The 72,089-nt window shown below is 43.0% G+C and overlaps 2 protein-coding genes and 1 pseudogene across 2 annotated transcripts; 2 read left to right on the top strand and 1 right to left on the bottom strand.

Moving 5' to 3' along the window:
• Positions 1-7,570: 7,570 nt before the first annotated feature.
• Positions 7,571-8,050, top strand: LOC136767318 (perforin-1-like; annotated as a pseudogene).
• A 26,236-nt stretch (positions 8,051-34,286) lies between these two features.
• Positions 34,287-40,399, top strand: LOC136767776 (perforin-1-like). The gene is made up of 3 exons (XM_066721771.1): positions 34,287-34,366; positions 37,561-38,118; positions 38,639-40,399. Exons 2-3 carry the CDS (start codon positions 37,589-37,591, stop codon positions 39,834-39,836), a joined length of 1,728 nt encoding a protein of 575 aa, XP_066577868.1. The 5' UTR covers positions 34,287-34,366; positions 37,561-37,588; the 3' UTR covers positions 39,837-40,399.
• Positions 40,400-60,293: 19,894 nt separating this feature from the next.
• LOC136767771 (perforin-1) lies at positions 60,294-66,315 on the bottom strand. The gene is made up of 3 exons (XM_066721764.1): positions 66,240-66,315; positions 62,578-63,135; positions 60,294-62,066 (listed from the first exon to the last, which is right to left on the bottom strand). The coding sequence occupies exons 2-3, from the start codon at positions 63,105-63,107 to the stop codon at positions 60,818-60,820; spliced, it is 1,779 nt and encodes a 592-aa protein (XP_066577861.1). The 5' UTR covers positions 63,108-63,135; positions 66,240-66,315; the 3' UTR covers positions 60,294-60,817.
• Between the last annotated feature and the right edge of the window lie 5,774 nt (positions 66,316-72,089).

Here is a 72,089-nt window from a genome sequence, read left to right as displayed (position 1 = left end):
CAAACAGACACATTGTGTAAACTATTTCGGGTGTCTATTCCCAGTTTCACAAAGGGTGTCCCGGTAAAACACTGTACTTTAAAAGGGAATCCTTTCTACTTTGAATTGGAAAACAAATTATTCTGGGTCAATTCTTTTAAATATTAGAAATCCAGCCTTGGAATGCTCACTTTGCATGTACAAATACAACCTTGTGACATGGGGGACACCAGTTTGGGGGTCTATTCCCAGTTCCACAAATAGTGCCCCAACATAACACTACTGTACTTTAGAAGGGGACCTGTTCTACTATCAATTGGGCCAGAAATTATTTTGGAGCTATTCTTTTAAATGAGAGAAAGTCAACCTTGGAACGCTCACAATGCACTTTAAAATACAACATTGTGACATGGGGGACACCAGTTTGGCTGTGTAATCCCAGTTTCACAAACAGTGCTCCAGCATGAAAATATTGTAGCACTATTGTATCTTAATGCCACTGTTACTTTTACACATTTTGGTCAGTTTAACATATTGTAGAAAATGTATGTTGCACTATGTAATACAATATTTTCAATTAAAACACAGGTTTCTGAAAGCCCAGAATAAGTATTTTTCACTTTTGTACATCTTTGCATATCTTTCCCGTGTTCCAGGTTTTACCCATTCCCTACTTAATGCAGGTTTCACACTTCATTTTTCAATCTCTGGATAAGGAACAGAGTTGTGAGCCTGGTGTTGTGGGATCCATTCCAGATGTGGGGGCTTATTTATTATTATTTTTCCGAAGTTAAAAGGTATCAGAGGAGAACAAACAACTGTGATTAATAAGGTTTTTACACAGCTTCTCTTAATTAGAATTACATCTTAATAACACGGTTCAGGGAACGTTAACTCCTAGCAAATGTAAGACAAAGGCTTGATATCCAGTTATTGTACCAATAAAAGTCGGACACAAAAGACTGGGAGAAAGAGAGTCTCAGATTCCGGCAGTGTCCGGACTTTATTGGGGTTCACACTGGGTCAAAAATAAAAACACAAAAAAGGGGAAACAAGACAAAGGACAGGGATGACATAGACAGAGCACAGCTGCCGCTGATGTCACAGTCGCCACGGTGCTCATTGCCCGCAGCCTGTTTGCAAGGGAGCGAAAATACAGCTGCGGCACATGAGCACCTCATCAGTGAGCAGCAGCTGTGCTGTGACACTATCTTTAATCAAATTCAGCCTAATTAAATGGAAGAAATTAAAAAATTAACTTAACATTAGGACAACCAGATATGAACTGAATTAAATCGCAAAGCTTAAGTAAAATAAATAAATCATCCATTAGCTTTGTTAGAAGGACTGTTAACACTGTATTTTCAAAAGATAAAATTAAACTTACTTTCTGGGTAACATTTCTTGAATATAGCGACCACACAGCACTGTAGGTGCTAGACACATTGGCTCAATTGCATCGAACTGAAAGCTGCGTACTAACTGGAGATGATCCCGTGGTTAGTATGCAGCTCCGTACTAAACTAGTCCACAGGTTTAATACCATTGCATCGAACCCGGCGGCTGACGTCAGTCCCCAGCTGCGGAATAAACAAGGTCTCCAAATCACTGCTGCTGCCATCTAGAGGAGACTAAGTACAGGACTACCTTAGTAGCTACTCCAGATCTTATTATTTTATAATTTATTTATTAGCAGATGCCCTTACCAAGGCGACTTACAAAATATAAGCTATAGACTTACTATGGACATACTAAGGGCAACACATGTATTGACTACTTTTGTTACAGAACTACTCATAACGATTCATAACCGCAAATAGTTTTGTTTTACATATCAAATAGTTACATTTTGCCAGTCAAAAACGTAAGTTATTAATAATGCTCGGGTGTACACCGGTAAAATTGACACCACAGCTATCAAAAAACATAATTCAAATAAGAACCAGTGTACAAATTGTCGGTTGAAAGGTTTTATAAAATACTTTTAAATAACTGTGAATATATTGAAAGCTCTACAGCAGGGGTTCCCAATGCAGCCCTTGTGGATGTTTCGGGCTCTCAAAGCCAACCTTCAACCACCCCTTTTCTGAACCTTTACTAGATTTTTACACTTAATTTTTTTTACACATTGCACATGTAATTTGGGGGGAAATAATAAAACGGCAATTAAGGTTCATAAATGTTCCCTAATAGAAAAGTATAGGAAATAAAAAGGTATGATTTGGGACATTTAATTTTCAACGGTGGTTCATTTTCTACTGCAACCCCCCCATCCCATGCAACCTCTGGAAATTGGCCCTCCATCAGCAGACATTGGGAACCCCTGCTCTACAGGAATTATTACCCAACTGGAATTGCAATGCAATACTATATTAATATGTAGTTATAATACAATTATGTTGTATGTAGCATATAGCCGACTTCGTATATTATTATATGCCAATATAGTACATCAGTACACCATGCCCGGGCAGGGCTGGGTCAACGCTAAGAACTGCAGCTGTGGGCCACAGCCCTGTACAGGGGCGCTGTTGAGGCGCCGGCTCCGAACCTCTGCTTGTGCATCACTCACGTTATTTTCTTTAAAATAATTCAGACCACAGTATTCAATGTTTAGCCTAGATAATGTTTTTGGGTCTCATTTGGGGAAATAAAATGCAATGGGAAATGCAATTTAGCTTTAGCTATATATTTATGTGCCATAAATACATCTTGAGTTTAAACTATTAATGTATCATTATATTGTGTTATATGGCATTCGCATTTGAACTCAATTAGCATTGTTAAAGCGCCGCAGCATTAGCATGTCAGCACTGGCGCTCTGCTCAGGTTTGCTAGTTGAGTTGAGGCCCGGCCTCTTCACTGATTTCACTGAGGTGTAATAAAGTATAATAAAGGCATTCCCTCTATCTAACAAGATGTTCTATGCAATGCTATGGCAGGGTGGAAGGGGAGTAAAAGAAACACACCAAGCAACATATAAAGGGGTTACATTACTCATCACCCTGCCATGGGAAGCTGAAAAGGAAAGACATGTTTTTAAAGGGAAGACAAACAAAAGAAAAACTCCAAACAAAGCAAACGAAAATAAACACTCTACACACAGACCAAGTGTGTTTGAGGGAGCTTCCTTTAGTCCAAGAACTTGGAGACTTTATAGGTCCAGTGAGGTCACGTGCGGCGTGACCTTCAGGCTGACACCACAAAAATGGGCTACACCTGGAACCAGCTAGAGACAATGGCCCAGGACAGAGGACTCTGGAGATCTGTGGTTGGCGGCCCATACCCCGACTGGGGTGAAGGGCAATAGTAATAGTAGTATGGAGATCACGTGCATCATCATCAGGCGTAGTGCACCAGGAACTCCACCCACACCAATCACCTCAAGGCAAAAATGACCAGGGGGCATAACACCCCCACCCATAAGACATGAAATAATCAGTCAAAATACAGGATTATGTAATGTTCAAAAGATGTAAAAAGGAGTAATATAAACGTTCAAATAAACCACTTCAAGGGTTTACATGCATATACATGTCACTACACTGGGGTCTGCAAACATTTGACAACTGTACAGTTGCATATCATTAAATGCTAGTATGTCATATGTCCTAAAATTGTACAGTACATATTGAACTAATATAATACAGGAGTTATGATTAGATATTTCTCTCTCTCTCACTCTCATTCAGAACCCCTAATTATATTTCAAAATACAGTCAACTACTTCTCCTAAAATCCAAAGGAAACAAGACTGTCCTACCTTATGTTGCCAGCAGATGTCGCAGTAGTGCACTCTTCTCCACAACCCTGTCAATAACTCCATCACTGTCTAGAGCCATCAGTATCTTTCACTGTAGACATTAGCATGAGCCATTCCAGTCTATTCTTGACAAACTTTGCAATGGAGAAACACCTTTCACATGCTTTCACAGTGCTCCATTAGCTTCAAAACTATGATGAATGCCTTCTGTGACAGTGTCCAGAATCACGTTGTGTGCCTTTCTCTTGTACTCTGAGTCTGGACCTGGTAAGGGCTCATCCTCTGCTAACTCCCCCAGCAGGGCTTTCTTCTTCCTGAGATGTTTTTTAGGGAGGGCGGCCTGGACCTCAACCTCACAAAAGCATCTCATTAGCCCACTCCACACACTTGTCAACTGCTCTCTTAACACTGTCAAGATCCCTTACACACTTTTTCAGTTGAGCAGTTAGGAGGTCCATGCCACTTGTCTGAAGGAACTTGGAGAGGGGTGATGTCTGCTTAAATATACACAAGAATATTTGAGCAGTGAGTATGGTCTTATATTTGAGCAAAGCCTCTGTGTAACCTTTTGCTTTCACTCACACAGTGGGCTTCATACTGGTATCTTCAATCTTAATTAATGTGAGAACCCGTTCAATGAGCAATGCATGTATTGGATTGCCAAAAGTCTCAGATACTTTCTTCAGAGCCTGTTCCTTGGCCCACCACCTTGTTTCTCCTATATTTATGCATTTGTATGATTCACGAATGAATACTGCAACATCATTTAATAGTGAAAAAAGTGTTGAACTTGATAACTTCTGAAGTGTCTGCCAACACCAGATTTAGTATGTGTACATAACACCAGACATGCACTTGGTTGGGAGACTGTGCTGACAGTACAGCTGGTTTTGGTATTACCCCTACATGTTTGCAGCTCCATCAGTTGCATTACCGACACATTTATTAAAATCAATGTTAACTTTTTCCAGAATCTGTTTCAGTAGGTTTCCCAATGACTCTCCATTGATGACTTGCACTCAACCACAGCTATCAGCCTCTCATGGACCATATCTGTGATTTATCTCAGGATGACTGAGCACTGGTCCTTGGAGGTTATGTCTTGTGTTGTGTCTATCTTGACAGAAAACATCCCTGCTTCCCTGACTTGACTTGCAATGGTTTCCTATATTTTGAGGCGGATAGTATCAATAACTGCATTGACAGTCTGTCTTGAGAGCAAAGTAACAAGGGATCCTCTTCCTCCACTCCCCCCAGATTCATGCAGCTTCTTGCTTTCTGTTATGCAGTCATTCACATGTTCTTGCAGGCACACATCATTTTTGCTGAGCAGAAGAATTAACTCCAAAAAGTTACCATGGTCAATAAATAAAGATAAGCTAATACCAATTTTTAGTAACCCAGGATGGTTAGTCAATTTGCTAGTAGAGCTTAGCATAGCTATATATAGCTGACTAGATCTCAAAAAGTGTAGCAGTTTTATAAAAGCAATAAGGCACAAGAGGCCATGACATGTATAAAGTCACAACAAGAGCATTATTATGGATGAGGTGCAGCCAAGACTAATGTAAATTCTAATGTAAACTCTACTTGTACCTGCTGTTCTTGACCTGCCACCATGCCATCTTCTTCAGGTTGAGTTGGCTGATTATTGGCATCCCGTTGCTTGCTTTCCCTACCAGCCACCAGCCTATGGAACGTGTGTTATTTGTGAACATTTCGCTGCATTTGCCTCGAGAGACTGTGGCTGTTTATCTCTTATCTTTTCTGCCCCACCTTTTCTTTTTCTCTCCATTATTATCTCTCCAAAAGAAGACACCATTTTGCACAGATAAGTGGATGTGAAAGGGATTGGCACATCTATTGCAGATCTATGTGACATCCATGCGACTGACAGACAGAGATCTAACAGGGTAGAAGCACATGCCACCTGGAGAGATAGGCTGGTTTCAAGAGAAGCATCTGACCCACCTGTGATTCAAACATTACATTTTTTTTTCTCTTCAATCATACACAAAAATCACTTCATTGTATATCACTAATATGTACACAAACATACACAAATTCACAAATTCACACACACAGACTCACACTTATACCTCTTATATGCTCTTCCATATATATTTTATGATTGTTTATTATGTATGGCTCCGAGTTTTTGTAGTCTTCTTGGGTATCCTGAGAGGTGCTTTTAAATAAAATGTATTATTATTATTAATCTTATAACTAACAGTAGTTAACTTGAGGGTTCACAGTAAGCTCCTTCTGTCACAAAAAATAACTGTCAGCAGTGTCAGTTTGCCAAAGATTTTAATAAAGCTGACCTATAATACAAGGCTGTATTTATGCTTCTTGCACCTCCACAAAGGTATATTCGTGCACCCAATTTTGAGAACCATGAATAGTAATGATGTCCCACAAAACTGAGTTTCCTTCTGTTCTGCAGAGTGAAATGCTCGGCATCACCAAACAGGAAGCATTAAGCCACAGCTTTCTCCACGTGTTCCTCTGTGGTGCATTGTGAAATTTTACATCACATTTCTTCTTCAAAATGTTTTCTGAAATATTTCTCACAAAAAGAAAAATAAGATTGTTTAGAAGTTCAAGTTTCTTTGTTAAAAACATCACAAAAGAAACTTGAAAAATGCAGCATTTTGGTTTTTGACTTTTTCAGCGGAATGTTCTGAAACAATTGTCCCATGGGACACACAATGAAAGATGATGAGTCGATTTGTTATTGATTTTGTGATATAAAATATTTAATAATTTATTTCAGATGAAAGCATAACTTGTATTATCCTCAAATGTGAAAGATAAACTATCAAAATACCAAGATGTTACTGTTTATCAAAATCTATACATTGTAGCACTCCTATGCCCCCTACTAAAGCAATAATTACACAATGGAATTCTGCCAATAATCATTTAAATAATTCACCCTTCACACACTCTCTCTCATCCAGAGGCCCCCATCATTCAGTCAGGCCCATTCAGTGTTCCAGTCATGGGCTCTCTGAGTCAGTGAGTCAGTGCTGAAGGACTGCACCGATAGTGCCAGTGCTGGCTGAAAAGTGGGTCTGGGTCTGGTGGGGGTGAGCGGCTTCTACATGGCAGGTACCCACTCTAAATCAGCCAGGTTTGCCATGGAAAAGTCCAGATCTGACCAGTACAGCTTTGTCAGCCAGGATGTCCACTGCAAGTATTACAGGTGAGAAAGAAGAGTGGAGGATACAGTACAGACTGATTAACTGGATACTACAGTACCTTAACACTTTAATTAGAGAGAGAGAGAGAGAGAGAGAGAGAGCAATGAGGGGTTACAAGAATAAAAAAGTCGTTTAACAATGACCTGAGAGAAGGCAAGAGAGAGAACTGAATGAAATCTGTATAAAGCACTAGACATAGAGAAAGAGAAAAATCTGATAGCCAAGCAGAGTAATAACATGTTTCACTTTGCATATATCTCTTTTTCTCTCCCTCTCACTCACTACAGTTTCCGCCTGAAAGACAAACCTCCCCTGAACTCTGAATTCTTCAAGATTCTGAACTCTGCAGAGCATCACAGCCATGCGCAACTTTCAGGCAGCCATGAAGGGGCTGACTGTTCATGACATCAATGACTGTCTGAGTGTTGAGGCCACGGCCACCATCAAGGGCGTGACCGCCAATGCCATGTCAGAATTCTGCAGAAAGACCAGCAGGAAGCTGGAATGGGTCAAGACCTTCAACAGCACCTTTTCAGTTTGCAAGACGGAGGTGATCGGGGGTCTCTCAAGTGTCCATGACCTCCTGTTCTCACCTGAAGGGTCTGCCGCGTTCAAGAAGTAGATGGATTCCCTGAAGACCCACCCAGATATCATCTCCTACTCCCTGAAGCCTCTGCACTTTGCTGGTTAGGGGAAACAACATCGCTCAGTAAAGCCTGCAGAAAGCCGTGCTTGACTACATCATGAAGAACGCACTCTCCCGCTCCTGCTCCAACCAGTGCAAAGTAGCAGTGATTCGACCAACCCCTGTCTGTTCAAGTGTCACAGGCAAACTGGCATTGATGCAGACTGCTGCCCCAGCAAACCAGGCCTGGCCAAGCAGGTGGTGATTGTGGAGAGAGCAACAGGGCTGTGGGGTGACTATAACTCCAAAACTGACGCCTATGTGAAGTTTTTCTACCGCAAACAAAGGGAAGAGACCCCTGTTATCTGGGGCCGGCAGATCAGATTTGACACAGTGGAACTCTCCATGTCCCAGCCAGTCAAGTTCGAGATGTGGGATCAGGACAACAGGTGGAACGATGACCTCCTGGGGAAGTGACAGTTTAACACCATAAGGGGGAAGATGAAGAGGTGTGGGCTCAATCACTGCTCCCTTTATGTCTCCATCAGTGTGGAGAGTGTGCGCCCATCCTGGGGGTCAAACACTGCGCAAGCTCCATCCCGTCACTTATGTCTGAAGACCAGGCTTACCGCTACATGGGCCGCAACCTGATGCCCATCCCTGAGCCCTTCATGAGTGCCCTGCAGAACAGGCGGCACCGCCCAGCCAACTACACCTTTGGCCATTAAGGCCTCAGCCTAGAAAGGGAAGCATGTGTGCCATTGCCAAAAAATCACCCTGAGGAAAGATCCTCAGGACAGCTGCAGCAGGGTTGGCCATCAGCATTGAGAGAATTGAGCATTGAGAGGAAACAGTTCTTGTCTCATTTCCATTTCTTTCACAGACTGACAGCACCTGAGCTGCGGGTCCATTAGTGTTAAAAAGCCAAGGAGTGAGTGTGATGTGGGCAGAGTATCCTGGGGACTGATGTTGTAAAGCTGGGCTGCAGCCACAAGGGAGCAGCAAAGTGTTGTGCAAGAATAAAAGCTGGGCGTCTTGGTGAGTGTGAGTGTCCTCTGCTTCTGTAAACTCACAGTGTGACCAGCATGGCCACTTCCCCTGGTGCTACTAACAATAGTTACAACAATTGAAAAACAAAAATAGCAATAATAATAATGTGAAAAGACATTGTAATAGAAAAAAAATATGAAAATTGTTGATCTCCATCATTCATTGGTGTCAATTGTATTTTTTAAAATTATTAATAATAATAAGAAACATAAAGATAATTGTATAACTAATTATAAAACATGTTTCACACCAGCATTCCTCAAGGCTTTGTACAGGTAATATAATTAAATTATCCTCACTGGGCAGGTCTGTCTTTCTCCCACGGCCTCCGAACATCACGTCTCTGGTTCACTTGGTTAGTCAGCTCTCATGGCATTTCCTCCAGTCCAGGTCCCCTGCGTCTGCTGCTTCACTGTCCAATGCCCCGCTCCTTCCTCCAGCGGGTGCTTTGTCTAAAAGTGCTGCCTTGTGTCCCTTGTACAGCTCTGCTGCTTCAGTGAACAGAACAATAGGGTCAAGGGGGCAGGTGATGGTAATCAAGGAGGGGATGCGGGAAAGTCCATGTGGGAATGTGACCGGGCGGCGTATGGTAGGCTCTTAAATAACACAAGTGAAGCAATAAACCAATTAAAAAACAATTAAGGAAAAAGAATAAAAGAAACCGAAACAAGGTTATTAATAAGTGAAAATAACAAAGACAAACAGTGAAAGATCATTTAGTGCACACAATAATGAGCAATGAAAAAGAACCCAACAAACAATAATTCAATAATAAGCATCCTGAACATCCTCCTTTCCTTTACAAAGAATCACCCCCGTCCCACTGGGGACTTACCCCAAAATTGGCCCACTGTGACCTCCGGACCCCTTCTACTACTGGGACTATTGGTACCAGGGTCCTCTACCCCAGGCTCACCCTCCCCACCTACCTTTAGGTCCAGGGGAGGAACAGGTACGAGTGCGGGCCCATGATACGTTAACCAGGCCTGCAAGGGAAATTACCACCAAGCCTGTTCTGGTCTTACTGGTTCTCTTGGGTTGCCTGCAATTACTGTTGGTGCAGGAACGTGTTCTTTCTCTAACCCTACCCTAATATGGCATGACCTTAAATAACATCAGTGGACTGTACATATCGGACCCTCCCTACACTTGGGCGAAATCTGATATACTGGGCCCCTGCCCCTCAATCTTGTCAATACCACAAAGGGATTGGGGACCTAATCTTGTGCCAACATACCATGGGCCCTGCAATGAAAGTTCACAAACACCCGCTCTCCCGTCAGAAAAGGGGTACTTATAGCTCCACGATTCAGTCACGGACCATCTTGCTCTTGTTACTGACCTGCCTTCTCTGCAGCACTCAAATACGTGATGCTTAATCTCCTGTGATGACTGGCCATCCACCCCTCCAATGTCTGGGGCATAGTAGATGTTGGGGTAAAATTGCTTTCCAGTAAGATACTAGTTAAAACTTGCTCTTATAAGGGTTTCCTTGTTCTTATTTGGATTTCTCTGCTCAGACTTATCTGTGTGACAGATAGAGATAATTTCTACTGCCGTGGACATTCTTTAGTTAACGAACCAAAACTATATAACATGTTCTTATCAGTATAGTGTGTGCTGTGTCCTTGGTACCAGTGATCCAATGTCTGGATGAAATATCGTTTCCCCAATTATAAAGAATACCTCATGAATTATTGCTTCCCGTGTCTTGGAACTGCACCGGGACATATGCCAAGAAAATATCATCCAGGTTTGGGACGGCCCCGAACCTCCTTTGAAATATTGCTTGTAGATGTATAAAAGGCTGTGTGAAACGTTCAATAAACGAAGATAAACGAACAGACATTGTGTCAGTGACTTTACTTCCCGGGCCTGTCTCCTGTTGAAAAGCCTCATCTGTTACTGGAAGTGCTCACTGGGGTGCCTGATTCACTGGGACCTGAAGGGTTGCTTCAACTGAAGCATTCTACCTTAACAGTAGATGGCAAAGCTCTGGTGGCCACATCAACAGGGTGCCATGCCTGCCGACCAAACATTAAATAAAATGGAGAATAACCAGTTGTCTCATGTACAATGTATTATTATTATTGTATGTATTATAGGCGTGTATCAATTTGGAAAGCTGTTCAGGCCACTTACTATGCTCAGCCTCCCCCATGGCCCCTAGCAGGGAGAGCAGGATCTGATTTAGCCTCTCACAGGCCCTAGGGGCTATTACCTGAAACACCTGGTCCCCCATTACCAAGCCCACTGACTTTCGAACCAGGACCCCTTCATGCAGCCTTAGCTGGGGCCACTCAGGCAATATCCACCGGGCTTAACAGGAAACCATAAATGGGAAACCCTCCCTGGAGGATATTGCAGTCTTCCCACCCAGTCCTGTACTACCTGAAGGGCCTCATCCTCTTGTTGCCACCATGCTCATGGGAAATCTTCTTCCCCAGAGAGTCATCAGCTGTAACTATTCCATCTCCCTCCATTCCCACAGGGCTCCCCCGTACTACAGGACACACTCGGCTGGACTCCTCAATACCCCTCTCTCCTGAAAGGTGAGACAGGATATCAGTATTCTGATTACATTTCCCTGGTCTATGCTGAATATCGAATGTGAAGTTGGCCAATTGGGCCACCAAGCTGCCCCAAGCTGAGCAGTGCTGAAATGTACTAAAGGATTATTATCAGTAAACACTGTGAACGTCATCCCCCATAGATAATCCTTAAACTTTTCTGTTACGGTGCGCTTAAGGGCCAACAGTTCTAACTTCTTCTCAGATGGGTGTAAGCTACGACTAGTGTATGCGATGACTCTCTCTTTCCCTTCCTGTACCAGGGTAAGAGCAGCCCCTAGCCCATCCAAACTAACATCCATGTAGAGCTTGAAAGGTTGCGAAAAGTCTGCATAAGTGAGAATTGGGGCACTCACCAACTGGGCATGTAGCTTCTTGAACGCTGCTTGACACAATGCCGTCCATGTCACGGGGGCATTTTCCTTGCGGGTGCTGCTCCCACCAATCACCCATGGAGAGGTGCTGCGATTTTAGCAAAGGTGGGAATTAAATGCCTATAATATCCCACGAACCCCAAAAAGGACCAGACCTGATGCAGAGTCAAAAGAACTGTCCAACTCTCTACGGCCTTACTCACCCGGTGCCCAAGGTATCCAACTTCCTTGCAAAACAGGCAGCACTTCAGAGGCTGGAGTATCAATCCATACTCTTGGAGGGTCCTAAACACTCATTCTAGGTGGCACAAATGAGTCTCAAATTCAGGGGAATAAACAATAATATTGTCTAGGTAAATCAATAAGGAAGCATTTACCTGATCACCCAGGCACCTCTGCATCAGGTGCTGGAAGGTTGCGGGAGCCTTGCATAACCCAAAGGACATTCTCTCAAACTCGTAAAGCCCTATGGGGGTCGTAAAAGCAGTTTATTCCCTATCCCGAGGATGTACCACTACCTGCCAGTATTCACTTGCGAGGACAAGGGTTGAGTACCACTCAGCCCCGGTCAACTCAGCGATTCCTCAATGCGGGGCAGAGGATATGCATGACCCTTATGCATGACCACATTTAGACGGCAGTAATCCATGCAAAAGTGTAGGGACCTGGTGGGGATATGATGGAAAACGACCTCTGTCAGGCCAAAGTCCTCCTCGTGGGTGATGAACATGCGCCGCCAGTGCTGCTACAGTGCCTCCATCCGGTCACGCTGTGCCGGGGATAGCCCCGCCGTCTCTCCAACCCATTCCAAAGGGCCTTCCTCCTCCACTGAAATGACTGGGCCAACATCCACGGGTATCACATCCGGGTGTTGATACTGCAGCATGATCTCATTCTCTGCATAGATTTCCTCTGGGTCCATGCACGAGACTCAAGCCAATGGCCAACACTGAAGTACTACTAGGGGGTTAGAGCAAATGTTCAGAATTTTAATTGGGACCTTACCCTGTTGGACCCAGGCCATGGTGCAGGCCACCTGCCACTTTTGGGTGTCATCAAGTGCTTCTATGAGATCCCAAATCTTCCTCCCCCTGCCTTCCCCCTGAAATTTCACCCACTGCATATCTCAACCTTCAAATAATTGTTCCCACATTGGGCCAATACTGTTCATGCCCCCAGGATGCCTTTGTGGGTGCTAATGTTCCCATCGGCCATGATGACAACCCCCTTCTGTGGCACTGTAATTCTCCCAAACACAAAGTCCAGGACCACATAACCCACATAGCGAATTTGTAAGCTGTTTGCTGCTCACAGCCTCAACCAGGTGTAAGAGAATTTGATAAGCTTGATATGCTTCCTGGAAGCAGTGGGGGAAAGAACAAACAAGGATTGCAAGAGAATTAACCTGGTAACAAACTTATGCACTTTGACTACTCTTGTGCTTTGGACTGTTTGCTGTTTTTCTTGGGTCTGTGTGGTTCTACATGCTACATGCTTAGCAGTCCTGGATTCAAGGCTGAGACTCAAAAGGCCAAGGCCAAGTTTGGTAGCCACAGTCATGCAGTTTATTCATTGGGTTAGATGTAGACAGTTTTAATCAAATTTGTACAGCAGTAGTGTGTAAAAGAGCTCTGTAAAGTAAATACTTTACTCCATCAGAGTAGAAAACATAGCAAAGTAAATGTTGACCAGATAGACTTTCATTCAGAACCACACTGATCACAAGAAACACTTGCATTTTACTTATTTGATGAGTTACACTCCACTATGAGAGAAGTTTGTCTCCCATTCTTGCTCTGGATGCTTGCATTTCAGTAATAGTTAGAATGTTTGCTTATGTTAATAAAATACGAAAAAAGCTGATTGCAAAATATTGCCTAAATTCCCAATGATACTTTAGATTACAAAATAATTCCACTTAATAATAATATAGAGTAATATTTGACATTTAATTACTATTTCTTTCCTTATAAAACTAAATAATTGTATTTAATAATTATTTACATTATACATGACTATATCAAAATTCAACAATATTGATTTTGACACATTTTGTGTCCAATATGCTACTATTGTACACACCTTGTAACTGCCTCTCAGCTTTAGTTAAGTTTGTGACTATTTTTTTGGTTCCTACCTAAAATTAATAGGATATCGTAGAGGCGGAACTAATTAGCGCCATCCTTGTGTTCCGCACGTAATTAAAGGGGGCACAACATCTAAAGTGTAGAGCTAAAACATAGCATCGCAAGAGCTCTCCGAGCTAAGTAAATATTAAGAATATAAAGATATCTAAATGTATATTATCCGAGTAAAGAAGACAAGGAAGAAGGCTTTTGAGATTTAGCCCCTCCTAAGTAGGAAGCAGCCTACGAGGTATGTTTCTTTTGTATCCAGTTGTCTGTGATATATTTCATGTGCATAGCTTGTGTTAACTAGTGTGTAACTATAACGGCACAAACTGTATTCAAGACATACATACATGCATTGTATTTATAATTTCCTTTTATTTTTTTTCTCTCTTTCAACCCAGTTCTCACGGGTTGACATGATATGTTGTTGAAATAAAACCCCGTTTTTTAACCAAGACCTCGTGCTTCGTGTTGACTACTGGAGGGAGCTACAGTGAGAACTCGACTGCTCCGCATGAGGAGGCGAGGAAGACGGCATCGGAGAGCGCGAGTCGTGGCTGGGCTGAGACATCCGCACATGACAGCGCGAGAAGAGGCAGCGCCCACGGAAGAATCAGGTTTCATAACGCAAATTAAGCTGTAATTCAGAGACATTAAGCGTTCTGGGCAAGAGAATGAGACATTTCTTTGCATTTCCCATTAGTTAATGTTTTGTTTACTTACCTTTTCTCAAATTGAAGTGGATTGATATTGCTACTGTGTTGATATTGTGTCTACTGATGAGTAGGATGTGAATATTAAGAACTATTAGTACCGAGAGTAAGGCAGAATTGGTCATATTTAGACTTAAAAGTGAATGGTTATTACTTAATGTGGTATATGTACAAGTTTAACTAAGAGTTAATATTTTTGGTTTGTTTAATTTCATTTGTGGTAATTTAAGATTTAAATAAGGCCATATATAACTATAACAAGTTATCAGGCAAGAAGACCATAGCTCCATAGATCACAAAGTGAGTGTTACTAGTCTTTGAGTACAGTTAGTACAGTTTTTATTTTGGAAAAAGCAAGTTAATTTAGCTGCAGAGAGTAATTTTTCTCCAAAGTAGTGTCAGTAGCTGCAAGTAATTAAAGGCTGACTATTCACATATCAGAGATTAAAAACAACTACTCAATTGAGCTTAAGCTAAGTTAAACATAACTTAGATTATTGTGAACAAGGTAATTTACTCAACTAAAAAACAAGTTTAGATTTAAACCAAACTAAAGCAAAATGTCAGAGTTTGAGCTTTTCTTTGAGAGTGACAAAGAGGGTGCAGGTGAAGACGCGCAGCAGCACTGCGCAGACATGCAACCGCAAGCTGCTGAAGGCACAGGAGATAACCACACTTCCTCACAAGAGCCACATAGAAGCCAAAGGGTCCGCAGGTTTACGGAAAAGGGCCAAGAACTGCACGATCAGCAAGTAAGAAGATTTGCACACCGTTTCAGTGTGAGCTACGAGAAGTGGAAAGCTATCGCTAAGGATGCCAAACAAGCGCTGAGTGGACAATGCTCAAACAACCTGCTGCGTGACCACATCACTAAGATAAGCAATGCCTCAGATAATCTGAACGTTGTTTATGAAGATTTAAGGCACATTGACATTCCCGACCAAGACACACGTCGCAGAACAGACACCTGCGAAGCAGTAACAAGAACAATCATCCAGACTGCAAAGGCTCTTCTAGACACAAGAGGGGGTGAAGAACAAAGAGTGAAATCAATAGAGTCTGTAATTGAAGCTGCAGCCTCAGACAAACTCTCACCGCACCAAGTCGTCTGCTCATTCTCAAACTAACTCAAGAATAACATCCCGTTCAAGCCAGTCTTCTGCAAGACGAGATGCTGCTGCTGAAGTTGCTGCCAATGAAGCCACTTTAAAAGTACTGCTAGAGCAAGAACGTCATATCAAAGAACTTGAAAGACTCGAAACTGAAGCAGCCAATTTACGAGCTAATCAAGAGGCTGAAAATGCAGAAAGACAAAGGGTGCTGGAAGCCAAGCGCAGAGAACTAGAAAGATTGGAGACAATCAAGAAGCTAGAGGCTGCTAAGGCGAGACAGCAAGTATATGAACAAAGTGAATGCTCAGATGAAGAAATATTTGGGCTGCTCCATCAATGTGTCCCTCCGAAGGAGAATGAGGAAGTCAAGCATGAAAGTAGCCTATTGCAGCATCGCTCCCCACCTCACTCTCTGACACAACCAAAACAAGAAGACAATACTGCAGCTCTTGTTAGAGCATTCGCAGAGTCCATCAGTGCGAGTCGTCTTCCCGTACCTGAACCAACAACGTTCAACGGCGACCCACTCAGATTTAATGACTGGAAAGTCTCCTTTCAGACACTTATTGACAGGAAAAACATACCAGCTGAAGAGAAAATATACTATCTGCGAAAGTATGTGGGTGGACCAGCCAAAAAGGCCATTGAAAGCTACTTCTTGCTAGGCACAGAGTCAGCTTATTGTGCAGCGTGGACCATCCTAGAAGAGAGATACGGCAATCCATTCCTTATCGCCAAGGCCTTCAGAGATAAGCTTGATACGTGGCCCAAAATAAACTCTAAGGGGAGTGTGGAACTTCAAGAACTCGCTGACTTCCTTCGCAGCTGTGAGGCGGCCATGTCTCAGATCAGAGGTCTTGAAGTACTCAACGACTGCAACGAAAATCAGAAAATACTCTCTAAACTTCCAGACTGGCTGACCTCAAGATGGAATAGGAAGGTGATAGAAGTGGAAGAACAAAGTCACACGTTCCCAAGCTTTAGCCAGTTCGTCAAGTTTCTCACACGTGAAGCCAAAATCGCCTGTAACCCAATAACGTCCCTCCACGCTCTAAAACCAAGTGAAAATGAGAAGATCAAGGTTTCAAAGACAAGAGGTCATGGAGCAAAGGTATTGGCAACCAACTCAGACGAGAAAGCTGTTACCACAAGCTGTGTCTTCTGTGAGAAGGCAGGTCACAGTCTACACAAGTGTCGCAAATTTATGGATGAGACTATTTCAGAGCGAGTCAAGTTTGTTCAAGAGAAGAAATTGTGTTTCGGCTGTCTGAAGTTTGGCCATCGCTCGAAGGACTGTGAAAACAGAGAGATCTGCGATATGTGTGAAAAAAGACATCCAGCTTGCCTCCATGATAATCGCACCAAAGAAGAAAGGATGTCAACACGGCTTAGTGGAGCAGGGAACAGTGGCAAGTCAAGGGAAAGGAAAATAGAGCGGCCACAAGATAGGGCAGCAAGATCATCACGTGAGTCAACATCCAACAGAGTTTTACAGAATGTTAAAGACACTCATACATCCACAGTCATTCCAGTGTGGTTGTCAGTCACAAGTGAGCCAGATCGTGAAGTTCTTGTGTATGCACTCCTCGATACACAGAGCGACACGACATTCATCCTGGAAGAAACGGCAAAGACTCTTCACACAAAGAAGGAACCAGTTCAGCTAAAGCTCTCCACAATGGCTTCAAGAAACACAGTTGTGTCCTGTCGGAAACTGACTGGACTACAAGTGAGAGGATTCTACTCAGACAAGATAATTCCTCTGCCAGTGACCTACTCAAGAGAATTCATCCCTGCAAACAGAGATCATATTCCCACACCAGAGACTGCAAAGGCATGGCCTCATCTGGAACACATCGCAGACGAGATTGCTCCTCAACAAAGCTGCGACGTGGGCCTGCTAATCGGCTACAACTGTCCTCAAGCTCTTGTCCCAAGGCAAGTGGTGCCTGGTAAAGAAAATCAGCCCTTTGCTCAGAGAACAGACCTGGGCTGGAGCGTAGTTGGCTATGGCAACCCATGTCTTGACTATGGAGATGAAATTGGAGTAAGTCACCAGGTCATCGTGAGGCAAGTGATGCCTGGTCTTCAGTCCTCTTCAAACCTCACAAGCGAAGTTCACTATGTCTGTAGAACTCAAGTCAAAGAGGTAGTCTCACCTGCAGATGTCATCAAGGTGCTGGAATCGGACTTTGTCGAAAGGTCTTTGGAGGACAGTCACATCTCTCAAGAGGATCTCCGATTCCTGTCAAAGATGGAAAGAGGCATCAGGCTCAAGGACAATGGTCATTATGAGATGCCACTGCCATTCAAGAATGAAAGACCCAACTTACCAGATAACATGGTGTGCGCCATCCACCGTCTCAGATGCCTAGAACGGAAGCTGAAAAGACAGTACTACAAAGACTACAAGACCTTCATGGATGAGATCATAACACGTGGAGATGCAGAAAGGGTCCCAGAAGAAGACCTCAATAAAGCTCCAGCATGGTACATCCCACACCATGGGGTGTATCATCCCCAAAAGCCTGGGAAGATACGTGTTGTCTTCGATTGTTCGGCGAGATTTCAAGAGACATCCTTAAACGACCATCTCCTGACCGGTCCAGAGCTGACAAACACCTTGGTGGGAGTTCTGTGTCGTTTCCGGAAAGGTCCAGTGGCAATCATGTGTGACATTGAACGCATGTTCCACCAGTTCCACGTTAAAGCAGAAGACCAAGATTACCTAAGATTCCTGTGGTGGGAGAATGGAAATCTTGAAGCCAAACCATCCATCTACCGGATGAAGGTCCACTTGTTTGGCGCTGCTTCATCACCTGGCTGCGCTAACTATGGACTCAAGAACCTCGCAGCCGAAGGACACGGACACTTCAGTGAAGCCACCATCAAGTTCATTCAGAAGAACTTTTACGTTGATGACGGCTTGTCAAGCTTAGCGTCTGAAAGCCAAGCTATTCAGTTAGTGAAGGAGGCAAGAGAGCTCTGCAACAAAGGCAAACTCAGGCTGCACAAGTTCATTTCCAACAGCAAGAAAGTCCTAGCCTCAATCCCCAAAGAAGAATGTGCAAAAGCCGCCCAAGACCTGGACATGGCCCTGGGAGAGCTACACGTGGAAAGAGCACTTGGCATACAGTGGTGCGTGGCTTCTGACGAGTTCCAGTTCAGAGTGATTGTGAAAGAAAATCCACTTACCCGAAGAGGAGTTTTATCCACTGTCGCTTCAGTATACGATCCACTCGGATTTGTGGCACCGTTCATCCTGGTGGGAAAACAGATTCTGCAGCAGATGTGTCATAACAAGCTCAGTTGGGATGACATCTTACCTGATTATCTTCGACCCCTGTGGGAGTTTTGGCTCCAAGACCTGCAAAACCTGGCTGGTGTAAAGATTCAGAGATGCTACATTCCATTAAACTTTAAGGTTCAGAGCTACGAGCTCCATCATTTCTCTGATGCCAGCGTGTCAGGTTATGGCGAGTGTTCGTACCTCAGAGCAGTCAGTGCATCAGGTGAAGTCCACTGCTCTTTGGTAATGGGGAAGTCAAGAGTAGCCCCTGCTAAGGTTACCACCATACCAAGACTTGAGCTGTCAGCAGCAGTCGTAGCCGTCCGCACCAGTGACATGCTCAAAAGGGAACTGGAGATAGATTGCCTACAAGAATTCTTCTGGACCGATTCAAAGGTTGTCCTCGGATACATCAGTAACGAGGCCAGGAGATTTCATGTGTTCGTTGCAAACCGTGTGGAACGCATCAAGCAAAGTACGGAGTCTGCGCAATGGAGGTATGTGGCTTCCGAAGAGAATCCAGCAGATCATGCCTCAAGAGGTCTTGCAGCAAAACAACTTGTAGCTTCCAACTGGTTCACGGGTCCAAGCTTTCTTTGGCAGAAAGAGCTGACCAGCGAAGTAGTCAAGGTGGGAGAGATTGCAAGTAGTGATCCAGAGATCAAGAAGGCCCAGGCTCATGACACCCTGGCAAAGGAAATAAGGTCACTGTTAGATTGTCTACGAAAGTTCTCTGACTGGTCAAGAATGGTGAAAGCTATAGCCAGACTAAAGCGGCGTGCAAGGGAAGCGAAAGGCCTCAGGCCAAGGTCCTGGGAAAGCACCAGTTTAGAGGAAAGGAGAGATGCAGAGCTCAGCATAATCAAGATGGTCCAACAAGCAACCCTCTCTCAAGAAATACAGGGCATCCAGTGTCATAAGAACTCACAAATCAAAGACAAGGCCAACAAGTTACACAAGTTGGGTCCATTCCTGGATGACCAAGGTATCCTCAGAGTCGGAGGCCGCTTAACTCATGCTGCTCTTCATCCACATGTGAAGCATCCAGCTGTTCTCCCTAGAGACAGTCACGTGTCGGCATTACTCGTCAAGCACTATCACGAGAGAGTGCACCATCAGGGACGGGGAATGACCATAAATGAGATCCGATCCAATGGTATATGGATCCTGGGATGCAGCAGGGCAGTGTCATCCCATATTTACAAATGCACAACGTGCAGGAAGTTCAGAAGATGCACAGAACAACAAAGGATGGCAAATCTCCCGGAAGATCGAATGGAAACAACCCCTCCATTTACTTACTGCGGGATGGACTGCTTCGGGCCATTCCACATCAAGGAAGGAAGAAAAGAGTTAAAGCGTTATGGACTCTTACTTACCTGCATGTGTTCCAGAGCAGTGCATATTGAAATGCTCGACGACTTGACCACAGATGCCTTCATTAACGCTCTGCGTTCATGCATCGCTATTCGTGGAATAGTACGGCAAATAAGGTGTGATCAAGGGACAAACTTTGTTGGTGCCAGGCGTGAGTTCATTCAAGCATTAAAGGAGATGGGACTCAAGAGGAACTCAAAGAACTGAGATGTGAGTTCATCATGAACACCCCAGCTTCAAGTCATATGGGTGGCGTCTGGGAAAGACAAATTCGCACTATCAGAAGTGTCTTGACGTCCATTCTAGAACAGTCAGCCAGACAACTTGACTGCTCCTCACTACGAACGTTCCTATATGAAGTTATGGCGGTTGTAAATAGCAGACCTCTGACCACTGATCATCTGAACGATCCATCCTGTCCAGAGCCCTTGACACCAAATCACATCCTGACCATGAAATCCACCATCATCTCTCCACCTCCTGGAAAGTTCGTCAGGGAAGATCTGTACCTCCGTAAAAGATGGCGCAGAGTTCAACTCTTAGCCAACAACTTTTGGACACGGTGGAAAAAGGAATACCTCCTCAATCTCCAACAGAGACAGAAGTGGACCAAAGACCGCAGAAACGCTAAGGTCAATGATATTGTCATTTTGCAAGATGATGCTACACCACGAAACCAGTGGAAGTTAGCAAAGGTTATTGAAGTGTACCCAGGAAAGGACGGAAGAGTGAGAAGGCTCAAGTTGCTTATCGGCGATTCAACTCTGGATGGAAGAGGAAAGCGCATCTCTAAACCTGTTCATTTGGAGAGGCCCATCCATAAGACAGTTACATTGTTGGAAGCAGACTGAAGACTCCAGCATCCTCTAGTCACTCTTTCAACTAGTTCTTAAGTTAAGATAATAAGTAAATAGTTAGTACTTTGAAATTAATATTATGTGCAGTTTATATGCAGTATGTGTGTCTCCAAGCTGTTCTGAGAAATCACTTGTGATTTGGTGGGAGTGTAACTGCCTCTCAGCTTTAGTTAAGTTTGTGACTATTTTTGTTCCTACCTAAAATTAATAGGATATCGTAGAGGCGGAACTAATTAGCGCCATCCTTGTGTTCCGCACGTAATTAAAGGGGGCACAACATCTGAAGTGTAGAGCTAAAACATAGCATCGCAAGAGCTCTCCGAGCTAAGTAAATATTAAGAATATAAAGATATCTAAATGTATATTATCCGAGTAAAAGAAGACAAGGAAGAAGGCTTTTGAGATTTAGCCCCTCCTAAGTAGGAAGCAGCCTACGAGGTATGTTTCTTTTGTATCCAGTTGTCTGTGATATATTTCATGTGCATAGCTTGTGTTAACTAGTGTGTAACTATAACGGCACAAACTGTATTCAAGACATACATACATGCATTGTATTTATAATTTCCTTTTATTTTTTTTCTCTCTTTCAACCCAGTTCTCACGGGTTGACATGATATGTTGTTGAAATAAAACCCCGTTTTTTAACCAAGACCTCGTGCTTCGTGTTGACTACTGGAGGGAGCTACACACCTATTTTAAAAAATAATTGTTAATTTGTATTATTAGATTAATGATATGTGCATTGTAATATTACGTTTATTAATATTATTATGAAATGTAATCGTACAGTGTCTTATTACTCTTACTAGTACTGTAATTGTCTCTGACACTTGTTTTTACTAGCCCAAATTATATTATATTGTACTTATTGTATTTCTTAACTTGCTATTATTGTATTATTTTTATTTATGTATATTTTGTGTGTCAGCAGTTCTTCTGACTTGAAAGACAACAATAGGTTATCAGTGAATGCAACCCAGGTTATCTGAAAAAGGAAGCACTGCCCAAATAATGACAATTGTGTTACTGTCCAATTATTTATGGACTTAACTGTATTTCATAATCAAATATTAAATACAAATCTTAAAAAATCTTCTGAATTGTTTTGTGACAAAAACAGTTTCATCCCTAATATATTATACATGATGGGACAGAGACTAGATGTCAATTTTTATTTAATTGCAATTAAATATTTAGCAAAACTGAGGCTATACAAATTTAATTAATGATTGTTTCTATAATTCAAAGTAAATAGCCTATACATGTATTGCCTTTCGTTTTTTTAATTATTTCATATTGAGGGCTACATGTTGTTGATGGCAGAGTCAGATTGTTTTCATTAGTAATGATGCAGTTTTTAGTTCCACTTCAGAAAAACAGAATAATTTATTTTAGCAGATTAAACCAATATAATTTCTTACTACGGACAACACTGTTAAACCTACTTTACAACACTTACAGTTATTATTAGTAACCCACTGCTTTCAACTGTGCTCCTCAGGTAAAACACACGTTGCGTTTTTGTAGCACACATTAACACAGTTCTGCCCAGATTTGCAGAATCCTGCTTATTGGTGGAAAAGTGCATATCCTCGCAGAACTGTGGAAATCTGTGCTACAGGAATGCATCTGCAGTCAACCCCTGAGAGAAGCGGGGGGTGGTGGGGGGTGGTAAACCTCATAATTGAGATTGTAAGGAGAGCTAATCTAACTCAAAATATTCCCTTTCTTTGCTCCACACACTTAGCAACGCCTTTCGTTTGAATTAATGTGGAGGCAGGGCAGACCATTTTATCACAGGATGCCAGTCGTGTAGGCACAGACAAGCATAGCATCCTAAGCATCCCGGGCCAGTCTGCCCCTGTCCAGGCAGACTAGATGTTTCACAACATGGAGCTGCTCAGTTCAGGGCAGGCAGATTAGTAACAACACCTCTGAAAAAGGGATGTTGAGGTAAAACCAGCAGCATGCAGAGAAGTGAGGTGTCAGTCAAACATGCAGTTTTAGAGATCGTTTGATAGGCAGGTGTCAGATTACAGGGTCATGGTGAGTCCAAGTGTGAGACCGAGCCAATGAAGCATCTCCATGAGTCACACACGCTGGCTACAGTAGCCTACATGGGTTATGATTCATGATGACACTTTGTGAATCAGATCGAGTCATGCTGTTTTATCGCAAGAGAGAAACTTTCACATTCAAGTAATAGTGTAGTGTGCCACCCCACTGTAAGGGGTTAATGGGTAGAGGTGGTGGGAGGGGCATAGAGAGAAGGAATAAAAAAGAAAGGAAGCGGAAGGAAGGAGTCAGAGTGTGTTAGGGTGTACTGATGTGTGCAGTACATATGATCAGTGTTGCAGTGAATAAACAATAAAAGGACTTATTGTTGCACCCTGAAATATGAGTCGGGCTTATCTCTTGGAAGACCCCCCCGAGCACTATAATGGTGTCAGAAGTGGCAACTCACAGGAACTACACTCCATATCCTTACGAGCTGCATGAGGTGAAAGTCGAACCGGGAACCCAGGCCGCAATGCCGAAGTGCTACAGAATGAGCTGTGCCGAGTCCACCCCACCGACACAGAAACCTCCCTCTTTCGATGGTGAGTCCAGTTGGGAGACTTATATCACTCAGTTTGAGATTGCCAGTAAACTGAATAATTGGAGTGAGGAAGATAAAGGGGTATTTTTAGCGCCGAGTCTGAGGGGAAAAGCGACAAAGATCCTAGCCACAGGGACTGCACAGAGCCGCTGTAAAGGAACACTGTCAGACTCTCTCACTGCAATATGGGGTGGAACGGAAAGCAGCGGTCGCTAAAGTGCAGTTCAGAGAAAGGAGGAGAGAGCCCAGGGAGATGCTGCAGGGATTGCACTGGAGCTCGCACACCTTTTTGCAATCGCGTATCCAGGCGTGGGGTCTGAGTTGCAGGCCGCAATTCAAGCATTTATGAAAACAAGTGTGTGCAGAGCTGAAAACATGTCAGCTGCTGTGCACAGAGATGCTGCGGAAGGGACTGCCCACTTCGATAGCGAGGCAACTGGCAATGTGATGGCCAGTGACAACGTGAGCAGGAAGTGTGGCAGTGAGGTCAAAACCAATGCTTTCCCTATGAGACTGGGCTGTGAGACTGCTATTATGAATCAGCCTGCATTATTCCCTACGGAGAGACATTCAAATAATAATGTGAGTTTGTGCATGAGCCCCCACAATGTTGCAGCAACACCACAAATAAATTAAGTGGTCTTTGTGGAACCAAACCCTGCTTTCCTGCCAAAGGTGATCTCCCCTTTCCATGTTAATGTTAGTTGATGGATTTCTTTACTCTTCCGATTTTTTGCAGATGAGGAGAGCCAGTTTCCCTCGTCATAGTTCTTCATAGTTTTCACTCTGAGTTGACAGCCTATGTCTTTTTTCCTTTGTTATATCATATAGCAAATAGCAAATTGTTCAAAGAAAAAAATTATCTAAATATAAATATCCTTCTCAAAACATTATTAAAAAAATACAGGCACTCCTAGAATTTCTAATTAATTAAATCTGATAGAAGTATCTACCCACTGATATTTTACATTTTTCAGTCATTATGAACTCTTAAGTGATTATCCATGACTTCCTGTTAAACTGCAGTATAAAAATTAGGTGACACGCAAACCTAACTCCCTTAGTTATCTATCAAGATGGGGAAGGTCAGGGAACACACAAATTAAATGAGAGAAAAGGTTGTTGATCTTCATGAATCAGGTCATTAAGAAATTGAAATCAATGGGAGCTGTGATGAACCTGCCTTGAACAGGATCCACGTGTATATTGCCTCCACGCACAATGAGGAGGATGTTTCAAGAGATTTAAAATTCTACATGGATCATAGTTACAGACAGTTACAGTTTTTGTGACACATCATTCTTTTTAATATTAATTTTATCCCAAAAAGTGTGCAGCAGCTCCACATCCCCAATGATCACACAGAGTCCGGCTCAGGTCAAGACTTCACACTGCTGTGTTGACACAGAGAGATACAGCGCTCTTCAGCCAGAGTGACTCATGGAAACACTTAATTGGCTTGGTCCCCCACTTGCCTTGCATCATCCTGTAATCTGACACCTGCCTATCAAAAGATCTCTCAAGCTGCTCATTGGTCCAATACCTCCCTTAGTCGACTGAATATACCTCTTTTTGCATGATATATTTGGGGTCCATTCATCCAATAACTGTGCAAATCTGGCTCCAACAGTAGGAATAAAAGGTGAAGCACTAACTGATTTGTGAGGCACACTAAAAAAATTCAATATTCCAATATTGTGCAAGACTTGCAAGACTCTTTTTTGAGCAAATCGCATGTTTTGCGAGGCACACATTTTGCAAGGAAATTTCACAAAGTTTGAATATCGGGCCCATGCTATATACCTTTGATAAACCGTTCTGTAAGAGAATATTAGACATATAAATGCTTGTTCAGATTACATTATGAATCGGACTGAGTTTACGTTTAGTGAGCATGCTTGTTCTTGTTCTGCTCTTATGTAGCTGACTAATTCGATAACATGGTGGCAGTAAACAGACAGAACTGGTCTAATGAAGAGACAATGTATATAACAGAAATAAAGGGTGATTTATTGATCTGCTGTACAGGGTCATGACATTTTATGTAAATACCTCTGCTTCATTTTGTTGCCATCTGAATAGTAGGATGAGAGTTTGCAATTGCTGTGTCTGTCTTAATCGCAAGGACTAAAGCCAGCAAGATGCACAGAATGTGAGTAACATGTCTCTTATGTGAGAAAAGGCAAACTATGTGGCAAAATGACACTGCTCATGACATAAAGTAGCCTATTTGGGTTATTTGATTGACATGTAAACAGGTACCCACAATAAACCTCATGAATTTGCGATCGTGTAAACAGTTGGTTTGGAATGTCCATTTGGAATGAATTGATTCATAATGACCAAATATTGTGAATGTAAACATAGTTATTGTAGTATTACTGCTGTACATTGAACACAGCAAAGATCACCAGTGCGTTTTTATGCTGTGTGCTGACATTAGCTCCTTTAAATGTGGTGAGTGTACAGTATAATATCTACAGTAACTGACAGGACTGCCAGCACAGCAGGAGTTAGTGTAAAGTGTCATACAGCTGGGGTGATTTCTCAATCAAATTCACATCTGTGACCCCTCTCCAGGTCTATGCCCTAGTTCGACTCAGGGTGTTACTTTTATAAATCATCACAGCCCATTTCTCTTGAACATTTAGTGTTAACACAACATGAGCTGGCCAGGATTCAGCCCTACAATCTTGCACAGTAGAAAATAGAATAGTAAAAGTACAAAATGTACAGTCATGCACTGTACTTCACTTGTATTTGATCTTATATTATTGTAAAGAATACAGTAACATACAGGCCAATGTACAGCACTGTGTTACAGTGTGTGTAATTGTCCTGTTATAACCTGCAGTGGTCAATGTTCAGGCAGAGTCAAGACTTTATTCCGCTCTGTCGACACAGAGAGACACGACACTCTGTGGCCAGAGTGACTCATGGAAATGCTTAATTGGCTTGGTGCCACACTTGCCTTGCATCACCCTGTAGTCTTACACCTGCCTATCAAACAATTTCTCAAGCTGCTCATTCGTCTGACGCCTCACTTCAGCATTATGGTGGTTTATCCTCAACTTCCCCTTTTCAGAGGTGTTGTTCACTAGTTGCAATTCCCACGCCCTGAACTTCACACCTCACCTATTGCGAAACCTCTATTCTCCAAGTCTGCCTGGACTGTAATTTTGTGCAGTATCACAACCACTAGGTGGCAACAACTATGCCACCCTTAGTTATTGAGCAGGGGGACTCCCCAATATTTCTCCATACAAGGATCACTTATCTCGGCATACCAACACAGCAGGCAGTGGTAGAAAATAACAATGTTAATTAACAGTTTGCAACAAGGCAAGCAAATAGGAGCCCAGGGCAAGAAGTCTGGAGTAGAGAGTGATGGGACACCCGCAGGACCCACAAGACACACGGTTTCCCATGGGATGGAAAAAACATTATGTTCAATATTGTGAAATGGGACGGTACAGGAGTGAATCTCATGGGACAAGGTGGTACTGGGAAAAAAAATAAAGCACTCATGACGGACAAGAATGGGATTTAAGCTAACAGTAATGGACAGGTACAGGACTGTTCCCAACAGACAATCTTTTTAAAATTTTTTATATTACAAGTTATTAAACACTGCATGCTGAACACTGATACTATAAGTCACACTGTTTTCCTTTTAGCCAAGCAATATCTGATCTCGTAATTTTAAACAAATTCACTTAAGGAATGAAATACAGATTCTGACCATTAATGAATGCTCAGACGTTCTGCAAATTCTGTGCAGAATGACTAAAGTCTGCTTGTCACACCCCATGTAATCAGGGTGCAAAACTTAACAATGTTACAGTTTGAAAAGATGTAATGACTGGTGTTATGCTGAAAACAGACTATACTCTCCATGTAGCAATAATTGTGAAACATTTTATTTACATCCTGAACACTTGAAATATTTTCATATTTAATTTTACTTTATACTTATTTAAGAACATAAGAACATAAGGAAGTTCAACCCATCGTGCTCGTTTGGTGTCCATTAGTAACTAAGTGATCCAAGGATCCTATCCAGTCTATTTTTAAATGCTCCCAAATTGTTGGCTTCAACTACATCGCTGGGGAGTTTATTCCAGATTCTCTCTGTGTGAAAAAGTGTCTCCTGTTTTCTGTCTTGAATGCCTTGAAGCCCAATTTCCATTTGTGTCCCCAGGTGCGTGTGTCCCTGCTGATCTGGAAAAGCTCCTCTGGTTTGATGTGGTCAACGCCTTTCATGATTTTGAAGACTTGAATCAAGTCCCCACGTAGTCTCCTCTGTTCCAGGGTGAAAAGGTTCAGTTCCTCAGTGTCTCAGTAGGACATTCCCTTCAGACCTGGAATAAGTCTGGTTGCTCTCCTCTGAACTGCCTCTAGAGCAGCGATATCTTTCTTGAAGTGTGGAGCCTAGAACTGTCCACAGTATCCAGATGAGCTCTAACTAGTGCATTGTACAGTCTGAACATTACTTCCCTTGTTTTAAACTCTACACTTTTGACAATATACCCTAACATTCTGTTTTCCTTTTTAATTGCTTTCTTTGGATGGGGAAAGTAAGGAGTCCACATAAACTCCTAAGTCTTTCTCATACATTACTTCCTCTAGTTCTATTCTTCACATAGTGTAATTATAGTGAACATTTTTATCCCAGAGTCCAGATCATTAATATAGATTAGAAAAAGCAAAGGCCCTATTACTGATCCCTGTGGAACTCCACTAACAACCTCACTCCAGTTAGAAGCAACTCCTCTAATCGACACCCTCTGTTTCCTATACATCAGCCAATTCATGTTTGGATTGTTGGATGAAAACCAAGGATTTAATCCTACATGGACAGATTTCACTTTCACCACCAGCGCTGCTGGCTTGCCTGTATGTTTGATCTGTGGTGAGAAAATAGCAAACAACAGAAAATGCAACATCGAAAGACATTTCCGGAGCAGGCACACTGCATTTACAGAAACGTATGCTGCTGGGGATGCAAGGAAGAGAGTTGTTGAGGAACTGCAGCGAAAAACAGAGCAGAGCAGAGCAGAGGTACTTTTATGAAATGGATGTAATGGACACGACCACTGCTGCTAGTTATGTGGTAACCCAGGAGATAGAAAAGCGTGGCAAGCTGTTCGCAGATGGTGAATATATGACAGAATAATTTATTGTTCCTTATACTCCCGGCATTGAGGTACAAACATTTCAGGACTTTCCTACTAGCAGTTTCCCTTTATTTTCTTTCCTTAGTGGGACATCTCCCATTGTCAGAACTCCCTGCCCCCCTGTAGGGAGTGCTGGAGGGCTCTTATTTCATTGAGTCTTATTTCTGTGCCTATGTCGGAATGATTGCCATAAGGAACTCCATCCTATCCGCCACTATCATTGGACCCCAGTTCCTTTGTAGATTACTCCTGTGCTGCGGCTTTGACAGTTCTGTGCTGTGCCACAGGTGTCAAGCTCTCATTCCCTAGAAAACCTTCCAGTGTAGTGCACTCTGCTGTCCCTGCTAAACAGATGGATGGACTAATTATCATCCCAACAATACCCTCCCTGGCCAATAAATAATTGCCCTCTTCCCTGTATGATTGTGGCTTGACCCCCAAATTAGGTCGCTGGCACCGTTGCACTGGTTCTACTTCGGGGGCTACCGGCTCAAGCTCCACAATGGGCTTGGGTACTTCGGTGACCTCACCTTCAGCTACCTCTAGTCCAGGAGCTGGGGTATAGGTGTCACAGATATAAGTGTCGCTGGCAGTGCACCAAGCAGCACTCCAGAATTAATAAAATTATAATCAAAGGTGTGACTGCCAATGTGAAGACAGAGTCCTGCCTACAGGCTAGTAAGTAGCTAGAACTGGGCCAGAACTTCAACAACATCTTCTCAGACCACCAAACTGAAGTGAGAGGGGGACAACAAGGACTCATGGACCTCCTGTTCTTACAAGGGATTGCTGCCTACAGGAAGTCTCTGAAAACCATCCCAACCCTGAACCCTCTGCTCATGTTATATCCTGAATAACGTCCTCTCCTGATTCATCCAATCCCTGTCTCTGATAGTGCTATGGGCAATCTAGAATCGATGTCGACTGCTGCCCCACCAAACCAGGCCTGGCCAAACTGAAGGTAACTGTGAAGAGAGCAACAGAGCTGTGGAGCGACTATTTCAATGCCGACGGTGACGTGAAGATGTTCTATGGCAAAGAGAAGAGACCCCTGTAATTTGGGATGACAACATCAACTATGGCATAGTGGAATTCTCCATTTCCAAGCTCATCTGCTTTGAGGTGTCAGATCGGGACAGATTACCTCCTGGGAAAGTGAACGTGTGCACTCAATCACAGCTCCCTGTACATTTCCCACAGTGTGGAGTGTGCGCCCAGCCAGGGGGGAGACCACTGCCAAAGCTAAATCCAATCGCCCATGTCTGCAGACCAGGCTGCTCAAAATGTGGGCCACAACCTGATGCCCATCCTGAGTGCCCAGCAGAACCAGGGGCGCACCGCCCCGCCAACTACACCTTCAGCCATTAGGGCCTCAGCCTGGAAGGGGAAGCACGCGCACTACTGCCACATAATCACCCTGAGGAAAGATCCTCAAGACAGCTGCAGCAGAATTGGCTAGCAGCATATAGGAAACAGCTTTATAGACCCCATCCCGATCTCCCATCTCCTGCTGGTAGAACAGGCCATCCCCCCAGCTCTGACAGCAGCAACATCGTCCAGCTGGACACTTTCCTCCTTCTGTGGACCCTGTCCTTGTGGGTTTTCCAGTCATCCCTCTACTGTTTCCTGTACATCTCTCTCCCTCTGTATAATTATGTTCTATCCAACTCACTCAGGAATTATTTGTGCAGTTTCTTGTATTCACTAACTGTGCAATTACCTTCAAAAACAACTGATCCCAATATGAGGGGGTAAATGACAAATGATTCCTTCAGCAGAGTGGCTTGCTTTAAGCTCGCAATATAGAGCAGAATCTCACACAGTGCTACAGCAGGGAGTCTGTGTTGTGAACAGTTTGGCTACAATAAAGATGCATTTTCAAAAGTTATTATTGTTTCTTGTTTCATGCTTCTCACAGATTAAAGGCACCTGAGCTATTACTATTAAAGAGCTTAGGAGTGTGTGTGATGTGGGCAGGGTATCCAGGGAACTGATGGTGTAAAGTGGCACAATGGGGCAGCAACATGTTGTGCAAGAATACAAGCTGGGAGTCTCTGTTTGTGTGAGTATTATAGGGCACTGCTAGAGAGTGTATTTTATAACAAACCATATCTGCAATATACACTGTGGTGACAACATTACAGACCTGCACCCTCTCCTGTTCTCACTCACAAATAAGCAGAAAGTGGCTTCTGCTGATGCACTAAACCGTGACTGAGTTCAGGTTTGTGATGGGTAGGTCAAAGTTGTGAAGTGGTGTATGACTGTCTGTGTGAGAATGAGTGAGTTTGTGCGTAAGTGCTTGCCCGTGTGTGTGTGTGTGTGTGTGAGTACACGCGTGAGTACCAGAGAGAGCACTGAGTTGACACCGGTCTTGGCCTCCGATGCTGTTAGACTGATGTCATGTAATAAGGGTCAGCAGCCATTTAAAAAATAAATAAAAAAACAGCAGTAGAATCTTGGACTGAACCAATCCAATGCTGTTAATTTATGGACATAGTACAGCAACTACAGCACCACTTAAGTTCAAGGGTTTAAGAATAGATCATATTTAAAATCCACCAGTGGCAAGTACAGTAAACTATCTATACAACAAGTATAACAGCTTTGATATTGACAGCCAGGACAGTGTGAAAGACAACAGGGCCAGCACTGAAGGCAGGTTTCACACACCCAGATTAGCACTGGTATCGGATTAACCAATGCTATGTTAGGTAGGGTAGTCCAACACTATTGCTAATTGAGATCTGTGAGCCCAGCTGTTAGGAGACAATTAGATTCTTTGTGGTGTACGTAATAAAACAAACAAAAAAAAAAAAAAAACGAATTAGGAGAGAGAATCTTCAGTTTAAAATGGCACAGAGAAGGTAACATAGGATGCAAGACTACACTACTAAGCAGAACTGAATTTTACAGTGTCAGAGTACAATGGCTATACCTGCCATTATCAATTAGTGCCTATTGCCCTCTAGTGGATAAAGCTCTGATATGCAGCACTCTGATGAACTACCAGGGCACTTACCACCCTGCCTCCCAGCCCACAACATGGACTCATTCAGATCAGCTTCCTGGCCAACAACCACACCATTGATCTATTCTTCACCCTGCACAGCCTGCTGGAAAGGCACTGGCCACACCTAAACTTCTGTTGCTTCTGTACAGTGTTCAACCTGTTATTTTCATTTCATATGTGACTTGTATAAATAAATGTGTGCACTTTGACAATAAACAATACACAGAAAACATGTTGGGCCAGGCTACATATACTAAAACCTGAGAGAAAATGCCCCTCGTTAAGAATCCAAAGAGAAGTAAGTGGCCCACGGTGATATAACCCATTACTTTCATTGCTAAATATTCAACCTGTATAAACAAATGTATGCACTTAATGGCAAGGTGAATAAGAAGCTGATCGAATAAGAATCAAATTTCACCCTCATATTTCACGCAAATCATGATGTGGACAATGTAGTTCAGTTGTGGATTCTCCCAACTCCACGAAAAAGCTATCGAGGTGGAGGAGTATACTTCTTCATCAGTGGAATTTCCCCACCTCAAAAGTGACACCTGTGTAGCACAATGATTTAAAAAATAAAATCATAAACTGCCAAGATGCTCTCATCCTAAAATTGCAACCCACTAACAACCATTCAGTCAGCAGTCAAACAGTAGTAAACAAAGGGGCAAGGAGGCAACTGAAGATTAAAGCATAAAACCCTAGGATTTTGAAATATTGTCACAATGGCATGGGTGATTATGCACACTGGACAAAAGGCGAAACCACCCCAAATTAATTTGTAATGAGGACCCCAAAACATGAGGAATTTTAAATATTATCAATGCTAGTAGTTAGATATGCTTAAATGGTATGTGGTGAACTTTTGTAGAAACTCCAGTGTGGACATAGTAGGCCTATCCATAATTTCCCAAAAGATTGCATCATAAGGCGATGTTTGGGTTAAATCTGTTCAAACAAAAATAAAGGATTTTCTCAGCTTTATTTTTTGATTTGTGGGGATCATCACTTGACTGTACCCTGTCTGTACCCACTCTACTGCTGGTAAAAAACAAACAGAAGAAGAGGAACAGGATAATCCCAATATGAGGGGGTAAATTATAAATGTTTCCTTCAGCAGAGTGGCTTGCTTTAAGCTCTCAATATAGAGCAGAATCTCACACTGTGCTAATAATAATTTAATAATACATACCCAACTCCAGACTATGTCCCATCACAGCAATCTCTTTCAACAGACTGTGATGACAACAAATTAAACTTGAGTGTCATGTTTGTTAAAAAAAAAATTATAACATGTAAATACTGATATAATGATATAACACTTACCCTAAACCTAACCCTGTTATACATGTGATTAACATAAGAACTCAGATGAAGTGCATGCCATATCCATGTGTTTATACTGTGCTATTCATATATTAATTCATGAGTTATACCTTATTGTAAAGTGTGACCCACAGTTCTCTAAGCACGGGCCGTGACAACAAATGGTATATAGACACACTGATTACACTATATAACACAATTTTTGTTCCTGGGTAGCAAGTGTTATTTCCTAATTTCTTATGCCTCAAAAGTATAGAAAATGTCTATTATTCCCCACAAACTTTGCTTTTGTGACCAGGACAGTGATATTTTGAAATTTAAATATTTCCAATGAGGAAGTGGGCAAATTTGTGTCTTTTTGTTCACATAAAGTCAGAAAAAAACAACATATGAATCCAAATTAACATGTATTTATACTGAAGTAATACAAAAATGACTACAAAAGATTTAGAAGTGAGAAGTTTTTTGAGATTTACGATTATACCGTATAATCGTAAATCTCGAAAAACTTCTCACTTCTAAATCTTTTGTAGTCATTTTTGTATATCTCACTTTTGTGGCATAAGCAATTATGAAATAACACTTACTACCCAGGAACAAAAAAATAATAATTGTTACACAGTGTTATTTTAGCTTTTTGCTGCAGATCGTTTTTACATTTTTATTCCACATTTTTAGTTCAACCCACAACTCCACTGTCACCTTTACACTGCTTATTTTTTATTATTATTTTGAATGTACAGTTCTCTGTGAGATACTACTACTACTACTACTACTACTACTACTACTACTACTACTACTACTACTACTACTACTAATAATAATAATAATATAGTATTTTTTTTGTCAATTTATAACTAGTATCACAACCACTACTTGACAAAAGCATGAGCCAAATAAAATAATATAATAAAGAAACAAACTACAGGTGGGACATTCTCTACTTGCTAATTCTTCCCATGCCTTCAGAATCTACACCCCCTAACCATCCTCATTCTCTCGACTTCTCCTTATATAGAGTTGAATCTCATTCTGAGGAGGGCTGTGTGTTGACTGGCAGGTGTCAGTGCTCTGTGGTTTGCATACAGACCTTTTTAAACAGCGCACTGAGCTGAGAGCTCACACAGTCTGTGGACAAGAGCCTCGGTTCACAGCTAGAATTGTTCTGGGTGCCCCAGTCTCAAGACTATCAGGCCAAAAGGTAAGGTGACATTATTAATATTATTATTATTCCTGTATGCTCTTCACTAGCATCACTATTCACTAAAGACTTTATAATCTGGTCAGTAAATGTGATGATTTGGGAAATGTCCAAAGAAATTGGAAAGGTTCATATTTAACTAAATAAACAAACAAACAGAACAGATATTTTAAATAACTGTGTGCTTTGTATTCAAAATAAAATAAGAACAGAACAATTTGTATGAAAGGTTAGTATGGTTACTATAAAAATAAATACATGTTTACTTTTTAAAAAGAACCACACAAACTAACAAATATACTATAGGTACTATTGGGCGATACCAGAATGTTGCTCCACAATACCAATACTAATTTTAGTATCACGATATTCAATACACGATAGCAAGAAACCTTAAGCAACAGTAATAAACAGAACAGTAATAAAACAAATTGAGTTCTTAGTAATTTTGAAATACTTTTACAGTACTCATATTAATATTTTTCACCATATTCCATTAAACCAAAAAATAATATAATGTTTTACTGTTTTGATAAGTTTTTTTAAGAAATAGTATGGAATTCAACATGCCTATCTTCTTGTAGGTTGCAAAATAAATTACTTTCTTGTGCTGATAACACAACACAAACTGCACATTTTACAATTAAGTGCAGAGTCCCTCTGAAGAAAGGGAAATAATTTGTATAATTTGTGTTGATGTTAATGTATTGATCACAATTAAATAAATATAAATATTTTACAAGAAGTTAATCAAATAAGCTACAGTTGTTTCACTAGTGGTAGTTTTTTATTATCTGTAAGAAACACAAGCATTACCACATTTATTTTGTTTGTTTTAAGTTGGCTGTGTCTGGGACTTCAACATGATCTTAAGTTGTAATTGCATTTCTACTAAAAATATGTATTTTAGTTTTGGTGAATTTTAATAATTTTCTTTGCTTTTCAATTGCATAATTTTCAAGTATACTTAACCCAAACACTAATTCTGCAGTAATGTGGCCTGTAGTACACATATTGCTGTGCTTCTCTCCTCCAATTGCTAGCAGTGCTATAACCTGAACACTGTGTTCTTGTGGTGTGTACTCAGGGCGCCATAGCCTTTTGGGAGATTTGTTTGTGGGGCCCCCATCTAGCTGTAGAACATTTTAGTGGTGCCGTGTTCATAAAAAAAATGTTTAGGTAAAACTAACAGACACACAAAGAGTTAAAGAGTGCACATACAGTGAGGGAAAAAAGTATTTGATCCCCTGCTGATTTTGTACGTTTGCCCACTGACAAATAAATGATCAGTCTATAATTTTAATGGTAGGTGTATTTTAACAGTGAGAGACAGAAAAACAAAACAAAAATCCAGAAAAACGCATTTCAAAAAAGTTATAAATTGATTTGCATGTTAATGAGGGAAATAAGTATTTGACCCCTTCGACTTAGTACTTGGTGGCAAAACCCTTGTTGGCAATCACAGAGGTCAGACGTTTCTTGTAGTTGGCCACCAGGTTTGCACACATCTCAGGAGGGATTTTGTCCCACTCCTCTTTGCAGATCCTCTCCAAGTCATTAAGGTTTCGAGGCTGACGTTTGGCAACTCGAACCTTCAGCTCCCTCCACAGATTTTCTATGGGATTAAGGTCTGGAGACTGGCTAGGCCACTCCAGGACCTTAATGTGCTTCTTCTTGAGCCACTCCTTTGTTGCCTTGGCTGTGTGTTTTGGGTCATTGTCATGCTGGAATACCCATCCACGACCCATTTTCAATGCCCTGGCTGAGGGAAGGAGGTTCTCACCCAAGATTTGACGGTACATGGCCCCGTCCATCGTCCCTTTGATGCGGTGCAGTTGTCCTGTCCCCTTAGCAGAAAAACACCCCCAAAGCATAATGTTTCCACCTCCATGTTTGACGGTGGGGATGGTGTTCTTGGGGTCATTCCTCCTCCTCCTCCAAACACGGCGAGTTGAGTTGATGCCAAAGAGCTCAATTTTGGTCTCATCTGACCACAACACTTTCACCCAGTTCTCCTCTGAATCATTCAGATGTACAGGCCCGTCTGAAGTTTGCCAATGAACATGTGCGTTCTTGAGCAGGGGGACCTTGCGGGCGCTGCAGGATTTCAGTCCTTCACGGTGTAGTGTGTTACCAATTGTTTTCTTGGTGACTATGGTCCCAGCTGCCTTGAGATCATTAACAAGATCCTCCCGTGTAGTTCTGGGCTGATTCCTCACCGTTCTCATGATCATTGAAACTCCACGAGGTGAGATCTTGCATGGAGCCCCAGACCGAGGGAGACTGACAGTTATTTTGTGTTTATTCCATTTGCCAATAATCGCACCAACTGTTGTCACCTTCTCACCAAGCTGCTTGGTGATGGTCTTGTAGCCCATTCCAGCCTTGTGTAGATCTACAATCTTGTCCCTGACATCCTTGGACAGCTCTTTGGTCTTGGCCATGGTGGAGAGTTTGGAATCTGGTTGATTGATTGCTTCTGTGGACAGGTGTCTTTTATACAGGTAACGAGCTGAGATTAGAAGCTCTCCCTTTAAGAGAGTGCTCCTAATCTCAGCTCGTTACCTGTATAAAAGACACCTGGGAGCCAGAAATCTTGCTGATTGATAGGGGATCAAATACTTATTTCCCTCATTAACATGCAAATCAATTTATAACTTTTTTGAAATGCGTTTTTCTGGATTTTTGTTGTTGTTATTCTGTCTCTCACTGTTAAAATACACAGACCATTAAAATTATAGACTGATCATTTCTTTGTCAGTGGGCAAACGTACAAAATCAGCAGGGGATCAAATACTTTTTTCCCTCACTGTAACATGTATTGCATTTTAACATACACTGTAAATGTTGGTAATAAATACAAATGTAAATAGTGCACTGTGGAATAACACCAATAACTAATAAACAGTTTAGGAAAAAAAACTTGATTGGTGGAGATGTTATTGTGGTTCATTGTGTTTTTTTCCAGTAAGGATATAATAGTGCTCAAAGCGGCAACCACTTTCTATAACAAATTACATATATACGAATTATCAAATATAAATATCGAAATACCAAGAGCGTTACTGTATTTCAAAAGCTGTAAATCTCAGCACTCTTATGCTCCCTACTATAGCAATAATTACACAATTTAATTATGTCAACAATAATTTAAATCATTCTGCCTTCTCCCACACTTTCTCTCTCATCCACAGGGCCCCATCATAATTCAGTGTTCCAGTCATGGGCTCTCTCTGCCCTCTCCTCCTGCTGCCCTGGGCTCTGCTCTCACTGTGCCAACCTGATGTCGTTCTGGGCTGCCGCAATGGAACACGGCGACAATGCCAGAGTGCCAGCTTTGTTCCCGGCTACAACCTGGTGGGTGAAGGGTTCGACATAGTGAGCATGCAGCGGAAGGGTGCCTACGTAATCAACATTGAGACCTGGGAGATGGCCAATGGGAGATGCAGGCTGTGCAAAAACACTCAGCTGGGCAGTGCTTGGCAGAAAGTGCCCCTCTCAGTTTTGGATTGGCGCCATCAGGTCAACTGTCGTCGCAGCCTCACTAGCAAGTTGTACCAGTCCAGTGAGTCAGTGCTGAAGGACAGCACTGATAGCGCCAGCGCCAGCTGGAAAGTGGGTCTGGGTCTAGTGGGGGTGGGTGGCTTGTACGTTGGGGGTACCCACTCTAAATCAGCCAGATTTGCCATGGAAAAGTCAAAATCTGACAAGTACAGCTTCGCCAGCCAGGATGTCCACTGCACGTATTACAGGTGAGAAAGAAGAGTGGAACATACAGGAAACACTGACTGACTGTCTGACTGGATACTACAGTACCTTAAGACTAGAGATAGAGAGAGAGGGAGAGGGAGAGGGAGAGGGAGAGAGATGAGGGGTTGCAAGAATAGAATATAGTTTGTTAAAAATGACCTGAGAGAAGGCAAGAGAGGAAACAGAATGAATTTGGTAAGCACTAGACCAATTGTTCCCAAAGCTGAGGGGCCAATATATAGGGGGGTGCGGGTAGAGAGCTGAAGGGGTAGAAAGTCAAGGAGACAATTTGAGTGAGTAGTAGATGGAGTAATAATAGGTTTAGCATTAGGGGGTTGAAAATGTAAATGGTAATATAAATATGAACATGTGAGATGAGGGGGGACACGAGCTGCACCAGCCAAAAAGTTTGGGAACCACCGCACTAGATGGAGAGAAAGAGAAAAGTCTGATAGTCAAGGAGGGTAATAACATGTTCCACTTTGCATGCATCTCTCTATCTCTCCCTCTCACTCACTACAGTTTCCGCCTGAAAGACCAACCTCCCCTGAACTCTGAGTTCCTCAAGACACTGAACTCTCTGCCCAGGACATACAACAGCCAAACAGCCACTAAGTTCCAACACTTCATAGAAACCTACGGCACCCATTACATCCACAAGGTGAGGCTGGGGGGCCGAGTGCAGAGCATCACAGCCATGCGCACATGTGAGGCGGCCATGAAGGGGGTGACTGTTCATGACATCAAGAATTGTCTGAGCGTTGAGGCCACGGCCACCATCAAGGGCGTGACCGCCAACGCCATGTCAGAGTTCTGCCGAAAGACCAGCAAGAAGCTGGAACGGGGCAAGACCTTCCACAGCACCTTTTCAGATCGCAAGACGGAGGTGATTGGGGGTCTCTCAAGTGTCCATGACCTCCTGTTCTCACCTGAAGGGCCGGCTGCATACAAGAAGTGGATGGATTCCTTGAAGACCCACCCAGATATTGTCTCCTACTCCCTGAAGCCTCTGCACTTGCTGGTTAGGGGAAACAACATCGCACAGGCAAACCTGCAGAGAGCTGTGCGTGAGTACATCCTGAAGAATGCCCTCTCCCGCTCTTGCTCAAACCGGTGCAAGGTTGGGATTCGCAGTGATTCGACCAACCCCTGTCTGTGTAAGTGCCACGGGCAAACTGGCATTGATGCAGACTGCTGCCCCAGCAAACCAGGCCTGGCCAAGCTGGTGGTGATTGTGGAGAGAGCAACAGGGCTGTGGGGTGACTATTTCTCCAAAACCGATGCCTACGTGAAGGTTTTCTACCGCAAGCAAAGGGAAGAGACCCCTGTTATCTGGAACAACGACTTCCCTCATTGGGGCCGGAAGATCAAATTTGACACAGTGGAACTCTCCTTGTCCCAGCCAGTCAAGTTCGAGGTGTGGGATCGGGACAACAAGTGGGATGATGACCTCCTGGGGAAGTGTCAGTTTGACCCGATAAGGGGGAAGATGAATAAGACTTGTGGCCTCAAACATGGCTCCCTGTATGTCTCCATCAGTGTGGAGTGCGCGCCCAGTCTGGGGGGTAACCACTGTGAAAGCTACATCCCTTCACTTATGTCTAAGGACCAGGCTGTCCGCTACGTGGGCCGCAACCTGATGCCCATCCCTGAGCTCTTCCTGAGTGCCCTGCAGAACCAGGGGCAGCTCCGTCCAGCCAACTACACCTTCGGCCATTAGGGCCTCAGTCTGGAAGGGGAAGCACGCGCGCCATCGCCACAAAATTACCCTGAGGAAAGATCCTCAGGTCAGCTGCAGCAAGATTGGCCATCAGCATTGAGAGAATTGAGCATTGAGAGGAAACAGCTTTAGAGACCCCACCCCCAACCGCCATCCTGATCTCCCCTCTCCTGCTGGCAGAACAGGCCGGCCCCCCAGCTCTGACAGCAGCAACACCATTCAGCTGGACACTGTCCGTCCTCTGTGGCCCCTGTCTCTGTGTGTCATTCCAGTCATCCCTTTACTGTTTCCTGTGCATCTCTCTCCCTCTCTTCCCTCTGTATAATTGTCTCCTATCCAACTCACTCAGGGATTCTTTGTGTAGTTTCTTGTATTCAGAAACTGTGTCCCTGCAAATACCTTCATAAACTACTGATTCCAATATGAGGGGGTAAATGATAAATGATTCCTTCAGCAGAGTGGCTTGCTTTAAGCTCTCAATATTTGGCAGAATCTCCCACAGTGCTACAGCAGGACGTCTGTGTTGTGAATGGCTTGGCTACAATAAAGAAGCATTTTCAAAAGGCAGTCTCATCTCGTTTCCATTTCTCTCACAGACTGACGACACTTGAGCCATGGGTCTATTAGTGTTAAAACTGCACTACAGCCACAAGGGGGAAGCAACACCTTGTGCAAGAATACAAGTTGGGAGTCTCGAGTATGAGTATTACAGGGCAAAGATAGAGAGGGTGAACATCTGAGCAAATACTTCCAGCAAGATAATTTATACAATTTTATATCTGCCATATACACTCACCTAAAGGATTATTAGGAACACCATACTAATACTGTGTTTGACCCCGTTTCGCCTTCAGAACTGCCTTAATTCTACGTGGCATTGATTCAACAAGGTGCTGAAAGCATTCTTTAGAAATGTTGGCCCATATTGATAGGATAGCATCCTGCAGTTGATGGAGATTTGTGGGATGCACATCCAGGGCACGAAGCTCCCGTTCCACCACATCCCAAAGATGCTCTATTGGGTTGAGATCTGGTGACTGTGGGGGCCAGTTTAGTACAGTGAACTCATTGTCATGTTCAAGAAACCAATTTGAAATGATTCCACCTTTGTGACATGGTGCATTATCCTGCTGGAAGTAGCCATCAGAGGATGGGTACATGGTGGTCGTAAAGGGATGGACATGGTCAGAAACAATGCTCAGGTAGGCCGTGGCATTTAAACGATGCCCAATTGGCACTAAGGGGCCTAAAGTGTGCCAAGAAAACATCCCCCACACCATTACACCACCACCAGCAGCCTGCACAGTGGTAACAAGGCATGATGGATCCATGTTCTCATTCTGTTTACGCCAAATTCTGACTCTACCATCTGAATGTCTCAACAGAAATGGAGACTCATCAGACCAGGCAACATTTTTCCAGTCTTCAACTGTCCAATTTTGGTGAGCTTGTGCAAATTGTAGCCTCTTTTTCCTATTTGTAGTGGAGATGAGTGGTACCCGGTGGGGTCTTCTGCTGTTGAAGCCCATCCGCCTCAAGTTTGTACGTGTTGTGGCTTCACAAATGCTTTGCTGCATACCTCGGTTGTAACGAGTGGTTATTTCAGTCAAAGTTGCTCTTCTATCAGCTTGAATCAGTCGGCCCATTCTCCTCTGACCTCTAGCATCAACAAGGCATTTTCGCCCACAGGACTGCTGCATACTGGATGTTTTTCCCTTTTCACACCATTCTTTGTAAACCCTAGAAATGGTTGTGTGTGAAAATCACAGTAACTGAGCAGATTGTGAAATACTCAGACCGGCCCGTCTGGCACCAACAACCATGCCACGCTCAAAATTGCTTAAATCACCTTTCTTTCCCATTCAGACATTCAGTTTGGAGTTCAGGAGATTGTCTTGACCAGGACCACACCCCTAAATGCATTGAAGCAACTGCCATGTGATTGGTTGGTTATATAATTGCATTAATGAGAAATTGAACAGGTGTTCCTAATAATCCTTTAGGTGAGTGTATACAACAGGTAGAAACATGTCTGTCTATGGTCACAACATAAGAACATAAGAAAGTTTACAAACGAGAAGAGGCCATTCAACCCATCGTGCTCGTTTGGTGTCCATTAATAACTAAGTGATCCAAGGATCCTATCCAGTCTATTTTTAAATGGGGAGTTTGTTCCAGATTCTTCTTCTGTGAGGAAGCGTCTCCTGTTTTCCATCTTGAATGCCTTAAACATGCCTGCACCCTCTCCTGTTGTGTAGAACCTCTCAGTGTAGGTCAAAGTTGTGTGTGTGTGTCTGTGTGTGTGTCAGAGAGAGCACTGAGCTGACACCAGTCTTGGCCTCCAGCGCTGTTAGACTGATGTCACATAATAGGGGTCTGCAGGCAAAAACAGAGGCAGACAAAATACAAAAACCAACAGTAGATTCCTGGACTTTGTCAGAAATGAATCCAATGCTGTTAATTAAAGGACATAAAGAGGCAACTAAAGCACCACTTAAGTTTAACCATTTTGGAAAGGTTTTAAAAAATATATCAAACTCCTCCAGTGGCAAGTACATTAAACTCTACAGCAAGTAACTACTTTATACAGTATTATCTCTAACCAAACTAAACACAAAGAAATTATAGAAAACCACATGCTAGTAAAAACTTAATAATAATAATAATAATAATAATAATAATAATAATAATTATTATTATTATTATTATTATTATTATTTCTTGGCAGATGCCCTTATCCAGGGCGACTTACAACATAAGTGCAAACAATGTGCAAAAATACAGGCATCAATCATTACAAATTCAATTTAGCTAAAACAGCAATTCAAAATAATACATTTTACAAATTCCAATTTACAATTTACACAAGTACAGTAAGTGACTTCCTACATCCTGGACAGTGAAAGCTAAGTGCTGTCAAGATGTAGGGTCAGAGTCAAGGGCTACGGGAAAGGGAGCAAGGAGGAAACAATCAAGAACGCAAGTATAATAAAACTGTGAAGTGCTATCTAGCAGGGATAGAGGACTAATATTACAGTACTGTCGGAAAAGATGTGTCTTGAGTAAGCACCGGAATGAGGTCATTTAGGGGCCAGGGATGAGAAGGAGCGGCTCTGGAGGAAGGAGAGTGGAGAGGAGGCAGAGTTAGTCTTCTGGTACTGGAGGAATGCAGTTGTCTGGAGGGGATGTATGGAGAGACAAGTGTCTGAAGGTAGCTTGGTGCAGTGTGGTCGAGACAGCGGTAGGTGAGGGTCAAAGTCTTGAACTGAATGCGTGCCGCTATCGGGAGCCAGTGGAGGGAGCGGAGCAGTGGAGTAGCGTGTGCGAATCGTGGCAGAGAGAATACCAGACAAGCCGCAGAGTTCTGGATGAGCTGGAGCAGCGGGTAGTAGATGCAGGCAGGCCGGCCAGGAGGGAGGTGCAGTAGTCCAGGCGGGAGAGGACCAGTGACTGGATGAGTAGCTGACAATACTCCACCCTCTCCCATCTCCCATCACACCGAAACCTCCCACCGACCAAGCTTCCTTTTCTTCATTCTCACCTCTCTCAGATGCTGAAGTTTCTGCTCTCCTCCTACGTCACAAACCCACAACATGCGACCTGGACCCTCTCCCTTCTCATCTCTTCCAAGCAACCGCTCCTGATCTTCTCCCCTTCATCTCCTCCCTCCTCAACTACTCACTCCTCTCTGGCTGCTTCCCCTCTGCATTTAAACAAGCTGCTGTCATCCCACTGCTCAAGAAACCAACCCTTGATGCCACCTCTCCTCAGAACTACCGCCCTGTCTCCCTACATCCCTTCCGCTCCAAGACTCTTGAGCGGGCGGTCCACCGTCAGCTCTCGGACTTTCTGTCCCAACACTCACTCCTTGATCCTCTGCAATCAGGCAGCCTTGCTCGGGCGGCCTCCCTCTCCTCAGTCCTCATCCTCCTTGACCTCTCTGCAGCATTTGACACCGTTGATCACTCCATCCTCCTCTCCTGCCTCGCTGACTTTGGGATCTCTGGGACTGCTCTCACCTGGTTTTCCTCCTACCTCAGTGACCGGTCCTACCAAGTGACATGGCGCGGCTCCTCATCCACCCCCCAACCTCTCCTCACAGGCGTTCCCCAAGGCTCCGTCCTGGGCATGCTCCTGTTCTCTCTCCCGCTCCCCGGGCCCCCTCATCGCTTCCCATGGGTTCTCCTACCACTTCTACGCTGATGATGCCCAGATCTTCCTGTCTTTTCCCTCTTCTGACCCTCTCATCCCCTCACGCATCTCTTCCTGCTTGTCTGCCATTTCCGCCTGGACGCACTCGCACCACCTCAAGCTCAACCTCTCCAGATCAGATCTCCTCTTTTTCCCCCACTCTTCCTCACCTTCTGCTGACCTCCCCATCTCGATCCCCTTGGAATCCACCACACTCTCTCCTTCTTCTTCCGCTAAAAATGTAGGAGTCACCCTCGATCCTGCGCTCTCCTACACCCAGCACATCACCACGCTGACGCGCACCTGCAGATTCTTCCTGAGCAACATACGCCGGATCTGTCCCTTCCTCACCGACTACTCAACTCAGCTACTTGTCCAGTCACTGGTCCTCTCCCGCCTGGACTACTGCAGCTCCCTCCTGGCCGGCCTGCCTGCATTTACTACCCGCTGCTCCAGCTCATCCAGAACTCTGCGGCTCGTCTGGTATTCTCTCTGCCCTGATTCACACACTCTACTCCACTGCTCCGCTCCCTCCACTGGCTCCCGATAGCGGCACGCATTCAGTTCAAGACATTGACCCTCACCTACCGCTGTCTCGACCACACTGCACCAAATTACCTTCAGTCACTCGTCTCTCCATACATCCCCTCCAGACCACTGCGTTCCTCCAGTGCCAGAATAACAACTCCTCTCCACTCTCCTTCCTCCAGAGCCGCTCCTTCTCATCCCTGGCCCCTAAATGGTGGAACGACCTTCCCACCGAAGTTAAAACAGCCCTTGACCTCATTCCGGTGTTTACTCAAGACACATCTTTTCTGACAGTACTTATAATATTAGTCATTTTAATCCCCGTTAGATAGCACAGTTTTATTATGCCTCTTGATTGTTTTCCTCCTTGCTCCCTTTCCCATAGCCCTTGACTGTGACCCTACATCTTGACAGTACTTAGCTTTTACCATCCAGGATGTAGGACCTCACTTACTGTACTTGCCTGTGTAAATTGGAAGTTGTTATTGTATTATAATGTATTATATTTTGAATTGCTATGTTTTATGTAAATTGAATTTTGTAATGATTGATACCTTTACTGAACTGTATTTTTGCACTTTGTTTTGCACTTATGTTGTAAGTCGCCCTGGATAAGGGCGTCTGCTGAGAAATAAAAATAATAATAATAATACAATTGTGCAAAAATGCTAATCTCTTTATTTCTCCTACAGGATGAGTTCATCGCAACCAGGAAATTACACTCTTATACCCACTTAGATGTTAACCCTAGAACATGTAATCTATACTTCTTAATTTATCATGTATTTCTCTTTCCTCCGTTGGAACTCAGACTTCAGTAAGTAACATCACAGAGGAGGATCTGGTACAACATGAAAGTTAATGGCTTGCTTCTCTTGATCTCATATTTACAGGTGATAGAGGAGGAGGACAGTCTTGGAAACAAACCCGCAACAAGAGGACAAGGAGGAGGAGGAGAAGAACAATGACTACTGTTAGCAGGAATAATAAAGTCCTTTCTACAGACCCCAATCTTGATGTTCTTCAATGTCTCTACTATACACAAGTGCCAGTGGTACTTAGTTTCATTGCCCAGGAGAGCCCATCTCATGTACTCCGGCAGCCGTTCGCCAAGTCATTCATCCACTGCAAGTTTATATAAACTTTTATAAATATATAATGGCTTGTATCCCTCTATCTCCCGGTTCAGCGTTGACTACTCACTGACTTTTATCCCACTTGCCTCAGGTAGGGAAACAGGTGAAGGTGACAATCCCACCCACTGGACCTTTTCCCATCCCTGACACCCTTGCGCTCACTCACAAAATTAATTTCCCCCGTTCCCAAAAATCGCTGCGGTTTAACCCCCAAATTTGGCCTCTGAGATTGGTGTACCGGTTCCCCCTTAGCCCAGAAGTTGTCTAGCAACACCTCATTACTTGCCCTTCCAGGCCCCGTGTCACGCCCCATACCTAACTCAGGGTCCACAGTGGGAGATGGCTCTTCCACAGGTGCAGTTTTTATGGGTTAAATGTCCCATAATGGAAAGGACCACCAACCTAATGTGAAATCTATTTGTCCCTGTTTCCTCTCATTCCCAATCACTGGAGCAACTTCTGTGTCTACTAGAGTCCCCCGAACTTGACACATAATGCCGGTGGCGGATATGCATCATTCATTTTTGCTCTTCCCGACCTATACTGGACCTTTTCCCCCCTACCACCACTATAACCACAAACAGTTCAGGAACCCAATGTGATGCCAATTTCCTTTGTGCCCTTCATCGGACATTTTGCAGCGGAACCCACTCCCTGGATAAAAATGGCACACTTGCCACTCCCCAATTTTGGCACTTGCTGTCCTGGGTCTGTCGCACTTTCTTAGCAGCATCACAGTAAGCCTGGTGGTGACTGGCTACCCACCCCTCCAACGTTCGTGGCACTGTCGTCGACAAGGCTCCAATGGCCACATCCACTGGGAGCCGCACCTGCTTACCAAATATCAGAAATAAAGGTGAGTAGCCAGTCTCCTCATGTATGATGTCATTATGCATGTGTACTAGTTCTGGTAGTTTCTCAGCCCATTGATTCGGCCGCACTTAAGGTGACTAACAGGGAAAGCAAAGTGTTACCCATTTCTTTGCGGGTGGTAGGAGGTGCAACTCGAAACCCTCCCCTCTACCACTGTGAAGGCACTCAAGGCAGCCAAAATGCTGTATTACCATCTTCCACAAGGCCTTGACTGTAGTCTGGGCTGTCTGGTCCCATACAGGGGCTGTCCAAGTGAAGCAAGAAAACAGGTGCACCATAACCAGTATATAAGGAAAATGATCAACAGGCCGATAAGTAATCAATGGCCACGAGCTCCAATGAGTAAGATGTACTTAAGGGGACCATGAGGGTTCCTCTTTCTGACCACACCTTGGCCCAGGAACGTTGGGGGCACTCAGCTACCCAGTGCTTACAATCCTCTCCCATTAAATTGTAACGATCACCCTGCCTGACTGTTAAGCAGCCACAATGTCCTCCAAATGGAGTGATTACTGAACCACTTTATAAACAGTTAAACTATATCAGCAAGGGTGACAAACCGCAAACTCAGGGACGTCAATTGTGTCAATTCTTAACCATTTATTATGGGTATTCAGGATGACAGAAACGGAAATAGGAAAGAAACCATTAAATAAGTATAGAAGATAGGACAAGAAAAATACTGCAGAGTACAACTATAGGATAAGGATAGAGAAGAGATTTTAATTGATATATGGTAAAGGACTTGGTAGAATGTAGAAAAGTACTAGGAATATAACAGGAGAACTGAGATAAATGGGATTGAAATGGATGCAGTCCAGGAATGCAATTGGGAACAGGTTGAAGAAAAGTAACAAAGTAAAGGTGAAATGAACTTTGCTGCAAAGTAACAAAATAAATTATAAAAAATAATAAAATAAAAATAATAAAAAAGTCTTGATGAAAATGATAAAGAAAAAACATACCAATGTCAACAGAATGGAGTGAGCAGAAGTCCAATGCAAATAGCAATGAAGGTTGAGGAAATTGATCGGAAAAACTGAGTATTGCAATGGTCTTGGGAACTAATCCAGGAATGATGAGTGAAGACGAATGCAGCAGTTGTGAGGAAAGTCCAAAATAAGCCAAAACACAAACTGTAAAACAACACTCAACAGGATCCCACTAGACAAAATAAACAGTGCTAGTAGAAACAAAAAACAAAGAAGTATGTGATATCTGAACACACTTTTATAAGGATTGATCAAAGTAAACAATAGAAATAGGAAGAATTGAGAAAGGATTGCAAAAAACAATGGAGTCACCCATTTAATGAGCTGATGGGGGAGAGATAGAATCAGAGGATGGTGGGAAGTAAAGTTTTTACCTGGCCAGGCTACCGTCTCTATTTAAAGGGACAGGAGGGTGTTTAACCACCCACTTGTGTAACATTGTGAGTGTTATACCATGCCACAAATACCTCTCCCGAAGCACAGACAATATCCATGTACTCCGCGCGTGACCGGCAGCCTCGTGTTACTTCACCCAGATTTTTGTTCTGTGCACTCGCAGGGACCACTATACTTTCATCTGAGGGGATCACCCTTCAACTAAGATGGCCTTCTACAGAGCTAATGGTGACCACTCCTGTAAAACCTGCTAGGCCTCCTAGGGCAAAGTACGATAGACCTCTGTGGGAGGGTGCCGTCATTTCCCTACCAACTGCCTTACCAATTGCATTGTCTTTGACCTGCCAGTGAGCCCCCCTCTCACCTGGGACTCAACCCCTTCCTGGGTATCTTCCATTACTTCCTGCACTCATGTAATAACTCACCCAGCCTGTTCCGCTAGGAGCTTGGATAGAATATCTGCATTCTGAATATGCTTGCTGGGCTGATGCTTAATATAAAAAGGTATAGCTTGCGAGCTGTGCCACCTATGCTGTTGAGCAGCCCCCCAACCATGCTGTGCTGAGGTGCACCAACATTTTATTATCAGTGACCACAGTGATTGACATCACCCAGCACCCAGCCTAGCATTAGTGTACAGCCTGAAAAGCAAGGGGATAATAAAAGGGGCAATAAAACTAGTTAAAAAACCCACCAGCTAGCTTAAAAACCACTTCCCCAAATCTAAAAATAACAGCAACCGTATAACAAAATTCCCTCCAAAAATTCACAAAAGCACAACTGCGTGGAAAGGTCCCACTCCCTTTCAGTGTGACACCAGGACCCCGTTGGCCGACTGGGACCCTGACAAGCTGCAGGTTTAAAAAAAAACAAAAAAACAAAACCACATTAGTTTAAAATTCCCAAATTGCACAATGCCCAAGTACTTAAATCACCATCTCTTTCTTTGTTCACAGATGCCGCACCATTTCACGGCTGTCTGGGAAGAAAGCAGGCAGCTTTGGAAACCCAGCACAGAGCCCATTGACTCTAGGGGTTAAGTGTTCTTCCCTTTATCTCTGTCTATGTTCCCAGGGTTTTCCGCTTTGTAATGGTTTATAATCCTTCTTCAGGAGTTCTTTGCCATTTTCCCAGTCTCCAATCATCTGCTTTACCTGCAGCCTGATTGCTTCCATTTAGTACCCACACTATGTTTTATGCATGCTGTGTTTCAGTTGATTGCTTCCCTTGAATGAGGGGAACCTCAGCCTTTATAGGCAGTTAGAGAAACAGGGGCACAGGTGAAAACAATCAATTATTTCATTCCAGGTAAGTCCATGTGGGAATGGTGGTGTGCAACAGACAAAGAAACAATAACCCAATCACCCAATTAAGTGAAATATAATAAAAACCACACAAAATAAACATGAGAAGCAATGCTTCGTTATACATAAACAACCAGTGAATCAAAGTGCACAAAATACAAAAGAATAATAGTAGTTAAGAAAAAGGAAAATTTGATAATTAACTAATAAGTGCATTAATTATGTCCCTCACGGCCCACCTATGACACTAGCACTACTGCACCCACCTGTCTTTCTTCCACCACGATGGCACTCTTTTCACTGGCACGTTAATGAAACAGGCTTGTCAATTCCTGATAGTCAAACAGCGATTTCACATTCACTATCACCCCCAAAGTTCTGGCCTAGTGGAACACACTTATCACACACTGAAGGAGAGAGTTTTTCGAAAACACCTCACACACTAGGCAAGGGCTGGACTGTGGGCTTATATGTGTATAAACTTTGTGCATCGTTCCTCTCGCACTACACAGCTTTCCCCTTATGAGCTGATGATGGGTCTTGCTATGGCCTTGCCACAAGGCATTTTTGGCCCCACTGATTCTTCAGAACCTTTCAAAGACTGCTTGAGCTTATGTCTTCGCTCTAGGCCAGCAGCTGCTTTCTCTCCATGCTCATATTCGGGAGGCATAGCTCATTCAGGGAGGATGCCATCACTCCTTTCTTTGGGCTCTTCTGTTATGGTTTGCATCACCCCTTCTTGAGCTGGTCTTCGAGATCATTGGTCTGGTCCACACACCATCCATTTGGCCACTGACACCAGTGTTTGCATGGATGGTCAAGATGGAGGGTCCAGATGGAAACATTGGACACAAGTCAAGCTTCATCAAGGAAAGAGTATATATAACTGCCCATGCTCTCAAGATCTGATAAATTATATGATGAACGACCACCTGAACCATGGTCCACAGACAAGTCTTTCTTATCGCAGATTGGACTCACCTCCCAACAATGCTTTGGCTTGATGGGATGGAGGGCTAGTACTGCCAGGAACATTGCACTGATCCTATAGTGTGCCTCAGATGCACTGACACCACGCTGTTTAATTTAACCTCCTGTAACTATGAAACTACAATATCATGCCCTTCACTGCATGACACACCACCTAGTGGCATCCTCCATGTAGGCCTCGAAAAGACACTCGTATATGACCCTGTCATGATTACACTCCAAGTAGAATGTTATGACTGCTGTCAGTGTGCTATTGGTTAAATTGTGTTCTGCTCATCCTGCGGCAGTACATTGGCAGCAGAGCAATACCAAAATTAAGTGAGAGCCTACAATTCACACAGTTACTGACCCATTGCCAAACACAGTCTTGTAGGAGATTTGGGAGGTGCATTTAGAAATGTAAATTCTGTTTTCTATTCTGTTAATGTGGCGGCTGACAGAGGTTATGGGCAATGGGTTCTTTCTCTGGCATAACGTATGCCCTCACTGCCACTCTTATGACAGGAGAAGCATTTGAGCACTTGGATAGCATCCCAGACACCATTACTAACATAACACGATCAACCTCTGATTGAAGGGCATTTGATATGCTCAACCCAGGTCTTCTGAATATGGTAAGAAGAGACATATTACATATTTGTATGGGGACTCCTCCCTTCTATACTTCTACTGATTATTCTCTGGCTTTCCTTGCTGATCTCTACTCAAATAATGATCTCTGTCCCTTTCTGTTCAACTGATGATCATTTCTGGTTTCTCCTCATCCACTCTGCAGCTACGTCTTCCCAAACCTTTCCCGATGCTTTCAAGTTGAAATCACTAAGAGCAGTACATGGTCGCATGGGAACTACTGGCTACATGTTGTCATCCCCACAAAGCATTATGACAACAACTACAGACTGTTGCACCAAAACTGTGTTTTTCATCATTTGTTCTTTTTCCACTCTCCAACCCTTGAGAAACACGTCTTCTGCCATCATCACCGTACTTCCCCTGAAGGGTGGCATGGCGGCTATACAGGCGTTTACTACACAATGGTGCTTCCTGGGTTCCTTGCCTACTTATAGGTTCGGCCCACTGAGATCCCCCGCAAAACCAAAAATGACACACTGGTCCTTGGGGACCTTGTCATCCACGGGCGCATCCTAAACAGTCTGTTGACTGCACCTTGGTGGTATGGACAATTGCCAACTGACAATACACCTGTCGCCCTGGCACACAGACTGCTTGCTGCCACTTTAAAGAGTTTGCACAACTCCGTGTTCAAACCCAGGATGGAAATAAAGCATGTCCAATACAAGGTGCAGCTAGAAACTAGAAAGGTCAAGGCCGTGGAATACTCTTGGTGGGGTTGGGGAGGGAAGTCTGTATTGATCAGTTGGTGGTCTATTGTTCAGATTATTTTTGCTGTTTCATCTCTGGTGATGTTTTTACTTTCTATCTGTCTGTTATCTTCTATGCACCTAGAATCTGGCATGTGTCCTCTGTTGTAGTGTCCCAGAAATACATGAGATTACAGTTGTACCCAACTGTAAGAAATAATGACACAACCACACATTTACTCTAACACTTCACATTATACTCCTTGATAATGACCTACATGCATTTTATTATATATCCTCTAATCCACAATCAATAATCAAGCACCCGCCTATATGGGAGGAATTTTTAGTTTTTGCTTGTTTTCCCTGTGTCTGTGCTAAGGTATTATACTATAGTTCAACCCTGATAGCCAGAAGAACAAAACCTGACCAGATTTCACCGGCAATTTGGGCTTGATACATCATACAAACCCCCTTATATTAACATTACATATGCCTTAATTTTACCCCAACTATATATTGGTCTTCCTGACCAGTTCTCAGGCAGAAACTGAATGTCCAGTCATCATGGGACAGACATGTGAGCCGGTTATCTTCTCTCCTGCCTGTACTTTGTAACTTTTCTAAGATTGTTCTTGAGATTGCCTCTCAAACAACTCTTCTGTGCAATTGCTTGTAATAAATTCCTTTCAATTTAAAATACATCTCTCTCTGGATTATTTTGACTCTTCAGCATTCATATTAGTTTTATTGCTTCTCAAGAAACCCAAGAAAAATTGCAGACATTCACCACAAATGTAAAATAGATTTAGTATTTTTTTCAAAACAGGAAGGGGTTCAGAATTATTCACAGCTATTTTCACACAAATAAAGTGTCCTCAGAGCTGTTTGACTCAATTTCTGCAAATGACTGAAAACACATTCTTGGAGAGAAAAGGAGCATCTGTGAAGGTCATATTATACCAATGAAATGCTCCACAAATTGAACTCCAAACATCTTGGAGAGATAACCACAGTTCTTTTGTGGATTTAGGCAGCCTCCTCTCTCTTCATGTAATCCCAGACAGACTCGATGATGTTGAGATCAGGGCACTGTTGGGGCCAGACCATCGCTTCCAGGACTCCTTGTTCTTCTTTACGCTGAAGATAGTTCTTATGACTGTCACTGTATGTTTGGGGTCATTGTCATGCTGCAGAATAAATTTGGGGCCAATCAGATCCCTGATGGGGCCTCCCTGATGGTACTGTATGATGGATAAGTATCTGCCTGTACTTCTCAACATTGAGGAGACCATTCATTCTGACCAAATCCCCAACTCCATTTGCAGAAATGCAGCCCCAAACTTGCAAGGAACCTCCACCATGCTTCACTGTTGCCTGCAGACACTCATTTGTATACCACTCTCCAGCCCTTCGGCGAACAAACTGCCTTCTGCTACTGCTAAATATTTCACATTTCGACTCATCAGTCCAGAACAACTGCTGCCATATTTCTGCACCCCAGTTCCTGTGTTTTCGTGCATAGTTCAGTTGCTTGGCTTTGTTGCCACATCAGAGGTATGGTTTTTCGATCACAAGTCTTCCATGAAGGCCACTTCTGACCAGACTTCTTCCGACAGTAGATGGGTGTACCAGGGTCCCACTGTTTTCTGCCAATTCTGAGCTGATGGCACTGCTGGACATCTTCTGATTGAGAAGGGAAGTAATCATGATGCGTCTTTCATCTGCTGCAGTAAGTTTCCTTGGCCGACCACTGCGTCTACAGTCCTCAACGTTGCCCGTTTCTTTGTGCTTCTTCAAAAGAGCTTGAACAGCACATCTGGAAACCCCTGTCTGCCTTGACATTTCTGCCTGGGAGAGACCTTGCTGATGCAGTATAACTACCTTGTGTTTTGTTGCTGTGCTCAGTCTTGCCATGGTGTATGACTTTTGACAGTAAACTGTATTCAGCAACCTCACCGTGTCATCTGAGTTTGGCTGTTCCTCACCAGTTTCATCCTACACAGCTGTTTCTGTTTCAGTTAATGATAGTGTTTCAACCTACAGTGAGGGAAAAAAGTATTTGATCCCCTGCTGATTTTGTACGTTTGCCCACTGACAAAGAAATGATCAGTCTATAATTTTAATGGTAGGAGTATTTTAACAGTGAGAGACAGAATAACAAAACAAAAATCCAGAAAAACGCATTTCAAAAAAGTTATAAATTGATTTGCATGTTAATGAGGGAAATAAGTATTTGATCCCTTCGACTTAGTACTTAGTGGCAAAACTCTTGTTGGCAATCACAGAGGTCAGACGTTTCTTGTAGTTGGCCACCAGGTTTGCACACATCTCAGGAGGGATTTTGTCCCACTCCTCTTTGTAGATCCTCTCCAAGTAATTAAGGTTTCGAGGCTGACGTTTGGCAACTCGAACCTTCAGCTCCCTCCACAGATTTTCTATGGGATTAAGGTCTGGAGACTGGCTAGGCCACTCCAGGACCTTAATGTGCTTCTTCTTGAGCCACTCCTTTGTTGCCTTGGCTGTGTGTTTTGGGTCATTGTCATGCTGGAATACCCATCCACGACCCATTTTCAATGCCCTGGCTGAGGGAAGGAGGTTCTCACCCAAGATTTGACGGTACATGGCCCCGTCCATCGTCCCTTTGATGCGGTGCAGTTGTCCTGTCCCCTTAGCAGAAAACCCCCCCCAAAGCATAATGTTTCCACCTCCATGTTTGACGGTGGGGATGGTGTTCTTGGGGTCATTCCTCCTCCTCCTCCTCCAAACACGGCGAGTTGAGTTGATGCCAAAGAGCTCGATTTTGGTCTCATCTGACCACAACACTTTCACCCAGTTCTCCTCTGAATCATTCAGATGTACAGGCCCGTCTGACGTTTGCCAATGAACATGTGCTTCTTGAGCAGGGGGACCTTGCGGGCGCTGCAGGATTTCATTCCTTCACAGCGTAGTGTGTTACCAATTGTTTTCTTGGTGACTATGGTCCCAGCTGCCTTGAGATCATTAACAAGATCCTCCCGTGTAGTTCTGGGCTGATTCCTCACCGTTCTCATGATCATTGAAACTCCACGAGGTGAGATCTTGCATGGAGCCCCAGACCGAGGGAGACTGACAGTTATTTTGTGTTTCTTCCATTTGCCAATAATCGCCCCAACTGTTGTCACCTTCTCACCAAGCTGCTTTGTGATGGTCTTGTAGCCCATTCCAGCCTTGTGTAGGTCTACAATCTTGTCCCTGACATCCTTGGACAGCTCTTTGGTCTTGGCCATGGTGGAGAGTTTGGAATCTGATTGATTGATTGCTTCTGTGGACAGGTGTCTTTTATACAGGTAACGAGCTGAGAATAGGAGCACTCTCTTAAAGGGTGTGCTCCTATTCTCAGCTCGTTTCCTGTATAAAAGACACCTAGGAGCCAGAAATCTTGTTGATTGATAGGGGATCAAATACTTATTTCACTCATTAACATGCAAATCAATATATAACTTTTTTGAAATGCGTTTTTCTGGATTTTTTTGTTGTTATTCTGTCTCTCACTGTTAAAATACACCTACCATTAAAATTATAGACTGATCATTTCTTTGTCAGTGGGCAAACGTACAAAATTAGCAGGGGATCAAATACTTTTTTCCCTCACTGTGTGTGTGTGTGTGTGTGTGTGTGTATATATGTAGCGTTATGATGGGTTATTTTGATAAGAGCATTTTAGCTCTGAGCTGAAGCACTGATCCAAAGAAGACCTCTCCCCCCAAAGTTATCAGATTCCTTAAAGTGTGGAACTGGTTTACATCAAAGTGACAGTTTTGTGAGGATGGCACTGAGAATAGGACAAATAGTTTGGAATCCTGCTGTGAAATGTCTGGGGAAGGGGGCCTGTAGGTAATAAAAACTCTTTGAAATGGACAAGAGCCGAAATCCCGACGCAGAGCTACGAACCCTATTTATCTGACAGGCGTATAAAGGACAGCGCACGGTCTCTCTCTCTCTCTCTCTCTCACCTGAACCAGAAACTCGCTGCCACAGCTCAACCTGTAGCTCTGTTGCCAGAACCGGAACCAGAAACCAACCAAGTCTTTGCCAGCAACAGAAGAGTTAAACTGGGAGAAGGAGATTGAGCCGTACGAAGAATTATTTTAAAGGACTTTATTAAATAAAGAACTTTACAGACTGCGCTGCCCGCCTGTGCCCACCTGATCATTGGAGTTTTACAGCTGGATAATTGACTGAAGTCGACTGAATACGAAAGTGTCATACATTTAAATAGCTATTTGAGTCTTAAGAAACTTGACCCTTGGAACGAACAGGGCCCTGCTTTCCTCAAAGACTTTGTCTTCAAGTAACTACAGTGGAACCCTGCTTACAAAGAAGATTTTGTCCACAACCTTGGAGCCTTCAAACCAGTGGAAAATCTGTTTGGAAAAGACTCTACATTCGCAAAACCCCAACTTCCAGGTGCATCGACTGAGTGGAAGTTCTTGGACAAAGCCGAACCGGACTGCCTTTGTTCCAAACCACACGGACCTCGTGCCGTGTGCTGTTATCTGAGCCCGAAGCCAGAGAGGCTTCAGATAAGTTTAACAGTTTGGAGTTCATCATTCATGACATTTGAGAAATCAATTAAAAATGTTAATCTGTGATTCATAACTCTAGAATGTGTAATATCATTTAGTTTTCTTAAATATAAATGTGTGTTGCATTAAACTGTTTTGTTGATAATTTTAGAAATAAAATCTGTCAACACCGAGAAATATCTTCTCATTCCTGTTTAACTGTTTAGTCTGAAATTGACACAAGTTAATAGACATTAGATTATTGGTGGCCCTGCCTATCCTTAATCATTGAATAATAATCAGTTAATGGAAATTGTGGTAACAAGTAATGATAGGATCTTTCTCGGCACCTAAACGTAAATGAGACTGATATATATATAACAAGAAGTTACCTGACATAAATACTAACCTGCGTAGTTATTTAATGTCTGACTAACAATACTAATGAGAGACTCACCTTCGTCTTACTAACCGGTATTGTAGTCAATGTGTTTATAACCTTTTTTGTTAACGATTTGTGTGTTATCATATGCGATCCCATGGTCTTTGATTTGGTCACGGAAGTGATTTGTCTTTGATTTGTTGATCTAGAGTTGAATTTTAATTAGTTTTTCCCTTTTGTATAATTAGTGTAGTGCTACATTTAATCTTTGTTTTTGAATACATTTGACAATTTATATCTTTGGAATTGGTGTCTGCGTCCAATTATTACAGAAATTGAGTTCTACAAGATTCCAGGATTCGTGATAAGGTGATACTATAAATTCACTTCTTTAATTGAAATTTATAAGTGTACCTTACGCTACATATATATATATATATATATATATATATATATATATATATAATATAAAAAGATCAGTCCCAACGAAAGCACAACCCAGAGAAAACCAGACTGAGCTCCTGTCTGAGGCAGGACACAGCGCTTCTCACTGTAGTCAGAATGTATACAAAACTGACTGTGTATGATCTATAGAAGTCCAGATTAAGTTAATTGTAAGGTCAGTGCAGTGCAGCCTCTGCCCTGTGAGTCTGAGGCTCTCGTTAAACAGGAGCTAGCTGGGGTGAAGAAAGGCATCTCCATCCCCCTAGAGTGCCCCGACACTAGCACTCAGCAGCCTGGCAGTAGGGCACTGCAGCATTGGGACATGCTACCCGCTCTCGTTAAGCAGGCTGATAACACGCACTTTGTTCTAAGTACCACAGAGCTCCAAAGAATGGACTCCACTGACCATTAGCTCCTAGTTGCAATCTAGTAGATGCCTGCCTGCATCTACTACCCGCCGCTCCAGCTCATCCAGAACTCTGCGGCTCGTCTGGTATTCACACACGCTACTCCACTGCTCCGCTCCCTCCACTTGCTCCCGATAGCGGCACGCATTCAGTTCAAGACATTGACCCTCACCTACCGCTGTCTTGACCACACTGCACCAAGCTACCTTCAGTCACTCATCTCTCCATACATCCCCTCCAGACCACTGCGCTCCTCCAGTGCCAGAAGGCTAACTCTGCCTCCTCTCCACTCTCCTTCCTCCAGAGCTGCTCCTTCTCATCCCTGGACCCTAAACGGTGGAACGACCTGCCCACCAAAGTCAAAACAGCAGAGTCCTTGACCTCATTCCGGCGCTTACTCAAGACGCATCTTTTCCGACAGTAATTGTAATATTAGTGGTACCCGGTGGGGTCTCCTGCTGTTGAAGCCCATCCGCCTCAAGGTTGTACGTGTTGTGGCTTCACAAATGCTTTGCTGCATACCTCGGTTGTAACGAGTGGTTATTTCAGTCAAAGTTGCTCTTCTATCAGCTTGAATCAGTCGGCCCATTCTCCTCTGACCTCTAGCATCAACAAGGCATTTTCGCCCACAGGACTGCCGCATACTGGATGTTTTTCCCTTTTCACACCATTCTTTGTAAACCCTAGAAATGGTTGTGCATGAAAATCCCAGTAACTGAGCAGATTGTGAAATACTCAGACCGGCCCGTCTGGCACCAACAACCATGCCACGCTCAAAATTGCTTAAATCACCTTTCTTTCCCATTCAGACATTCAGTTTGGAGTTCAGGAGATTGTCTTTACCAGGACCACACCCCTAAATGCATTGAAGCAACTGCCATGTGATTGGTTGGTTAGATAATTGCATTAATGAGAAATTGAACAGGTGTTCCTAATAATCCTTTAGGTGAGTGTATATCTATAGATATATATATACAGCAATCAGCCATAACATTATGATCACTGACAGGTGAAGTGAATAACACTGATAATCTCGTTATCATGGCACCTGTCAGTGGGTGGGATATATTAGGCTGTAAGTGAACATTTTGTCCTCAAAGTTGATGTGTTAGAAGCAGGAAAAATGGGCAAGCGTAAGGATCTGAGCGACTTTGACAAGGGCTAGACGACTGGGTCAGAGCATCTCCAAATCTGCAGCTCTTGTGTCTGCAGTGGTCAGTACCTATCAAAAGTGGTCCAAGGAAGGAAAAGCGGTGAACCGGCGACAGGGTCATGGGCGGCCAAGGCTCATTGATGCACGTGGGGACCGAAGGCTGGCCCGTGTGGTCCAATCCAACAGACCAGATACTGTAGCTCAAATTGCAGAAAAAGTGAATGCTGGTTCTGATAGAAAGGTGTTAGAACACACAGTGCATCGCAGTTTGTTGCGTATGGGGCTGCATAGCCGCAGACCAGTCAGGGTGCCCATGCTGACCCCTGTCCACTGCTGAAAGCGCCTACAATGGGCACGTGAGCATCAGAACTGGACCACGGAGCAATGGAAGAAGGTGGCCTGGTCTCATGAATCACGACTTGTGTTGACTTGGCCTCCAAATTCCCCAGATCTCAATCCAATCGAGCATCTGTGGGATGTGCTGGACAAACAAGTCCGATCCATGGAGGCCCCACCTCGCAACTTACAGGACTTAAAGGATCTGCTGCTAACGTCTTGGTGCCAGATACCACAGCACACCTTCAGAGGTCTAGTGGAGTCCATGCCTCAACGGGTCAGGGCTGTTTTGGCGGCAAAAGGGGGACCCACACAATATTAGGCAGGTGGTCATAATGTTATGGCTGATTGGTGTAAATACAAGGGTTGATGAGTGGAAGAAACAGGAGTCAAGTGGAAAGGGTAAACAGGGGAGTCAGGGATGATGATGATTGAATGATGGACTGATTTGGAGCTGATCAAGGCCCAATAACTGAATCAGAGGAAAGTGTGGCTCAGATGACCTCTGGCGGCGAAACAGGGAATAATCGGGATGTAGGAATTACAAATCCGTTTCACTGTGAGATTAGGTATTAAAAGAAAGACTATTGTCTGAAGATAAATTAGAACTTAAAAAAGAACATAAGATCTAAAGCACTGAGAAAATAAATTCTAAACTGTTTAATTGTGCTGTTACTTATTGCTAGATGGAATGCATGTTTTAATTATCATTTATATCGTATATATTATAAATCTGAACCATGGCATTTCATTTTCTCACAAACAGTAAAGACCATAATCAAAAACATACAATCTATTTACTGCTGTGATATTCAATGTATTTGAAGGAGTGAAATAATGTTTGTAAATCCTGTGTTTTGTTTTGTTTTACACATGAAAAAAGATAACTGGAGTGAAAGAAGTAGAGAGATTGAGGTGGTTTTGCTATAACTTATAACTTATAATACTAGTGAGAGGATATCGGGGATATTTTCTGAACTATTGTATTGCATGGAGTTCTAGTGTACCACCCCTAGACAATTTCTACTTGCTAAATAGATTTGGGATTTAAGTGAACTTACAGACAATCCAAATGTATTAGTGAGTTTACCCTGGTATTTATGTAACATTTAGATAAATAAATTGCACTTACAACTGCTGCCACACTAACCAGTAGCAACTGGAACTAACACCACAAAGTGCTGAGTAACTAAAAGGGTATGGTATCTCCTTGGGAAACTGTTTGCTATACTATTAGTATTTACCATGGTGAATAATACATATATCCCTATGGAAATAGAATATATTTGTATTATTCCTTTGTTATGTGGCTTCAATGGTAGAGCCAGTATTGAACATCACTTTCAGTCCCCAGGATACTCTGCCCACATCACACTCACTCCTCAGCTCTTTAACACTAATGGACCCCGGGCTCGAGTGCCATCAGCCTGTGAGAGTAATGGGCACGAGATGAGACTGCCTTTTGAAAATGCTTCTTTATTGTAGCCAAGCTGTTCACAACACAGACGTCCTGCTGTAGCACTCAAGTTTAATTTGTTGTCATCACAGTCTGTTGAAAGAGACTGGGACATAGTCTGGAGTTGGGTATGTATTATTAAATTATTATTAGCACTGTGTGAGATTCTGCTCTATATTGAGAGCTTAAAGCAAGCCACTCTGTTGCATCAGTAGTTTATGAAGGTATTTGCAGGGGCACAGTTACTGAATAAAAGAAACTACAAAAATAATTAATGAGTGAGTTGGATAGGAGACAATTATACAGAGGGAAGAGAGGGAGAGAGACGCACAAGAAACAGTAAAGGGATGACTGGAATAACAAACAGAGACAGGGGCCACAGGGGCTGTCAGAGTTGGGGGTCCGGCTTGTTCTACCAGCTGGAGAGGGTAGATCAGCTTGGGGGTTGGGGTTGGGGATGTCTCTAAAGCAGTTTCCTGAATGCTGATGGCCAATCCTGCTGCAGCTGTGCTGAGGATCTTTCCTCATGGTGCTTCTGTGGCGATGGCGCGCATGTTTCCTCTTCCAGGCTGAGGACCTAATGACCAGGTGTAGTTGGCTGGACGGAGCTGCCCCTGGTTCTGCAGGGCACTCAGGAAGGGCTCAGGGATGGGCATCAGGTTGCGGCCCACGTAGCGGGAAGCCTGGTCTGCAGACATAAGTGACGGGATGTAGCTTTCACAGTGGTTACCCCCCAGACTGGGCGCGCACTCCACACTGATGGAGACATACAGGGAGCCATGTTTGAGGCCACAAGTCTTATTCATCTTCCCCCTTATCGGGTCAAACTGACACTTCCCCAGGAGGTCATCATCCCACTTGTTGTCCCGATCCCACACCTCGAACTTGACTGGCTGGGACAAGGAGAGTTCCACTGTGTCAAATTTGATCTCCCGGCCCCAATAAGGGAAGTCGTTGTTCCAGATAACAGGGGTCTCTTCCATTTGCTTGCGGTAGAAAACCTTCACGTAGGCATCGGTCTTGGAGAAATAATCACCCCACAGCCCTGTTGCTCTCTCTACAATCACCACCAGCTTGGCCAGGCCTGGTTTGATGGGGCAGCAGTCTGCATCAATGCCAGTTTGCCCGTGGCACTTGCACAGACAGGAGTTGGTCGAATCGCTGCGACTCCCGACTTTGCACTGGTTGGAGCAGGAGCGGGAGAGGGCATTCTTCAAGATGTACTCACGCACAGCTCTCTGCAGATTTGCCTGTGCGATGTTGTTTTCCCTAACCAGCAAGTGCAGAGGCTTCAGGGAGTAGGAGACAATATCTGGGTGGGTCTTCAGGGAATCCATCCACTTCTTGTATGCGGCCGGCCCTTCAGGTGAGAACAGGAGGTCATGGACACTTGAGAGACCCCCAATCACCTCCGTCTTGCGATCTGAAAAGGTGCTGTGGAAGGTCTTGCCCCGTTCCAGCTTCTTGCTGGTCTTTCGGCAGAACTCTGACATGGCGCTGGCGGTCACGCCCTTGATGGTGGCCGTGGCCTCAACGCTCAGACAGTTCTTGATGTCATGAACAGTCACCCCCTTCATGGCCGCCTCACATGTGCGCATGGCTGTGATGCTCTGCACTCGGCCCCCCAGCCTCACCTTGTGGATGTAATGGGTGCCGTAAGTTTCTATGAAGTGTTGGAACTTAGTGACTGTTTGGCTGTTGTATGTCCTGGGCAGAGAGTTCAGTGTCTTGAGGAACTCAGAGTTCAGGGGAGGTTGGTCTTTCAGGCGGAAACTGTAGTGGGTGAGAGGGAGAGATAGAGAGATGTATGCAAAGTGGAACATGTTATTACCCTCCTTGACTATTAGACGTGTCTCTTTCTCTCCATCTAGTGCAGTGGTTCCCAAACTTTTTGGCTGGTGCCCCCCTCATCTCACACGTTCATATTTATATTACCATTTACATTTTTCAAACCCCTAATGCTAAACCTATTCTTACTACATCTACTACTCACTCAAATTGTCTCCTTGACTTTCTACCCCTTCAGCTCTCTACCCGCACCCCCCTATATATTGTCCCCACAGCTTTGGGAACAACTGGTTTAGTGCTTACCAATTTCATTCTGTTTTCTCTCTTGCCTTCTCTCAGGTAATTTTTAACAGACTATATTCTATTCTTGCAACCCCTCATCTCTCTCCCTCTTCCTGTCCCTCTCCCTCTCTCTCTATCTCTAGTCTTAAGGTACTGTAGTATCCAGTCAGACAGTCAGTCAGTGTTTCCTGTATGTTCCACTCTTCTTTCTCACCTGTAATGCTTGCAGTTGACATCCTGGCTGGCGAAGCTGTACTTGTCAGATTTTGACTTTTCCATGGCAAACCTGGCTGATTTAGAGTGAGTACCTCCCACATGCAAGCCACCCACCCCCACCAGACCCAGACCCACTTTCCAACTGGCACTGGCGCTATCAGTGCTGTCCTTCAGCACTGACTCACTGGACTGGTACAGCTTGCTAGTGAGGCTGCGGCGACAGTTGATCTGAGGGCGCCAATCCAGAACTGAGAGGGGCACTTTCTGCCATGCGCCGCCCAGCTGGGTGTTTTTGCACAGCCTGCATCTCCCGTTGGCCATCTCCCAGGTCTCAATGTTGATTACGTAGGCACCCTTCCGCTGCATGCTCACTATGCTGAACCCTTCACCCACCAGGTTGTAGCCGGGAACAAAGCTGGCACTCTGGCATTTTCGCCGGGTCCCGGTGTGGCAGCCCAGAACAACATCAGGCTGGTACAGTGAGAGCAGAGCCCAGGGCAGCAGGAGAAGAGGGCAGAGAGAGCCCATGACTGGAACACTGAATTATGATGGGGCCCTGTGGATGAGAGAGAGAGTGTGTGAGAAAGGTGAATGATTTAAATTGTTATTGACATAATTCCATTTTGTAATTATTGCTATAGTAGGGAGCAGGAGTGCTGAGATTTATAGCTTTTGATATATATTAACATCTTGGTATTTCAATTAAATAAATATGAAATCTTTTTCGATCACAAAATCAATTACAAATCAGTGCATCATCTTTCATTGAACCTCTGAACATTCCCACACAGGACTGTAATCGTAATTCCGTGAGCCGTCTGATTTCCGGGTCTGCATCGATAATTATGCTTGAAATTGAGCACTTCCCTCATGCACAGATAACACAGAGCAGAGAACAGCGAACAGAGATGCTGGCCAATAGCAGCTCCAAGTGAGTCTTGTGGGCATGTTCAGAGGTTCAGAGGTTGAAGGTTAAAGGCCGGTAGACCATGATTATATATTTGCAATAGTGTTTGACATTGCATTTACATTTTGTCCAGAAAACGAGGTATGACATGCATTTGCAAAGAGCGGCACTGTGTCTTTCATTTCACAATTGAATTATCAATTGAAAAAAGTCCATCTTGAAGTGGGGTTGATCGTGCATTTGTAATAGCAGTCTTTGACCGTGCATTTACAACTGCGTTTGACATTTGCATTTCCATTCTTTCCCGAAAAGGGCGTAAGAGCTATTTTCACAAATACATTATCATCTGAATAAAGTCAACCATAAAGTGGGGAAGTTTTTGAAAACGGAATTGCAATTGCCTTTTGCATTTACATTTCAATATTATCTGTGAATGTGCTTACTAGTATGTGAAAATGAAAATACAAATGGGATTATTGCATTTTCATTTTCATTTTGTCCCAAATAATGCCCCAACAAACATAAGACTGGCTCCTGTCTGTGCAGTGTCCTCCCTCTTATCCCTGCTGGCCTACAGTTTATATAGGTTACATTGTTTTATCATGATTTCTTTCTTGCTGGTAATCTCATTCCTTTGTATTTAACTTTTTCCCTCCCCTCCACTAACTTTACAAGGGCCCCTAAAGTATGATATAAAAATTGCGCTGTGCAAGTGGAGTGACTGAGATGTACAGCATGCACAATTATTTAGTTTTTATGTGGCTGTGTGTTTTTTTCCTTCAATATATTCCATTTAGTGCAATATTGAAATTGTTACTGTTACTGTGATCTTTCATTAGACTCTTTATGATTACATACTCTGTTTTATTGCACAGCAAACAGCTGGTCCCATTTTAAAATGCAAATTAATGGAAATGTGATTTGTTTAAATGCATATTGTTTTAATGCATAATTTGGATTAGTGGTTTAGTTCACAATTTCACAATACATTTTACACTTCACCATTTTATATTGCTGTCCATTATGCTAAAGTTCAGATATCAGATTTACAACCCCCCATCCCCCAATTTTCACCTGGTTGGAACTTCTTAGACTTAGAAGTGTTTAATATGGACATTATAAGGAGTACAGGTATGTGACACCTGTCAAATTAAACTAGAGAACCAGAACTATAATAGTGTGCATAGTTGATCATGATTAGATAAACTAGATTACAGTACAACCAAGTTTTTTATTTTTTCACAAACTAAAATCTGTTTTGAGTTTCCTTTATTAAAGTCGATGGGAAATCTTGATATGATAATTTTATGTTGAAATTCCATGTATGTTGTTGGTGCAAATAACATAAGAAATGAAGGAATAATGTGCATTTGAAAGAATCTAGCCTACGTGGAAAAGGTTTGAGACAATATGTACCACAATACTTGCAAAAGGGCAATATCTCCATTATAATGATCACAAGCATGTGGGACTACTCAAATGAAAGCATACAAATTGCAGAATCAGATTCTGCATTGTTGACCATGATTGGACACACTGTATTGCACCACTACCACATTTTTAGCATAATTATAAATTATTACATTATGTTTTGAAAAAATATTTCAATGTAAACTTATTTTTTGTACATTTGTCTCTTAAAGTATTAGTCAAAATGCAATTTTAAGACAATCTGGATGAAAATTTGATAAAAACTGAAGGAGTTAATGAAACATTAATTGGGTTCGAGCATTGTTATATTTTTTTGCAGTCAATATCTCCTCACGTCAGATCTTAACAATCTTGGTATCATTTGAAAGCCCCAATTCTCTAACTTTTTCTGGCTATAAAAATGCCAGAGTTATTAATAGATAGATATATCTCAACCCCGCAGGTGTGTACTGAATGGATGGTTTAGCACACAAAAACAGCATTAGCGTCAGCATTTCGCTTGAGCATTCACATATCACAACACCTGCTTTCCGTAGCTGAACGCATGCGCTGTTAAATCCTCATCGATTGTTCCACAATCTCAGCCTGTGACCTTTGTGACGTATTTTTGACTGATTTAACGCTCTATCCAGCTCAAGTGGTAATATGCAATTTGTACTAGTAATTTTGGGATTTGTACTTGTATTTGTGATTTGTAAAGTATTTTTACGCATATGAATATTTTTGACAATGATCTCCCTCCATACTTCTGCATATGCCAGGTTGGTTGAGATTCAGTTGTTGCTTGCTTTACATGCAATAACATCATTTCCTACTGATTTTGTGCAGGTACCATAAGCCTACAGTTACTGATTTCATGATTTTAGGCTTATGTTGGAACTAATAGTTGTAGCCCACTATGCTCTGTACTGGACATAGACTATATTGTCTTGCAATTATCCAGAGTTATCCTAAATTTAGTGTTGGTATTGTGGAGCAAAATTCTATTATCACCCAACACTACCTTGTAGTAACCATAGTATATTTTTTAGGATCTGTCCTTTTGTTTAAAATGTATTTATTTTTATAGTAACCATACTAACCTATCATACAAGCTGTTCTGTTTTTATTTTATTTTTTTTATACAAACCACTGCGTTATTTAAAAGATGTGTTCTGTTTGTTCGTTTATTTACTTAAATATGAACCTTTCCCATTTCTCAAGACATTTCCCAAATCATCACATTTACTGAACAGATTATACAATCTTTATAGAATAATGATGCTAGTGAAGAGCATGCAGGAATAATAATAATAATAATAATAATAATAATGTCACCTTACCTTTTTGCCTGATACTCTTTAGACTAGGGCACCTAGGTACAGTACTAACTGTGAACAGGTGCTATTGACCAGCCGCACAGACTGTGTGAGCTCTCAGCTCAGTGCGCTGTTTAAAAAGGTCTGTATGCAAACCACAGAGCACTGACACCTGCCAGTCAACACACAGCCCTCCTCAGAATGAGATTCAACTCTATATAAGGAGAAGTCGAGAGAATGAGGATGGTTAGGGGGTGTAGATTCTGAAGGCATGGGAAGAATTAGCAAGTAGAGAATGTCCCACCTGTAGTTTGTTTCCTTATTATATTATTTTATGTCAAGTAGTGGTTGTGATACTACGAACATTATACTATATCATTATTAGTATTATTAGTAGTATTTTTTTGTCCGTGATCATCACAGGGAGAACTATATATTAATAATAATAATAATAATAATAATAATAATAATAATAATAATAATAATAATAATAATAATAATAATAATAATTAAAATAGGCAGTATAAAGGTGACAGTGGAGTCGTGGGTTCAACTGAAAATGTGGAATAAAACGATCTGCAGCAAAAGGCAAATGTGTATGTCTCGTAAGGACTGTCGCATTGGGCAAAGGTGTACATTTATCAATTTAGGTCCCAGCCCAATATTTAGAGGAATACTAAAATAGTGGCACATCATTATAAGTGATTAGTATTGAATGCAATCTACATCAATCTGACCTATCATTTCGGCACGTCGGACATCATTGTTATATGTAGGGTTGATGTCCACGTTGTTTTTATGGTGGAGTGCGATCAGAGGATGAAACTTCGTGAACGGAATTTACTCTTTAGCAATGAAGTAACTTAAAATCAATATCCTACATAGAAAACCTGTTTTTGGCAAGGGGCTTCTGACAGACTGTTCGGGTGTTTCTGATGCAAGCAATATAAATGACTGTAAATAATTTTCTATACAGTACTCACAAATAATAATACACTGAAATTGTAAGGGAATGTACAAAACAATTGTTATTGGTAAAAATGTCATGTAATCAGACGAGTTAAATATTAAAACCTTATATTTGAATGTTTGTTTGTGGTGGGTCTCAGAAGGAGAGGAATCATTTTCATACTGTAGTCATACGATGTATGTTTGTGTATCAATCCGAAGAGACTTCTTCCAAGTCTTTTTTTCTGTTCATTTTGTACAGCCTGTATTGTGGGTACAGATCTGGTTTTCAATCTGCATTGTGACTTCTAGGGCATTTGAGAAGCTATCGGTAAAGACGTAATGATCCCCACAAATCACAACAATTTAACTTTGTTATATTGTCTTTATTTTTAACGTATTGTTTGTGTGACACTGATTTGCTAATTGTTATTACGTGTGTTTATTGATTTCTATGTCATTGATTGTTTCACTTTTTGGTTGATTATTCACCTGTGTTTTCCTAATTACTTGCCTGAGTTCTAGTTGCCCCTGATGCGGCACACATGCCTTGCCCAACCCACCACTGTTTCAACATCTGCTCACACTTGTGACTCATTGCGCTCCCTGTGCTTGAAACTGAACTCGGAGCAACAGAGCCAGAAACACAGGCACAGAGAGATGGTTCAGTCCAGCAGAGAAGGGGACGAGGAAGCGGAGAGATGGACAGTGCGGGACAGCTGTGGGGTGCAGAAGGGGGGTTTGGTGGAGACTAAACGAACAATCGCACACGCAAGGGACGAGGATAAAGACGTGCTGGCGAGACGGGGTCCCTCTGCAGTGCGGGGCCCTCTGGAGGCTGAGCCGGGCCGCGGGGGACAGACGCGCACAGGACTCGGGCTGAGCGTGAGAACAGCGGACTCGTCTGTAGTTTGTGCGAGTTGTGTCTGAGACCCGCGTCTCTTCAGCACTGGCTGTGAAGAGGAGACCGATTGGGACGCAGACTGCCTTGGACTGAACTGTCCATTGTAGGGTGCGTGCTGTGTATTGCGTGGGATTGGGGGGTGCAGTTTAGACTGTGTATGTATTTGGGGTTTTGTGTTTGTATCGCTTTGGAATAATTAGTGATGTTGGGGGAAACGAAGATTCGAAACGACTGAACTGATTCACAGCCCGCGGAATCGGCCCGACACCGTCAGATCGTCAACTCCCCTTTTCTTCCGTCTTTGAGCCGCAATTCATTGGATCATCTTTTTACTGGAAGAGAGCTATAATTACGTAAGTTTAACCATTACTATAATGACATAGTTTACTTTATGTAAATGGTACATTTGATTTCCAAATACTGCTAGCACACCGTTACATTGTACAATATACACCGATCAGCCATAACATTATGACCACTGACAGGTGAAGTGAATAACACTGATTATCTTGATATCATGGCACCTATACGTTGGCCCTGAAGTGCAACTGCTGACAAAAAATAAAGCAGCGGCTGTGAGATTTAGAAGTGCTGAAAAATAAAGCAGCAGCTGCAGCATTTTCAGAAGCGATTATAAAGGCAGGCGCATTGAGAAATATATCTGACTGACGCCATTGGACCGCAAGCAAGTCACGTGGGCCGAGCGGCTTCTCAGAAGAGCCGACAGTCTGAGAAACGAGCGAGAAGCGTCGTATTAATATCGCTGTGTCTTCTGCTCTCTGTCCACTTTTTGTGGTGACATTTTAATTAATTATAATAATTTAATTAATGTATCAGAAATGAATGAAAGCTTAGGTAGCAGACCAGAATTACTAAATTAACAACTGTACTTAATTATTACAAGGCAGTGTGACAGTGCTTTATTTTTATTATTATTATTATTATTATTATTATTCTTAAGCGCTAACAGAAAACATCCGTTAACAATTCCATCAGAAGGAGCAGTTTATTGATTTAATAGACAAGAGCAGGCGCTAATTTGGGAAATGCGAAATTAGAGAGACGGCTTTAACAAATATGAATAACAATAATAAATAACACATTAATATAAAATGGTATTTTTATTTAGGGGCGGCGCAGTGGCGCTGGTCCGGGTCTCGGCTCGGTGTCTGTCTGCGCGGTTTCCCGGGTCTCCCGCTTCTTCCCACCGTCCGCCAGGTTGACCTGCGCAGCTGAACTGCCGGCACTGGGCTGCGTCCCGTCCTGGGGTGTTCCTGCCGAACCTGACCAGGATAAGCGGCTTCGAAGATGGATGGATTTTTATTTTATTAAGGACTTTTGCATTGTCTCTCTAACTTATCTTAATCCTACATGTATTTTATACTGAATGTATTTTTCTGCTTTAACTTTAAAACCATGTCCTGTCTGTAGTGTTCTGTACAAAAGCTGTTGGAAACCTTAACCTTTGTTGTATTGGCTACTTAAAATAAACCATTTACAAATTTGCCTGCACAATATACATTATAAAACAAACAATAAATATATAAATTAACCCATTTACACAATAAACTTGTAAGATACGTATATTTAATTTATATAAACATCAACCTATTTTATTATTATTATCATTAATGAGTGTTATTCTACCTTTTGGAATTGCTCTCAAATTAGCCTGCCCCTGACATTGTGATTTACATTACATCAGGACTACTTTTTAAAATGTATAATCTTTCAGATACAGTTAACAGAAAATAAAGCTTCTACAGTAAATTAATAACTGTAACAGAAAAAACACCAGCCGCGTACATACTCACTCTAAACATTTAAAATGTATCAGGGGTTCTATTTAGAACCTCTGGGTTGTTCAGGAGTTAAAGGGTTCGTTTAAGAAAGGTGAGCTCCGTGGTAACACAAGCGATCATTTAAGAACCCTTTTTCATCATGATCGCGTTTCATTTAACCTCCATTTAAGGTTCTTTAAGGATCCTTGTTTGCAGGGAACCTTGGTAAAGGGCTCTAATAAGAACCTTAAGGATCCTCTACAGTATCAACCCTGGGATCCAAAAAGGTTCTTATTAGAATCTTCACTTCTTAGAGTTTACATATAGGCTGAGTACTGTAATTGTATATGAAAATGTACATGTTAAATTAGTGATACCATAAGCTTTCATTAATTTCTAATACATTTTAGGACAGCCCTATAACTCTATTAATATGTCACCACAAAGTGGATAGAGAGCAGAAGATCACAACAATATTAATATGATACTTCGTGCTCTGCGCAGTTGGCGCCCGTTTCTCAGATTCTGTTGACTCTTCTGAGAAGCTGCTCGGCCGACGTGACTTGCTTGCTGTCCAATGGCATCAGTCAAATATATTTCACAATGTACCCTCCCTTTCCATAATTGCTTCTGAAAATGCTGCAAATGTGTTAGAAGCAGGAAAAACGGGCAGCATAAGGATCTGAGCGACTTTGACAAGGGCCAAATTGTGATGGCTAGACGACTGGGTCAGAGCATCTCCAAAACTGCAGCTCTTGTGTTGTGTTCCCGGTCTGCAGTGGTCAGTACCTATCAAAAGTGGTCCAAGGAAGGAAAAGCGGTGAACCGGCGACAGGGTCATGGGCAGCCAAGGCTCATTGATGCACGTGGGGAGCGAACGCTGGCCTGTGTGGTCCAATCCAACAGACGAGCTACTGTAGCTCAAATTGCTGAAAAAGTGAATGCTGGTTCTGATAGAAAGGTGTCAGAACACAGTGCATCGCAGTTTGTTGCGTATGGGGCTGCGTAGCTGCAGACCAGTCAGGGTGCCCATGCTGACCCCTGTCCACTGCCGAAAGCGCCTACAATGGGCACGTGAGCATCAGAACTGGACCACGGAGCAATGGAAGAAGGTGGCCTGGTCTGATTAATCACGAGTTCAAGGTGTTGACTTGGCCTCCAAATTCCCCAGATCTCAATCCAATCGAGCATCTGTGGGATGTGCTGGCCAAACAAGTCCGATCCATGGAGGCCCCACCTCGCAACTTACAGGACTTAAAGGATCTGCTGCTAACGTCTGGTGCCAGATACCACAGTACACCTTCAGAGGTCTAGTGGAGTCCATGCCTCGATGGGTCAGGGCTGTTTTGGTGGCAAAAGGGGGACCTACACGATATTAGGCAGGTGGTCATAATGTTATGGCTGATCGGTGTATAGGCCGCTATTTACAAAAATGAACACACAATTTAACGTTCCAGTAGTGCAATGTATGAAATGTTTGCTTGAATTGTTAATAAATGTGTACAAACTATTGGTAAAAGCCCTTTATTAATATTGAAATGTAAACATGATGTATAATAGCATTGTACAGAAAGAATATAAACATGAAGACTGTGGAAGTTCTTTAACCTTATTGTAAGCATAAGCCATAGCATTAAGCAGTAACTTAATAAAATGAAGGCATCATATTTTTAGGTCTGGATTGTATACATGGAGGGAAAGCTGTATCAGTGCAGTAAGGCTTCCTCCAAGAGGCAGACAGCCAGTTCTAAGGTTGCTAAATGTTTAAAGTTGATGCAACAGGAGGTTTTATGCTGAGCCACAAAGCAACTTGTCTGTACAATCAAGTGACATCCCTGATGGGAGTGTGGAGGATAATGAGACAAGTTTGTCTGATTTGCAAGAACTATACCAAACTGAAGATGAAACCAATGAATTGCTTACTTTTGGGCCCAATAGTCAGTTCAGTGCAGATATCTCTGAAGCAGATGAACAAGAGGATAGCCTAGATGAATCACGGGCCAAGGGGACAGTAGAGTTGCGCATTACCTTGGCAGCTCTTTCTTCTTTATTAATACTGCTAAGAAAGTACCATCCGTCTCTACCAAAAGATGCAAGAACCTTTTTAAAGACAAGAAGAGCAGCTGTAGTTGAAACAAAGGCTGGAGGTTCCTACTTCTATTTTGGCATTTTGACTGCTCTCACAAGTGTGCTCAACACCATCTACAAGACTCTTCCAAATAGACACACACTGACATTACA

This window comes from Amia ocellicauda, chromosome 14 (genome assembly GCF_036373705.1).
Source record: "Amia ocellicauda isolate fAmiCal2 chromosome 14, fAmiCal2.hap1, whole genome shotgun sequence".
NCBI classification, from domain to species: domain Eukaryota; kingdom Metazoa; phylum Chordata; class Actinopteri; order Amiiformes; family Amiidae; genus Amia; species Amia ocellicauda.
The sequence above is the reverse complement of the archived record's forward strand: the minus strand, read 5'-3'. Positions and strand labels throughout refer to the sequence as shown.

Excerpts from the sequence above, each read along its gene's own strand:
- LOC136767771 (XM_066721764.1), bottom strand. The coding sequence starts at position 63,107 with ATGGGCTCTCTCTGCCCTCTTCTCCTGCTGCCCTGGGCTCTGCTCTCA. Across the intron at positions 62,067-62,577 it reads GTCAACTGCAAGCATTACAG|TTTCCGCCTGAAAGACCAAC; the intron begins GTGAGAAAGAAG and ends CACCCACTACAG.
- LOC136767776 (XM_066721771.1), top strand. The coding sequence starts at position 37,589 with ATGGGCTCTCTCTGCCCTCTCCTCCTGCTGCCCTGGGCTCTGCTCTCA. Across the intron at positions 38,119-38,638 it reads GTCCACTGCACGTATTACAG|TTTCCGCCTGAAAGACCAAC; the intron begins GTGAGAAAGAAG and ends CACTCACTACAG.